Source organism: Mixophyes fleayi, chromosome 1, assembly GCF_038048845.1.
Source record: "Mixophyes fleayi isolate aMixFle1 chromosome 1, aMixFle1.hap1, whole genome shotgun sequence".
NCBI lineage: Eukaryota > Metazoa > Chordata > Amphibia > Anura > Limnodynastidae > Mixophyes > Mixophyes fleayi.
Window position 1 is genome coordinate 409,468,644 of NC_134402.1, and position 72,089 is coordinate 409,540,732.

Here is a 72,089-nt window from a genome sequence, read left to right on the forward strand (position 1 = left end):
TATATTTAAGTATAATTGTGTTGTAGGTGTAATTTATTTTATATAAGTTGTGGCAGGTTTTTTGTATGTATTGTAAGAAAAAGGTCCTTCAGTTCACACAGCCTTCCAAAGTCAAGATAGGTTTTCAATTAAATGAGTGTCAGACTAATGTATATAAGATTACGATCATGTTTTGGTGGCTTTTGCTTTGGGATTCCAATTCTTCTACTATTACATCTTTTGTAAAGGCTTTTCTTCAAAGAAATACATTCTGCAATAGTTGGTTCAAACTATTGGACTCTACTGTACTTTTCTTTCAGTATAAATACCGCAATAGGTCGTTCAAATGATTGTACTATATGGTACACCAACTGTGGCTGTTCAGTAAGTCTTAAAGTACCCTTTATCAATCTGATAAAGACTCCAAGTGGTTCATATTATTTCCACATAATATTTAGAAACAAACTATTAACTTGACAATAAAAAACAAAATAAAACAATAAAAGTTAAACAGTGCTACCAAACACCCTTGTTAGCTATTCACATTAGTCACATCAGAGGGGTTGGAGAACACAGCTAGAAGAAAACCTGTAAGATATTATGGGGCATATTCAATTCCGATCCCGATTCGCGGGATCGCGCCGGAACGGCCGCGAACCTAATCCGCGGTACCGCAATAACGTGGATTTTCGTTCACAGCCCTCAGGGCTGCATACGAAAATCCGCGTTATTGCGATACCGTATTACCGGGAGTAGTGCGCATTTTCCGCAGTAACGCGCTTTACCGCGGATCGGATCGGAATTGAATATGCCCCTATTAATTTAAATTTCAATTCTAAATTTTAGAAATTATTAATTCTGAAATTATGGATGAATTACAGATCAACTGTTGAGTGATATGCTCATCACTAATAGCCATCTTCTCCTAAAAGTGTGGACAAGGCATTACCTAGTAAATAATAGCGCTTATGTTCCCTCTAAGATACAGGCAAAGCTCTGGTAACTACTTTTCATCATCATCATCATCATCATCATTTATTTATATAGCGCCACTAATTCCGCAGCGCTGTACAGAGAACTCATTCACATCAGTCCCTGCCCCATTGGAGCTTACAGTCTAAATTCCCTATTATAGACACACACTCACACACAGAGACAGACAGACAGAGAGGGAGAGACTAGGGTCAATTTTTTTTTTTTGATTGCAGCCAATTACCCTACCAGTATGTTTTTGGAGTGTGGGAGGAAACCGGAGCACCCGGAGGAAACCCACGCAAACACAGGGAGAACATACAAACTCCACACAGATAAGGCCATGGTCGGGAATCGAACTCATGACCCCAGTGCTGTGAGGCAGACGTGCTAACCACTAGGCCACTGTGCTGCCCCCACACACAAACTTCTTTATTTACTTATATAACATTGACTTAATACCACAAGAATTTAAATTAAAACTTGAACTTATAGGGGGGTATTCAATTGTTAGCGAGATTACTTTTTTCCTGGCTGTGTTAAAAAAAAAATCTCCCGCGGGTTTTTGTCAGCAATAGCGACTGTTTGTAGTTAGCACAGCGGGAAAACTCGTGCAATTCAATTGTAAAAGAGGGAACGCTGCCCCCGTGCGTTAAAAATTGTGTTTGCTCCATTCAAAGTGTACACAAGATGGTACCTTGTGCCTTCGAGACTACATATAATCTACCCAGGCACCTCTGATCTCTGTTGGAGGGGATGTAGGGAAGTTGGTTCATTCTATCATATTTGGTGGACGTGCCCCAGCATCTCTAATCTTTGGTCCCAGGTTGCTGACCTTATCACAAAAATACTAGAGATTGAGGTGTTGCCAGACCCTCTGGTTATGCTGCTGTGTTCTCGGGTCCGGTCCCTTAACAAACATGGAGACAAGCTTGTGCAGCATATTTATGCAGCAACCGTCTGCAAATAGCTAAGGAGTGGAAATCCCTTTCCCCTCCAAGTCTCCACAGCATAGTCTCCCAGGTCTGGTATATGGCCTCAATGGAATACATTACTAGTCTTCTTCACGACAAAATACCAAATCTTCATAAGGTGTGGGACTTCTGGTATTCTTTCCATCAGACTTCAATGCCCGCCATCCAGTGAATTGCATTTTCTATTCATTTTATAGTGTGGGCCCTGTTTCCTCTCGGGGGGTTGTCGGATTAGCTTCATCCCCATCAGAGGGTATATGTTGAGTTATCCCTCTGTCCCTTTCCCCTCTTAACTTTTTTCTCTCTTTATCTTTCTTGCCCCTATCTCCCCCCTCTCTCCTTTTTCTTTTCAATAAAATTTAGGAAAAACACAACAACATAGGGTTTCCTATTAACGGGCCTTTCCAAGGCTTACAGTTGGATCATACCAACTATGATTACTGTTTTGTTTTGTATACAGTATCTCTGTATTCTCACTTCGGATTGTTTGTAACTCACGTTGTTGTTGAAAATAAAGAGTTAAAAAAAAAAATTGTGTTTGCGAGATTTTAGGGGAGTGAAGGGGAGTTTTAACACTGTCTTGTATAACACAAAAAAAAGGTTTTGCATATATTGCCATACATTAGATTGCATTACACATTAATAATATCTACATTACAGTACTTTCTTTTAGCGTATTTTTTTATTGAATTATTTTTTACCATACAATCATCTATACCATGTCAGAACACATTACTACATTCATATCTGTACCAAAAACATACATAAATTTAATTAATTGGTGATTTTATTTTTTTAATGTTTTTTTAATTTCAATATTTTTTCACAAGAAATTCAACTTACACAAGTTAGGCATTAATGATAAACATAAATTTAACTTTTTTCAACATTTTTTCATGATTTCAAATACTTTTCAGAGGTTTTTTATTTTTAACACACCTCAAGGAAGTGCGAGATAAAACAGCATATTTGGCTGTTTTATCCGTCGCATTAAAATACAATTGAATAGCTTTTAACGCGGCTGCCTCTCGCACACCCTATACTTTCAATAGACCTTCTACTGGAGCGCGAGAGGTCCGTTTGATGGGAAAAAAAACCGTAGCGCTACAAATGGAATTGAATTGCGGTTAAAGTTAACCCGCTCGAAAATGATAAAAAAAACAGCGTTAAAATGACTTAACACGCTCAAAAAAAACATCTCGCTGACAATTGAATACCCCCCATAGTGCATTCAACCAGGGATGATGCTATGTCACAGATGTTGCTAAGAATGACAGAAGAAACAACCTAGAAATTGGGACTTGAAACACGTACCATTGTCTACAATTATGCTAATAAATAGAGGAACAGAATTGTACCCAAACTCTTAGGAATCACATGTGCTTTGTCTGTTTCCTAGACAGTAGTCATTCTTTTCAGGAAAAGAAAATCTCCGCTTTGTAAGGACAATATTTTGACTCTGCTTAGATTTAGTGTATTTACATTACACAAAATGCCATAAATAAGTCTAAAAATTTTTATGACAAGTATATCTAAATATTTTCAAACCAGTAAGGAAGTCAGATATTTAAAATGATAGGTGTGTTTGTTAATCAATCTGGATGGAGGTTTATTTTCCTGGTGTAGTCATGTTCCTCCTATTAGCCCTCTCGTAATAAATAAGATGGGAAAAGGGAACTTTTCCTTCAATTTGTATTATTCTGTGTGTCCTAAGTGTGCAGTTATTGTACACCAATCACACATTCCTGCTGCATTGATCCTGTACTTAGAGCACCAGTCAGTACAGGCCGTCAGGCTTGTTGTGAATGAAAGGAGACATCTAAACGTCAATGAATTGCTGAGGGAGACAAATGTCAGACGCATTACCTCAATCAGCTTACAGAACTGCTTAGTTTACATGCCTAATAAGAGCATAAATAGACAGCATGTGTTACATAGACCCACATCATTGGCAGCTGAAGTTTTGCAAATAAATAGAACAAAATATTTATCTGTCTTAATACTTCATGTACCTGTCTACAAAGCGGCAGATAATTAAGCCTCAGCGTGTTCACGTACAACCTTGTAACCTGGACTCCGAGGTAGAGTACTGATTCCGTACTAGCATACCTAATGAGCCCTTCAATAAGTTCACAGGCTCCTGGGCTTGATTACTTGTGTACTTAGCAATTTCAGCCACTGATAGGTGTTAAAGAAATAACTCCACCCAAAACTTAAACTGTATTATATAAGAGGGAGTTTATTATGTTACATTTATTATGTGCAATCTAGTGTCTTAATGGCACATCAGATACTAGCTGAAGTTCACGCCCCTCCTAATACATCCAATGATTGTGGCATTACTGTCCTGGGGGTATATTTACTAAACTGCGGGTCTGAAAAAGTAGAGATGTTGCCTATAGCAACCAATCAGATTCCAGTTATCATTTATTTAGTACATTCTACAAAGTGACAGCTAGAATCTGATTGGTTGCAATAAGCAACATCTACACTTTTTCAAACCCGCAGTTTAGTAAATATACCCCCTGGTACACAAACCTCAAAATGGGTGACCTAACAAATGAGTGTGGCTTCTTTGGTGTTTGATAATTTGGGCCAAATCAGAATCATGGGTTGGCCAGATCAGTGGCATGGTTTATTTTGCCCCTTGTGTTGTGCTTTTGGTTATGCCCTCCCTACCATGAGCATTATTTGCATGCAATAAAATGTTCATAAAGGTGGCGATGATAAAGCTCTACATGTATGAATAAGCCGAGCGATGGTACTATACATAAGTGGACAGCTGGAGGCTGATTGGGTAACGATCACAGGTAATAAACTAGATGATTGCCTGTGATACAATATTAACCTTAACACAATAAACTGCACCTAAAATAATATTTTAAGTTTTGAGTTGAGTTCATTTAAAGGGATTATCTGCTTTGGTAACCAGACTTGTATGTCCGGTGCCACCAATTTAACAAATATTTGGAACTCTCTTTCCCGGAACCCTGATATCTGCCTTCAGTATATCTAAAGGCAACCACTATGCAGGAGGGCTCAATCCATCCCACTGAATAAAATGTATAAAATATATATATATATAATTATTATTATTAACTTTTATTGGCAGATAAACACTAAACACACTGGTGTTAGTGATGTAATTACATTGTATTAATTGTGAGGAATAGGATCCTAGGAAAATATGTTTATAATGATTATAGCCATTATGCCTCACATGTATTTGATATATAGACACTAGGAGAAAAAAGCTTAATGTATGTTGCTGAGCAGTAACATAAGTGTAACGTTCTAATAAGGGCCCTGTGCAAAATGATTAATGTCTTGGGGCGTAACAATGTTCATATAGGAGAGATTATACCTTGTACTTTGGCCTTTGAATATCATTTCCAAGTAAACAGGATTGTCTACGCGGCCGGAGTAACAAGGGGCCCGACTGAGCCTATACTCTAACAAGGTGAGGGCCCCCATGTGTCCCAGTTTTTCCAGGACAATCCCCTTTTTTGTCCACTTTAACTCCCAATACTTATTTTCCAATGATTTAAATCCCGGATGAGCGCAGACTATCTCCTCCTATTAATTACTGTAAATCCCAAATAATAATAATATATCACTTGCACAGTCCTAAAATGCAGCGTGCCTCCCGCTTAACATCACCGCGCCTAAGGTTCCTCTAAAGAAGTCCTCAACATCACGTTCCTTGTTGGAAATAAACTTGTGCTGACCATAAAAAGAGCCACTAATGATGCTCCCATTTCATGGGATATTACACCATAATGATAATAACCCTCCCATTTGCATCTGATCTTCCAAAAGACTTACGGAAATTAGCTTCCGCACCACTTAGAAGAGGTAATTTATGGCAGAATAGAGGGACTACCGAGTGGCAATGTAATGAGCATTTGCCATACCACTCGTTGAAGACAGGGAGCATCTGTGACCATAAACCTCTGATGCAAACGAAAAAAAAATAATATATATATATAGATACATACAAAGAGTGAAAAAACAAGTTGTGTGTTTGCATTGAGTGTAACGTGAGCAGCCCTTTGTGTGCCTGTGCTATGATTTTCCTTCTGCCAACCTGTGCTGAAAGGAGCTAGAAAACTCTGCGTATTTTACTTTCAGAGTTAATGGGAATAAAATACCTCAGTGGATGAGTGCAGATGTGTTTGATACAAATAGTCATTTTCCTATTTGCTGCCTCATTGAGCATGATGAATGATTGGAGTCAGAGAAGCGGTGTGATAAATGGCAGCACCTTGGCTCCATTGCATGGCCTATTGATTCTCCTTCTTTATTACTCCTACAACCCAGCTGCTTGCTTTGCCCTCCCCACAGCCATGGGGGGAGCGATTGCTTCCTAGAAACTCAATTTATGAATAAGGGTGGTTGTTGAATTTTAGCAAAACCCCATTTTTTTCTATTTATTTAATAGGGTTTTGCTGTCATTTTTAACAACAAATGTTATAATTAAAGCATATTGTGTTCATTTTTGTGTCATTATTTGTTTTGGATGAAGCCCCTCTCCCTACCTTTTAATTTTACCCTTATTTTCTTGCCTAAACGAACAAAGCCTTATTTATTAAAATAAAACTCCTATAATAAAAGCAGGAGATGGGGTAGCGCACAATTGGAATAATACAAATGCATTAGTGTCGCTTTAAATATAGGCTCAAACATTTTGTGCTATTACAACCTGTGTTATTCGGGAGACGACTCTCATGCAAGGTCTAATGCTTGTTTGATTGGGTACGGAGATAGTCCAGAGGATTTTGTGTCATATTAACTTTCATCTGTGCATAAAATACAGGCAAGACATCAGTGGAGTTATGTGGTATACCGTCTTGTAATAGTTTTTCTGATATTGAGAATAAGTATATTTTAGCAGCATCTCAATTCCAGCCCTTTCTTCATATTTCCTAATAACTGTGTAGTCAGTGTTTCACAGCCTCCCATATATCACCAGAGCACGTCCTAAGTGGCTGTGATATGGAGAGAGGCCATGCTGCAGTACTCCTAAAAAGAGCGTTATTGAATAAAATCCAAGTTAAATAAATTCCAGTACAGCCGCTACCGTGGTATTTGCTTAAAGCGTCCCCCAGCCGCTTCAAAATTGACATGCATGTTGCAATATAAAAACAAACTGACTATGACCATGCACATCCGACCATTTAAAGCTTCATTTCCATAGACAACAGCTGCACATAAGAAAATAACTCAGGAACTCCCAGGAAAAACACTGGAGATTATTGGCTAAGGGCAGCAGGCAGATCCTGACATTGCAGATGTAGCTTTGACTCTAAATTAACAAATGCTGATAGGCTTTTTTTCACATGATCTATAGCTGATATTTGATTGAGATGAAAACAGTTGACACACAGGCGTATCAGGAATTATGCAGCACAGGAAAATATTGTTTAGTTCATGACTGTTTGGTCTGACATTCTTAAAAATACCTATACATTCTACTTGCCACGGAACTGCCCACCTCTAAGGCTAGAGTGCAGGAAAGAGCCCTCGGGCCTGAGTCATTAAGGAAAGGTAAGGAAAAATACCTTTGCACCTGGACAAAACCATGTTGCATTGGAGGGGGGGGGGGATTTAAAATTTGATGATGAATCGCATAATTTGGCCCTGCCCCCTGCTGTAATTGGCCAAAATTGATAATGCAATATTTGCATCATTAACCCCCACCTCCCGCCACTTATCTATTGCGGGGGCGAGAACCGGGAAGTTTCCCTGCACCCCTGGGAGCCCGGGAGGTCTCCCAGATATGCGGGAGTCTCCCGGACAATCCGGGAGAGTAGGCAACTGTACGTTAAAGAAAAGCAGCTAATGAATCTCTAGAGACTTAAGTGTCTTTTACATTTCTGTCTCCATTACTGAAGTCATGTTGTCTTACCTGTCAGTCTTTGATTAAATGTTGGTCTCCATGAAAATGGCTACCTCCATAGCCATCAATACATGGACATAGGACACAATTTCTGAACTGTGCCATCATGCCCAAATGGCAAAGTCAACCACGTCTTGTACTGGCTCAGCATCAGGGAGAAAGCCAGACTCTTCAGGGAGTGAGGGATATCACCCCTATTTCAGGGAGTTTACCAGGGAGAGTTGGCAAGTATGTCGATAACATGGGACAAAATAAAGTAATATACTCAAAATTCTGCCCTGTCCAGAGCACAGTTGATGTTTCTGATTATTCACAGTTCTCTCTGGAATTATAAACAGTAAGTATTATCAGGGTGAGCGTGGGGAAGAAATCACCAGAAAACCTACTTAAAGGAGTTTTTCCTACTTCAGAGTAATTTATTGGTTTATACATGTCCCCCTGCATATTTTACTAAATACATAACTTTATCTCTCTGGTTTCCTGCCGTGTTTTTCACCAAAGCCATTATATCATCTAGGTAGAGTTTTTCATATTAATTGCCCTTGGACACATCACAGAACTGCTCTGTGAGTACAAATGTATGCATTTAACATAGATGACCGGAGCTATATGCAAAATCAGCACAAATAAATGGCTCTACCTAGATCATGGAAAAACACAATCATAAGCCAGAAATATATGTTATGTGGCACATTCAGCGTTCAATATAGAGATGTTTAGGAAACAGTTTGAAAGGTGATCAGTTGTCCCCACATTAAACCATATTAGCATTTGGGCTCAGTATCAAAGACAGGAATTAACTGTTGTAATGATGTTTTCCTTCCTCTAGCCAGAGCACAGTTGTAGGGATCATCTTTCTTTTTAAACTAAAGTAATGTCTGTTGAACCTTTCTCCTCCCTCTCATTTGTAAATATAAATGCCATGAGCATTTGGAAGGACCATGAAATGTGAGGAAAGACACAGTTGAACTTTATATGCATCCTAGGAACAGATAGTTTGATGTTTGTTATCTACCATGATATAAAACTTCAGTCCGTTGATCTGATTATAATATAGTAACTTTAGCATGTTTTTTCATATTCACTTTTCAGTCCATCCTGCTCAGCAACGAGTAGGCACCTGTAAAGGATGACAAACTATGTCTTTCAGTACTTCAAATGCCACCACTCCTATAACAGATGTGAACTAATAGCTAGCTGCTAGCAGGATGGAGGGGTGGGGGGTGAAAGCCTAAACGAAATTTGTCAATTAAATTCTGCTGCCAACAACTTATTGTTTCCATTGTTGTAGAAAATGTGATGACCAGTCCCTCAGTGTTCGCCAGCTCTGTGCCATCCAGGTCAGTGAATGGCATTGGGCGGCCTTTGGCGCAGTCTCTGTGCCTGGATCAGTTGGAGTTTTTGTAGAACACATTTCTATGGGGAAACGCATGGATTTATGGGCCAAGATTGCAGCAAATGTTTACAAGGGTCAATGGAAGAAGATGCAGATTGGGGGTTTCCCTCGCTGAATATGGTTTAGGCATATAAGAGCACCCACGTGCAAAGACGAGGAGGTTTCATTTCACAGAACAAGTTTATTTAAACAGATTTTGTAAGGGTGGATATGGTGCATTTACAGGAAGATTTGCAGGGGGCGTTACCTCCCACTGCCCTTTTCTCCTTGATTAAGGTCTATGCGATCTGTTCCATAGGTCAGTAGTAGGTGAACGGCTATAGAAGTAATACAAGTTATTTCTACCTTTGGAACACCAAGGTAGGGCAGAATTTATTACTTATATTTAGAGCAGATTCAACAGCCAAACATCAGTTTGGTAAAAGACTCCAGGATCCTTATCGGCCTAACGTTGTACTGCAGAGGAGAGATTACTGTTCAATGAACGCTCTGCCATCTGCTGTTATTACTTTAGCTATCTAGACTTCTTTTATTCACTTGTTTTTGTATGCTTTCTTGAATTATATATGGGCAGCACAGTGGCTCAGTGGTTAGCACTTCAGCCTCACAGCACTGGGTTCATGAGTTTGATTCCATCTGTGTGAAGTTTGTATGTTCTCCCCGTGTTTGCGCGGGTTTCCTCCGGGTGCTCCGGTTTTCTCCCACACTCCAAAAACATACTAATTGGCTGCCATCAAATTGACCCTAGTCTCTCTCAGTCTGTGTATGTGTGTGTGTGTGTGTGTGTGTGTGTGTGTATGTCAGGGAATTTAGACTGTAAGCTCCAATAGGGCAGGGACTGATGTGAGTGAGTTCTCTGTACAGCGCTGCGGAATTAGTGGCGCTATATAAATAGCCCCCCCGAACAGCGCGGTTCCGAGTCAGATCCGAGCACTGTCCGGGTATTCCCGCCGATTCCGAAACTTAAAACGAGGCTCTGAGTCATAATCCCGCTGTCGGATCTCGCGATACTTGGATTCTTTAAATTCCCCGCTTGCCGCCGCCATCTTCACTCGGGCATTGATCAGGGAAGAGGGAGGGTGTGTTAGGTGGTCCTCTGTCCTGCTATTTCTCGTGCTGTGCTGTGCTGTGCTCTGTCCTGCTGAGTCCAGTGGTGCTTTTGCCAGTGCTCTGTCCTGCTGAGTCCAGTGGTGCATCAGTCCAGTGCTCTGTCCTTGCTGTGTCCAGTGGTGCATCAGTCCAGTGCTCTGTCCTTGCTGAGTCCAGTGGTGCATCAGTCCAGTGCTCTGTTATTGCTTAGTCCAGTGGTGCATCAGTCCAGTGCTCTGTCCTTGCTGAGTCCAGTGGTGCATCAGTCCAGTGCTCTGTCCTTGCTGAGTCCAGTGGTGCGTTTTGTCCTGTGCTTTGTTCTGCTAAGTGCATATTTATTTCAAAAGTATTAAAAATTCTTCCATTAAAAGAAAAAAAAAGAAAAATTCTACAAAAATCCTTTTAAAATAATATAAAAAAAATATGAAAAAAAGTCCTTGCTGAGTCCAGTGGTGCATCAGTCCAGTGCTCTGTCCTTGCTGAGTCCAGTGGTGCATCAGTCCAGTGCTCTGTCCTTGCTGAGTCCAGTGGTGCATCAGTCCAGTGCTCTGTCCTTGCTGAGTCCAGTGGTGCATCAGTCCAGTGCTCTGCCCTGCTGAGTCCAGTGGTGCATCAGTCCAGTGCTCTGTCCTTGCTAAGTCCAGTGGTGCATCAGTCCAGTGCTCTGTCCTTGCTGAGTCCAGTGGTGCATCAGTCCAGTGCTCTGTCCTTGCTGAGTCCAGTGGTGCATCAGTCCAGTGCTCTGCCCTGCTGAGTCCAGTGGTGCTTTTGCCAGTGCTCTGTCCTGCTGAGTCCAGTGGTGCTTTTGTCCTGTGCTCTGTCCTGCTGAGTCCAGTGGTGCTTTGGCCAGTGCTCTGTCCTGCTGAGTCCAGTGGTGCATCAGTCCAGTGCTCTGTCCTTGCTGAGTCCAGCGGTGCTTTTGTCCTGTGCTTTGTTCTGCTAAGTGCATATTTATTTTAAAAGTATTGAATAATTCTTCCATAAAAATAAAAAAAAATAAAAAATTCTACAAAAATCCTTTTAAAAAAATATAAAAAACAAAAACAAAAAAGTCCTTGCTGAGTCCAGTGGTGCATCAGTCCAGTGCTCTGTCCTTGCTGAGTCCAGTGGTGCTTTTGTCCTGTGCTTTGTTCTGCTAAGTGCATATTTATTTTAAAAGTATTGAATAATTCTTCCATAAAAATAAAAAAAAATAAAAAATTCTACAAAAATCCTTTTAAAAAAATATAAAAAACAAAAACAAAAAAGTCATTGCTGAGTCCAGTGGTGCATCAGTCCAGTGCTCTGTCCTTGCTGAGTCCAGTGGAGCATCAGTCCAGAAACTGAGGGAAATAATCTCTCAGTGGCTTAACCCACTTAGACTCTCCTGGGGATTTGTGGTGTCAGACAACGCCAGTAACATTGTGCGGGCATTACATATGTGCAATTTCCTTTATGGCTCCATTATCCCAATTAAAAGGATTTTTACCTGTTGGTGTAATGATGTTATAAACACTACACTTGAAAGCTTGAGCCTTTAAATGAAAAAGTCACTCTTCATTGCACGAAGACTTGCAACAGGGACAGTTTTTTTGTTCACAGAGTCAACAAATAACACTTCGACGCTGTCTGTCTTTGACATACTTGATGGGATCTCAATGATGAATGCTCTGTACCATGGTCGTCAAAAACAAGAGGTAGTGACGCGCTCGAACTACACCCTCTATATGCTGCAGAGGATGTAGGAGCAGCCATATGTGCAGTGGAATGCAGACCAGTTGAGGGTGATATATTGTGGCCCCCGGTACCAAATTAGGTACCGGGGCCACTCCCCTACGCAGTCCACATAGATGCGTATCAGATATTAAACTACATTCACTGTTGCTGCTGTACTCAAAAATAGGTACTGCAATTCCAAACTACGTTCACTGTTGCTGCTGTACCAAAAAATAGGTACTGCAATTCCAAACTACGTTCACTGTTGCTGCTGTACCAAAAAATAGGTACTGCTATTTCAAAATACGTTCACTGTTGCTGCTGTACCAAAAAATAGGTACTGCTATTTCAAAACACGTTCACTGTTGCTGCTGTACCAAAAAATCAAATATTGTACCTAAAATCAATATTGTGAGGTGTGAGGTGTTCCAAATAGACTGGAAATTAGTGGAAATGATTGTTATTGAGGTTAATAATAGCGTAGGAGTGAAAAATAAACAAAAAACTTGATTTGAACCCTTTTTATGCTTTTTTAAAAATAAATCAGAACCCAAAACCCTAAATCAGAACCAAAACCTTTCGTCAGGTGTTTTGGCAAAACAAATCAGAACCCAAAACCCAAAACACTAAAAGTGGCCAGTGCACACCCTTAATAAATATATATATATATATATATATATATATATATATATATATATATATATATATACCGTATATACTCGAGTATAAGTCGACCCGAATATAAGCCGAGGCACCTAATTTTACCACAAAAAACTGGGAAAACTTATTGACTCGAGTATAAGCCTAAGGTGGGAAATGCAGCAGCTACTGGTAAATTTGGATGTCAGAAGGAAGTATGATTATGGATGTTACTCTTGTTGTCCTCTGTATGTGTACAGCGATATTGTGCAATTACCTTGGTATGGTAGTTAATGCGCTTTAACTGCCATAATCGAGGATGCTGCAGCTCCCAGATCTGGTTTCAGTGTCCTTATGCGTATCTCTGTCCGCTGTTGGCAGTGGCGTGGTGGAGTGTGTCATCGGTCAACGCAATGTTTAGGTAGAATAAAGGTGTAGTGCAGTACAACTGTAATATGAAAAGCAGCCAGAGGAAAATAGGTAACCCCTATACCTAGGTACATATTTGTATCAATAAGTGGAAAATACCTCGGCGCTGTGAAATATATTATGAATATTTATTGAAATCAGTAAAAGTAGGTAGTTCTGGCCAGAACAGTATACCAATTTCACAGTAAATACAGTGGGGACATAAAATCACAATTTTAACAATGCAGTTAATACAATAACAGGTGATTTCACAATAGTCCACTATATCAATGACTGATGCAAACATCTGGGTCATAGAAAAAGGGTAAGAAAGTCTTCCACCCATTGTAGACCCTAGATTGTAAATCCTGAGAGAGATCCAAATGGTGGATATAATAAATTCTTCACAATGAAGGAGTGCAATGTTAATTACTGTCCGTTTCAGCAGACAGTGCAGAGTAGGTAAATTCACAGTGGTGGAAGAAAATCTGTACACTTACAATTACGGAGAGGCGATCAGCTCCCGATATCTGCTGTAAGTTCAAAGTCCACGCCGATATATATATATGCACTGAGAGAGTGGTCACGAGCTGAGTTCCTTACATGTGCGCATGTGCAGACCGTGGCTGGCGTCCCAGCAGGAATAAAGTTTACAGTAGTAACAATATATTGCAGCGCTGTCTGGGCACAGAGATTGGATGTAGTGAATGCACGGACCAGCTCCGATGTCAGCTCTGGTGTAGAGGCAGATAGGTAGGAATACTGAGGCGGGTCAGAAGGTATTAGTGTGCAGGTAATCCAACGTGTTTCCCCCGCACTCGGCGGGCTTCATCAGTGAAAAGCGATGTTTAGGGCAGCTATGGATGTACTCGGGACTACTGTGTGGCTGCCGTAAATCACGATGATGTGGTGGTATTCCCCTGAGTAAGCGCTGTGTGCTCCGTTGCCGGATGTGCTGGTGCTGCAACACACGCATGCCGGGTAACCGATGCTCAGAGGAAGAAATAAATCTATTGTGGCCCTGGAGCATCACTCGAGTATAAGCCGAGGGGGGACTTTTTCAGCACAAAAAATGTGCTGAAAAACTCGGCTTATACTCGAGTATATACGGTATATATTACTATTTGATTTTATATACTCTCGGGAATAATACAATGTCATCATCATTGTTTATTTGTTTATTTGTAAGCAAGAAAACCCTGTCAAGGTAACAAATACAAAGAACAAATCATACATGAACACAGCACAAGTTCGTACATGATGGATGGAGAAGGTGTAGATGTGAGACACAGAGGCCTCTGCTTATGATCCTTACAGACTACAGGGTGAGGGCAATGCTGAGACAATAGGAGCTAGAGTGGTCTCAGTCAGGTGGCGATTGGGACTTTTTAACTGGTGGTAGCATCAGGTGCGGATATGACTCTGGTTATATGAAACAAGGTGTTTGCACATTTGCTGAGTTCCTTTGGGACAATTGTTCTGTATATAGAAGTCACAGGAATGTATGTCCATTTGGGACTTTAGGCTCCTTTTGGCCTGAATAGCAGGCGCGGGCTGGGAGAGGGAAGCCCGGGGACACACAGGCGGCCGCATCACATGACACGGGAATGCGGCCACGTCATTGATGACGTGGCCGCATCGCCTGTCATGTGATGCGGCCGCCTGTGCGCTGACGCGGCCACATCTCATGTCATCAGATGCGGCCGCGGGTAAAAATGTGGTATGTTGCATCCGGGGGGCGGCCGGCCGGCCTACCCCCCGGCCCTAATAGCAGTCTGACTGAGTGCCCCCGGGCCAGCTCGCCCCTGCTGAATAGGTACTGGTGTAGTTTGGCATAAAACTTTATATTGTGCCTAATTTCTCAAGTCCTGTGCCAAGGATCTATTGTGTAGAGACTCAATCCAAATGTGTACTTTGGTCCTGCATCACTTGTGGAAGTTATTGGCAGTTCAGAACGCTGCATATACAAAGAGCATGGTCCGGGAATATTGCTATATATCTATCATTTTTAATATATCACACACTTTTGTGAATTTTCTTGCTTTCGATTAACTATGTGTTCTCGCTAGCAGTGTTCCCAGGCGGTCCATTACTGGGTTTAGTAGAGTTCTGATATGATATAAGCGCTGATATTTGTTTTGATATTTGTTGTTTTGAAATGTTTTTATTTTACATTTTTATGTCATTTGAACTTATTAAATCATTGTTAAATGCCTTTTTGATCCACAGTTAGAGGTTGTTTAGATTAATTACTACCCTCATTTGTATTTATAGTTTTCTAGACACTTTAGCTCTGTAGTTTGTGTTTTTATAGTTAGCTATTTAGTACCAGAAGCAGGGGCGGGCTGGGCAGGGGGGCATCGGAGGAGGAGAGGTGCAGGTTAGCAGTAGACCTAAGAGGGCATAAAGGAGACTGTCAGAGTTGTATGAAGGGAATGTGTTGTAAAGATGAACTGGATGCTGGAGGTTATGAAGAGCCAGTGTATGGATTTGCAGACTGGTGTTCCAGATGTGGAGCAACCAATGTAAAATACGGCATGGATTTTAGCAGGGACATACGGGTGAGCGGAAGACCAGATAGGAGGAGCATTAATGAGAGAATAAGGGTTTTTGATAATAACCAAAGTGAGAAAGGGGCATATTCTGACAATATTTCTAAGGTGAAGGTGGCTTGTGCAATGGACTGGATGTGTGGAGTTAGGTTGATGACAGAGACACAAGGCATGTGGGACTGGAGAATGTGTTTATTTGTCATATGTGAACTAGGTCTATTTTTGTCCTACATGTCATTCATTGGGAAGTGGTCTCCAATGAAGTGCAACCCAAAATAACAGCAAATCATATTACATAGGTCAAATTCAGGGAAAAATTACTGAAACTGCTGTGCAATTCAGATTATATTTTGGGACAAAGTCAGCCCCATTTAAGAAATATTAGCAATAAAAGACAAGAGGACGGGCTCCGTAGCTGGCACGCTTTGAGATTATAAGATTAAAGCAAAAAACCATGTACCCTTGCAGCAATCCAAATATTCTAGTAGGTATTCTAAAATACTTGGTAAACTTCTTGGAAGATATTGTACTATCATGCTCCATACCAAATTAAATAATTCCACCTGGTAACCCTGAGATCTGTGCAAGCTGCAGATCCTCACCATCCAAAGCACTTAGATTTACTACAGCTTCTAAAAAGGAAAAGTGCAGGTGTTGCCCTTAGCAACCAATCAGATTCTACCTATCATTTATTTAGTATATTCTGGAAAATGATAGCTAAAATCTGATTAGAAGCTTTAGTAAATCTACCCCCTGGTCCGTAAGATCTCCTGTTGCTGAGTACTAATTAGGCGTTCTGAGTACAACATATTTTGGTGCATTTTCCTTTAACTTTCAGACATAGTAGAGAATTGAGCTTAACAAATAGCAAACTGCAAAGATTGTCATCCATAACACATCAGTTTTTGCTGTATTTTATTTTAAATGCACACCTTATAATTGTAATTCTACAACTTCAAAGTTTCATCTTCTCAGGCCTACCTAATCCTCTTATTGCTCCCATCAGTAACCTGCTCAGTGTCTTATCAAAGCCTGTGCTTTGAGACTTCTAGTATGCATGGATAAATCACCTTTCTTCGACCTACTTCAATATCAACATATCAATATGAGAAAATGAGAATTAATTTTTTTCCTTTCTCTGGTGTAAGTTTGCCATTACATTCTTTAATTAAATAATGCTAATTATATAATTATTATAGACCCACTGGATTGCATGCATACGTGGTCCTAATTTGTATGAGTATTTAGTATGCACTTGGTGATATTTGTATGCTCTGCATTTTTGTGGTTGCAAGGCTTGAATAATAAACTGTGAAAATAGTCTAAGAGCTGCATTTATAAAGAGTTGGCACGCATATGTTAGCTTCAGAATGCCCTAGCATTGCAAGTCAGATGTCATGTGTTACAGAAGCTGGCATAGATAGTCAGCTGATTACATATACAGTACTCATAAAGAGAATAAAAAGTAGGATTTAGTTCCGGAGTATCCTGGTAACATAAGTTAATTTGTGGCTGGGGGGATGCAGTTGCAGAAATGTTTCCCCAATCAAGGGGTAAATGTATCAATGTCCGGATTCTTCAACTCCGGCGTGTTCAGCGTCTTCGGCGATTAAATTTAAAGCGGCGCTGCCTTGTAAAGGGAAACTTCCCTTCGCTTTAAATTTAATCGCCGAAGACGCTGAACACGCCGGAGTTGAAGAATCCGGACATTGATACATTTATCCCCAAGTGTTGGAGTAATAAAGGCAAGGAATGATGAACCACAGTATGTCTGGTGGCGGATGAACCCAGCCCATGGTAAGGATAGGCCAAATGGTACATTTCAAGCAGAATGTAACCCTGAAACAAGATGCCATGGTTTCCTACAGAAAGACAAGCATAACAACTAATTGTATTTAAGGAAGTCTGACCACCAACAGGATGTCAACAAGGGACAGGGTTGACTCTGATGAAAGCAGTTTGATAAGGTCACAATGGAACAACACATATGGCAGGTTACATATTGGTGTAGGTCAGGTGTAGGAAAACCCATAGGGTAATGATGATTAAAAGGGCTGTGAACATTTTGTAAAAGCATAATAAAGCACAGGGAACAGACACTCAACATCACTCTTTGGCACAGGTAAAATCAATGGTTGGAACCAGGGTGGGCGCACAGAAAGATACTTAGCTAACATCATCTTTACCTCATGGGAGTCAGGACAAATGTCATTTCCCATATGGACCGGTGTCAAGATGTTACACATGGAGACCACCAGCCTGCAAAGTATTGGTTTGGCTCTCCGGGCATCTGGACGATCTGATTGTGCATTCAGCTACCTTTTTAATCTATAGTGCTTTTCCTTACACACCTCTGGCTTGGGAACGGGCATCCATCGTCGCCCTTTGTTGCTAACCCTGTTCAGCATTGTGAAATAAATGTTTCTTTGTGATCTATTTTTCCCCTGCATTGTTGATAAATTGATGACCTCCTTGATCTGTTATAAGGGTACATGTCCTTCCTGGCAGCACGTTTTGAGTATCTCGGTAATCTCAACTCTCTCATTAGATTCAGCTAGCTCCTCCGTGTGGTTGTATATTGTGAGGGAATGCAGTAACTAAAATGGAACATGACCTCTGACCTGGAAGGGAGGGAATCCAACACTGGATGTCCTTCTGAAGTATTACTTACACTGCTCCCGGATGTAGGGAGAAGGGGAGCTGAAGTCTTCTGTCTTCCAACTGAGCATTCTCAGATCCTTTGATTGCCTCTGTCCTATGTCACTAGGCAGAATCCCTGTAAATGTATATATTGGAGTTCTGTAGATGTTTGATATCTCCACACAGAAATATATGCCTACAGCTTAACCACCCCTCTCCTGAAGAACACACACCCTTACACTGGCAGCCTAAAGATTTACCTTTTGGCCAGTTACAAACATGTATGTAGGTAGCATGATGAAAGGGAAATGGGGTGGAAATAAACAAGGGAAGGCTTGTTGAAGTGAGTCAATGAAGTAATATTCAGATTCCAGATATGAACTATCCTTTTTAAGTTAAGGTGTGTAAAGAACACAGGCAGTTATCTACTTAGCAACGGGAAAGGGTCACATCAGTCATCCTTCACCCTGTTTTCATCCAGACAAGAACTTAGCAGGAGAAAATAAGTATATACTCTTGAGCATTTGTTTGCCTCTGTGAAGCGTTCTGGTGGCTCTATTATGATGTAGAATGCTACAACTTGGTGAGCCATGATGTTTATTTTATAACGAGAACGTATGTGAACATGTTGTAACATGACCTTGGATGGCGGAGGTGTCTGCAATACTAGTGGACTTTTGGTGAGATCTTATTAGAAAAGAGATAAGAAGAGTCATTCCTACATGAGTGCTTATGTGATGATTTCTCTATGTTCTCACATGGTGCATTCTTATAGAATGCTCACAGAGCATTCTCTTCAGAGTACCGTCAATGTGTGATCTAACCCCTGGGACTCAGAGTCTGCCATGGAAGCCTGCAGACAGAGGGTCATGTGCATTCAGATTGGTGAGTAAGGGTGAATATACAATTCATTTTGCGTGAAAAGGTAGCGTACCAAGATGTGTTTTGTCTATGGTTGTGATGGTCCAGGTATATGATATACTGCAAAATAAAACATATCAAATGACTGCTTAATTATATCATATTAATGACTCCAAGTCTATTATCCATCTTATATTATTTTATATTATAATGCACTTACATAGCTTAAGTATCAACATTGCGCAACTTATTGTGACAAAACAATTTTACAGTACTAAGCACACATGGACTGCACTAAAAGGGATCAGACTCTTTGAATAAACCAGTCTCTGGGGTCCCCAACTTCAAAGATTGAGTAGTTGTAACTTGAAACACAAGTGCAGCAAACAGATTAGGGACCAAACGGTGAAAGATCTTTAACATGCTGGCTCATACATAATAAGCAGGATGAAGGGTTTAGAAGTAGATGAATAAAAAACGACTGCGCTCTCCCACACTCCGGATAATATTTCTTGTGCCCTTTCTCCGGGTGATTACAACATTTTTCCTTTATGTGCCACCCTTACAACCATGCAGATGGGAATGTTATGTGTATTTCCAGAGGTACTGGTATGCAGTTGTAACCAGGTTTGGATTTGCTGACCCACACAGTAAGCTGTTTACAGGGAAAGACCAGAGCACACATGAAACTTAAGCTGTTGTAATGCTGGAGCTGAAATATACAAATTGGAACAGCTTATCATAGTATATATTAAACAAGTATGTAAAGGGTCTGATTTAGAGTATAATGCAATTTTTGTTTCCCCAGACATACATGTACAAATCTGCTTGCAAAATTGTGGCCTTACATGTGTACTTTGAATTGCATGTATGTAAGATACATTGAACTGAAAACACAGCAGTTATTTTTACTTTGCGTGTGTCACAAATATACAAATGTGTATACTTAATCCCAACTAATTTGAATTCCACGGTAGCAGAGAGACAAAGTTCATCACTGGCATTTAAAGTTTGTTTCAAGGGTGTTGGCATCAGAAGTGGGCAGATGTAATGCTAAGGCTTCAGATTTATATTTGTTAATTTTATAGCCTGAGAGCTTACCATTGAGTGTAAGATCTTTAAGGATGTTGGGAAGGGAAACAAGCGGATCAGTGAGAGTCAGTATTTCATTGTCCGGCCCATAAGGGCAGTTTATATTGGAAAGAGACAATTTTTACCCCCTGTAAGTCCCGGTTTTGTCGGATTGTTAGTGCAAGAGGTTTGATACATAATGCGTCTAAAAGAAGCAATAGAGAATACCACTGCCATGTGCCATTGCCTAAGGTAAAGACAGATGAGGACACTCCATTGGTCAGTAATGCTGATGAAGGCTAATAATAAAGTGCATGGATAACATGCATAAAGATGCCCTGAAGGCCACAGTGGCATAAGGTGTTAAACATGAAAGGCCATGAGAGTCTGTTGAATGCCTTTTCGTCATTAAGTGCTAATATAACAGATGGAGTTTTGGTTGCATTAATGTGAGAGATGATGTCAATCATCCTCCTAGTATTATCCATTGACTGCCTAGTGGGGACAAACCCCACTTGGTCAGGGTCTATCAAAAGAGTCATATAATGGCTAAGGCGAGTGACCAGAACCTTAGCGAAGAGCTTCACAGCAGCAGTCAAGAGAGATATCAGCCTGTAGGAGGAACAGATAGAAATATATTTATTAGGTTTTGGAATGACAATGATGTTCGTATGGGTAGACTCCAGGTGGAGTGTCCCCATGTAACAAAACATTAAAGACTATGGATAGGGACCAAGTCACGGGCAAATGTCTTGTAATAAGACATCGCGTAGCCATCAGGGCCCGGTGCCTTAATGGATTTTTGACTTTAGAGAGCCACCTTATTTTCCTCTTCAGTAATATAGTAATTCAGAGACACGACCTGGGGAAGAGATAATTTAGGGAGAGAGCAATTATCCAGGAAGACCTGGATAGCTTGAGTGCCAGCCTCCAATGAGGGGAACGTTTGGGGTAAATTATACAGTGATTTATAGTATGAGTAAAACGTATCATTAATAACCATAATATCATGGCTCTTGATGCCCTCTTAACCTTTAACCTGTTTGCCATAATAGAGTCTGCCTTATTACATTATTCATAAAAAGACTGGTTCAGCCAGTGCAAGCTGCGCTCAATTTCTTCTGCTTGCAGTGCGGGAATTTCCCCCATCAGCTATAGGGTGCTGGTGAGGCAGAAATGAGTTTCTCTTGTCTAGAAAAATGGTGGGCAATATCACCAGTAGCGGCCCTTCACCCTTTTCCAATATTTTCCTGCATAATGCTCCGGAAATATTACAAGTAATTGCACGGGAACGTCTATAAAAAGTTGGTAAAATGATGGACAAGAGAGGACTCTTAGTTAATCGACATTGCGGTTCAGTAGGAAAGATGCGTAGAAAGCTCCAACCATAGGCAATAGGAGCCAGTAGTTCACTGGGCCACCTTGGGGGAGAATTTTCACTATGTGAAAATTAAAAGTTTTATACAAGCCCAGACTCAATCATCTAAGTTGCGGTTACCGAACCCCTCCGAGAGGGACTGTATTTATAGTCCGGGTCACCGAGGCTATGTATCGATCCTGTATAGTTCTCTCGTGTCCTCCTCATCTCCTTCTAAGGAACCGTTTGAGCAGGCTTGGAAATAGGATCTTGGGGTGACCCTAGACGAGGAGAGATAGTCGCTCATTCGCCAAAGAATTTCGAGGTCATCTATTAATACAGCCATCCGTGAAAACACATACAAGGTTTATACCAGATGGTATATGGTCCCTGAGAGACTTCATTCTATCTTCTCCCATACTTACTCCCATAGTTCTCAGGCGAGAATACATTCCTAACTTGGACTGTCCTTTTCCCTTCCCTCCTTCCCCCTGTTCCCCCAATAAAAAAAAAAAATTCTGGCAGTTCGTTATATTCGATGGATACGTACAATGGTACAAAATGCACCTTTGGAATTGGAAAAACTTTCTATTTCAATACTTGTAGATCTTTAACTCCCTCCTGAAATGTACTTGGTTGTGAAAAATATATTTATATGTTTTCTGATGTTCTTCTATGCTTTTTTAAATTTTTCTTACCTGAGCTTTTACATTTTGTAATCCGGGTACTTGGATAATTTGTATGTCATGTACTGTTGTACTTTGTATACATCTGCTATTATAAATAAAAAGTTTTTAAAAAAAACAAAACCCATGTCCCAGTCCACTGGTTGGTTCACACTAAACAGACTCGGCCTGCCACCTTTAAATCTCTTACCAAAGTCAGCATTCATAAAAAATAGTTCTATTTTCGATACAGCTACCCACTAATCCCTAATTTGAATACCTGCATACTAAATGTACACCTCTAACCTTACTCAAAGTAACCATCGTCCTGCAAGTTTACAAATCACTTATATAAACCTGTACACATCAATAAACTTTAACAAGTCTGCTTGTGGGTGGGCTACAAGTGTTACACTAAACATGGTTGTATTTAGGATTGAAGAACATGTCCAAAGTTGCAAGCAATTTTTAAATCACAATCTCCCAGACCAGCTAAGTTGTGGGGTCCCCAGCTGTAATTTCTGCCATTCCTGATATATGTAGGATTTTTAATAGTGTTGTGTAGATGTTGGTAAAAAATCCTCCAAACAGCAGTGCCTTGGAGAACCCCCAATCTTGATATTAGTGGGTATCCTGTAGAAGGAATTGTCACTATTTAACTTAGTACTGAGCAGCACCCTAGTTGCAAAAAATAAAGGGAAACAAATGAAGAAAATTATCATTTGTCCACACTTAGAGATACTTCACATAGTAAATACTGTATAGTACTGTATTCCACTTATATCACCCATCACAAAGAAGAGCAGGGTTTATTTAGTTTTGCAACCAGGTAAGGGGGACAGATGTAAAAAATAACTGCAATATTCTAAAATGACCCTAAAAAACATGTCTTCTCAATATTCTATCAAATAAACCGGCTAGAAAAAAAAAACCAGGTCTGCTTGTGACAGTCTGAACTGTAAATGCATTTATTGATTTGAAAATCCAGCTTATTATCCACAAGTAAATTGAGATGATAGCCCTGCTAGGATTAGTATATATCAGTTTTTAAGAGCATCCACATTCTTATACTGCCTGGAATAAATTGAAATCTACCTGGCTGCATTGGAAATGTTGCACTATTAGGCTATTGCAGAGAATAATGAGCTGATGCACCCCAGTGAAATGTAATTACACAGCACTCCTGTTCTTAGATCCATAAGGTGAAAGAAAGATGAACAGTGAAAGTGAAATGCGCTGACCCTTCAAAGTTTAATTTACGTTATGCATTCTCTCTGACTCCTCATGCACTCTACAAAGGTCATAATTTAGGGTATTTTGCTGATGATAAATGATCTGTGTGGTTGTGTTATCGCACGCACCAATTGATTTGTTGTGGCCAAAATATTTTTTTTTTTATGGAAGACTTTAAGTGAATGGCCACACTAACACAGAAAGCCTGTTTACTTATGCTCTGAAACATGCTGCAAGCTCCCAGGGAAGAGTGGAAACCACGTTAACCACCAAGTGAACGAAAAAAACCCAGGAGGCAAATCCTGCTATAGTGATTACCCTTGAAAATAAAGAACATCTTTTAAAGATTCCAGTATTTAGGGGATGTAATCAATTTAAACAGGTCTCAATAGATCATCTGTTTTTGCTGCCGCACGGTATTGCTTTTGCAACCTTTTCAGAGCTGGATGACTCTTGTGACAAGTAAGCGTCGCTTCGACAGATGACAAGTCCTGAAACTTTATCTCCCTTGATAAAAGAAGCCGGCGGGGTTGTTAGGGCAATTTTCCCGCCTTTCCAGTGTTGAATCAGGCAGCGGTTTCCGGGCACAGTTTATGCATAATGCATCAGGCCTGCCTTCAACTGACAGCCCCTCAGCCAACATCGACTTGAAAAGCAATGGTACTAATCAAAGTAGACACATTTGAATGTCCAGACACACACACAGAGAAATTTACTAATCAAAAAGTGTATTTCCTAGGCCTGTCTCCAGAGAAATCCACTGGAAGAAATTGGAATAATTTATTAGCTTACAAGTTTTCGTTGACAGTTGGCCCGAGGCTATTTATCTCTGTAATAGAGAACGTCTCCAATGTGGCAAAATTGACCAAATCAAACAGCTTTGATCAGAAAATGAATCTGGCAAGCCTGTCTGTCTCCGGGTCCCAGGAGGATGGCGGGAAACAAACAAAAAGATTTAACAAGTGGTCAATATGTGATGGAGAGAGAAAGAAAATTTGTGACTTGTGAGAAAAACCACAAGGAAGGAAATATCACAGACAAATAAAATTCCAGAGCGACTAATGACATCACTAGAATGATAACACTCATTGCGTTCCTTAATTCTCTGCTAAAATGTGCAAACTAGATTACAATGATTGTCCTTTAGTCTTTGGATATCATCCAGCTGCAGAACAGAGTAAAAATAAAACATGAACCTATATTTTTTCCTCCGTAAATGTGTTCTTATTTTCTCCGTTTTATTTTGTTTTAGTTAAATATATATATAATATATATATATATATATATATATATATATATATATAGCAATATAGAATGCCATATAATGAAATAATTAGCACCTAGCTGTTTGGCAGGGGTCCACTCAGCTGGGTTTGCTTTTGTTTTATGTTATGGGCTGAGTGACTTGGAATTTAAAGTTAAGGATTAAGGCCTGATTAAGGATTAAACACAAAAGGGACGTCCAGAATGTTGACGCAAAAATACGTTTTGTTTCTAAGTCTGTATTTTGAGTACTCATTTAAGTAAACTGTAAGTGCAACTTAAAATGTGCATACACATGATCAGTGCGTGAAGATGTTGCCAGTCATCATAATGATGTCTGACGTTTCTTTGGAATCAGGGACGTAACGAGGGCGGTGCGGTCGGTGCGACCGCCCAGGACGCAAGGCCGAGGGAGCGCCACGGCTGCCCACCATTTGCCCCAATCACACCCCTCCTAGAATTTATGTGATGCTGCCAGAGAGCAGTACCTTCCCGCCCCCCAGACACAGACACAGAGGGGGAGCGGATGACAGGAGGAGAGGGGGGAGCGGAGGAGAGGGTGAGCAGATGACAGGGGGAGCAGATGACGGGGGAGAGGGGGAGTGGATGTCGACAGGAGGAGAGGGGTAGTGGATGATGGGGAGTGGAGGAGAGGATTTCGATGACAGGAGGAGAGGGGGAGCGGATGACGGGGGAGTGGATGTCGATGACAGGAGGAGAGGGGTAGCGGATGATGGGAAGCAGAGGAGAGGGGGAGCGGATGACGGGGGAGATGGGGAGTGGATGTCGATGACAGGAGGAGAGGGGTAGCGGATGATAAGGAGAGGGGGAGCAGATGTCGCTGACAGGAGGTGAGGGGGAGCGGAGGAGAGGGGAAACGGATGAGAGGGGGAGCAGAGGACAGGGGGAGCGGATGACAGGGGGGAGAGGTGGAGAAGGGGAACGGATGACAGGGGGGAGAGGGGGGGCGGAGGAGAGGGGGAGCGGATGTTGCTGACAGGAGGTGAGGGGGAGCGGATGACAGGGGGAGAGGGGGAGTGGATGTCGATGACAGGAGGAGAGGGGTAGCGGATGATGGGGAGCGGAGGAGAGGGGGAGCAGATGTCGCTGACAGGAGGTGAGGGGGAGTGGAGGAGAGGGGAAACGGATGAGAGGGGGAGCAGAGGACAGGGGGAGCGGATGTCGCTGACAGGAGGTGAGGGGGAGCGGATGACAGGGGGAGAGGGGGAGCAGATGTCGCTGACAGGAGGTGAGGGGGAGCGGATGACAGGGTAGAGGGAGCGGAGGAGAGGGGGAGTGGAGAAGAGGGGGAGCAGAGGAGTGGGGTAACGGAAGACGGGGAGAGGGGGAGCGGAAGAGAGTGGGAGCGGATGACAGAAGGAGAGGGGGAGCAGATGACGGGGAGAGGGGGAGCAGAGGAGAGGGGGAACAGATGACAGGGGGAGAGGGGGAGCGGATGTCGATGACAGGAGGAGAGGGGGAGCAGATGTCGCTGACAGGAAGTGAGCGGAGGAGAGGGGAAACGGATGAGAGGGGGAGCATGGAAGAGGGGGAGCGGATGACAGGGGGGAGATGGGGAGAAGAGGAGACGGGGAACGGATGACAGGGGGGAGAGGGGGAGTGGGGGAACGAAGAGAGGGGGAGCGGAGGAGAGGGGGAGCGGATGTCGCTGACACGAGGTGAGGGGGAACGGATGACAGGGGGAGAGGAGGAGCGGAGAAGAGGGGGAGCGGAGGAGAGGGGAAGCGGATGTCGATGACAGGAGGAGAGGGGGAGCAGTTGTTGCTGACAGGAGGTGAGGAGGGATGACAAAAAGAGGGAGAAGAGGAGAAGGGGGAGCGGAGGAGAAGGGAAACGGATTAGAGGGGGAGTGGATGACAGGGGGGAGAGAAGGAGAGGGGGAGCGGATGAGAGGGGGGAGTGGAGGAGAGGGGGGCCGGATGACAGGGGGGAGAGTGGGAGCGGAGGAGAGGGGGAGCAGATGACAGGGGGAGAGGGGGAGCAGAGGAGAGAGGAAACGGCTGTCGATGACAGAGAAGAAGGGTAGCAGATGACAGGAGGAGAGGGGGAGCGAAATTAGGTTGGTAATTGGGATTTTTATCTTAGCCATAAAGTTTACATCTGTCAGCTTAGACAATGATGCTGTATGGACTGAGCAAGTGTCTTGCAGATAAAAATTGGTATCTGCAAGTGATTTTGTCCTTTGAAAATTTTTAGCACACATGATATATGGTATACTATTATAGCTGTTATGAGTTAAATCGCTAGGACAGATTGCAGGTTAGTATCAGAGATTCATTTTTTGGGGGGAGGGGGGTGCAGTGGTGTCTCTCGCCCAGGGCACTAAAATGTTACAGCTCTGTTTGCAATGTTAAAAAATATTTGTTTGTTTAATATACTTGGGAACTGGGGTGGTATTAATGTTATGTGAAGACTGGGTCTGGTGTGTGCAGTGGTTAATATTATGTGGGGACTGGTGTGTGGGGGGGAAGGGGGTTAATATTATGTGTGGACAGCTGTGGAGGGGAGTTATATTTTGTGGGAGACAAGTGGGAGGGTTAATATTATGTGGGACTCTGTGGGTGGGTTAATGTTATATGGGGACAGTTGTTGAGGGGTTAATGCTGTGTGGGGATTGCTGTTTATGGGGTTTAATGCGGGTACCAGTGTGTGTGTGGGGGTAATGTTTTGTTGGGACTATTAATACATTTTAGGGTGTTTTAATGCAATGTGGGGTCTCTGTATTAAATGTGAATACTATTAATTTGATGTCGGGGTTGGTTGAGAGGAAAGAGGCTTATTTATTAAATATAAATGCTATTAATTTTATGTTGGGGTTGGTTGGAATGAAATAGGTCTATTTAATAAATGTGAATGTTAATGTTATAATGTTGGGGCTGACTGGGGAGAAATACGCCTACTTATTAAATAGGATTGTTATTTAACGTTGGGCTGGGGGGAAGGAGGTCTAATTATTAAACGTGGATACTATTGATTTTATATCAGGGCTGGTTTGGAGGAGGGAGGCTTAGAATGTTCACAATAAAAATCTTCATTCTAGACGTTGTCCATGTGGGAATGATACCATTTTTGTAGGGGGAGGCCACACTGGTTGTCCCGCTGTTTAGCCCTGTTGTTGTTCAAATATTTTTTGTGGAAAAACGGGCACTTTAGAAAAAAAAATACTCCTAAACTTGCGGCAATGTGTAATAAAAATATGCTTAATAAATTCCAAGGCTCCCGATCTCCAGGAGCAAGGGGCCACAAGTGCAAGTTATGTTTGTTCAGGTGCTAGTTTTGTGCATGGGCAGTACATGAAAGCATGTATTTACATGACACAGATAAGCTTCCATCCAACTCTAAATTAGTCTCGTAATCTAAAGCGAACTAAACCCTTAAAGGCCACATTGAAAATCTTCTGCTTAGTGCAGTTCTAACAATTGTTAGCAATTATCTTGCCTCAGGCTGCGCTTAGTCATGTTTGTAGAAAAGGCAAAATAGTGCCTTTGTGAGACTGTAATGCCATATCTCACTGCCAATCTTGTCTCCCGGTGCCGTGAATTGGGTTGTCTACCAACTGAGGGAGGATACCAAGTACACCAATCGGTGGAGAAAGTCCCATGGAATTAACCAGCAGCACTAAGTCAGTGCCCATCAGCAAAGCTGTCTTAACACATGAGGCAGGGCAGTTGCCCAGGGGCCCCAAGAGCATAAGGGACCCCATAGGCTTTCCAATTTTTCAGTATAATATTCCAGGAGATTTATTCAGAACCTTAAATTTAGAGATGTTCACTGACCCCCATGTTTTGGTTTTGGATCTGGATTAACTTCGTGTTTTGCTTCTGGTTTTGGCAAAACTGCCCTTGCGTGATTTGGTTTTGGATCACTATTTTTTTTTTTAAAAAAAAAATCACATACTTTGGCTTTTTTTTGTTCCTACACTATTATTAACCTCAATAACATTAATTTCCAGTCATTTCCAGTACTTTTTTGTAAAGTGACAAGAACACTGTTACCCCTCCTGTTTCTGTATGAGCAATGTCACGGGAGACTAGAGGGTGACAAGAACACTGCTACCCATGTTTCTGTGTGAGCAATGGCACTGAGCAATGTCACTGGAGAATGGAGAGTGACAAGAACACTGCTACCCTTCCTGTTTCTGCGTGAGCAATGGCACTGGAGAATGGAGAGTGACAAGAACACTGCTACCCTCCCTGTTTCTGTGTGAGCAACGGCACTGAGCAATGTCACCGGAGACTGGAGAGTGACAAGAACACTGCTACCCATGTTTCTGTGTGAGCAATGGCGCTGGATCTCCTGGGGAGGGAGGTACTTATGGAATCCAAAACCCGCGAGATCCAACGACGCAACAATGACGTTTTATCCCGATTCAGATCCAAGGACGCACTAAAGTACTGAGCCGCCTCGCGAGCCTATTCCAATTAATTAATAATAAATAATTCATAGTAATTTCGTACTGTGATATCTCGTCTGTAGGACTTACCAACTGAGTACTATTTTTATGTTGAATTTCTTGTTTTTCAACTTCAAGGCTCATGTTTTATTTTAAACATTTGTGTGGTTTATTCTCTGCTGTACAGCATGTTTTTTAATGTTTAAATGCTGATTTTGTTGGAGGTACCAATAAATATAAGCTTAATTCTATAGAAAATGTACATTTTTATTCCTGTGAGTGGATGTGTAGGTGGGGCCCCACTGCACTGCTTTGCCGGGGGGGCCTATAATGCTGTTAAGACGGCCCTGCTCACCAGGTTACCTTTCTGCCTATCACCCGCCTCCAGTGCCTTTGTCAGTAGTAAAGTATTTTAACACCCATGCAAATATCTGAATAAAAGAGCTATAACCCCCGTGATTATCAACGCTGAATCTCTCTCTCTCTCTCCAGCTTTTTTTTCTTTTTTTTTTTGAATAAACATTTTTTATTGAGTTTTACAGACGACAATAAAAAAACATGGGCTCCAGCTTTTTATTCGGTCTCTGCATCCCGGCCGTGAACGTGTCATTTAAACGGGTTGAAGGATGTGTAAACTGGTCAGTAGTCACAGCAACCAAAATGGGAGATGATAACTACATAGATTAGTGTTTTGAAAGTACATTGGAGGAGTCCTTAAAACATTTTGAGCACGTCCTTGAAGCCGACGCACTACTTTGAATGTGTATCAAAGTTAGTCAAATGTAATCCCAAACACACCTAACAAAGTCTTTCTTGAAGATCAACACTACAATAGATCAAAGTCCATATTAGCACCATTAAAGTCATAGCATAAATAGATATAGGGAATCATTTACTGACACTGAACCAATCAGCAATTAGTTTTCCTCCGTCTCCTGCAAGTTAAACAATGAAAGTAAGTGTTTGATTGTTCGCTAGGGTTTAGTGCAAATTTTGCACCTACAGGTCAGTAAAATGAGCCTTATAGGTTGGTAATCACCATCTGGATATTGAAACATATATATGGAGGAACAGCGTTTAGAAAAGAATGGATACTGCTTTACCTACGCTGTGTCCTGCCTGTGTCTACAGACAGTCCAGTTATCATAAGTATCAATGATCCCCAATTCCAAATCACTTTACTCTCACAGTGCAACAAGAATAACACATCCTATGTACAGGAGTATTTGGAAATTCTATACATTATGATTTATATTCATATACTCCAATGTTTAATATGAGCTTCTTGTGAGTTTTATGAAACCGTGAGTGCAGAACAGAGTCATTTGGACATTCATAAGCCATTTGGTTTTGCAATTCTCCATTTTATTCTACTATATCAGGTAATATGTTCTCATCTACTCTTGTTCGTGCTGATTAGTGATTACTACATTTTACGTTTCACCTAATATTTTTCAATCAATATTTTTTCATATTTACCCTGACACATTTCATTTTTGTTAACATAAATTTCTAGCAGAGAAAGGTTCACCTTTCAGAACACATAACTTTATACATTGCCACTATCTTCAGGATTTGATCATATTTTTACAGCGCCATCAAAGTATGATATTTGCATTGCTTGATGCATCATAGAAAAATAAATAAATATATATCAAAAGTTATAGCATGAAGAAAGCAATCAAATTCCAACTTAGTAACAGAAGAATTAACTCACTTTTCATAGATGACAAATAGGAGACACAAGAATTCAAATCAGGTTTAATGTGACACCATTCGGAATTTTTTTCAAGCGTTTAGTGGTATTTTTAAAAATATTAAATTGCAAGTTATGCAGCTATGTTTTATGAAGGCACATGGCAGAATAATTCACATTGCACACAAGATGATTAATAGAAATCTTAAATGTTTTAGCATACCCTCCTGGTTTTGAGTAGAGATGCTCAGGCTCGGTTTTCTGAAATCCGAACCCACTTGAACTTAGGGGATCAGAGTAGGCTCGCGAGCCGGCTTGGTACTTTTGCACATCCTCAGATCTGAATCCAGGCAAAACATCATCATTGCGTTGTTGGATCTCGTTGGTTTTGGATTCTACAAATACCTCCCTCCCCAGGAGATCCAGCGCCATTGCTCACACAGAAACAAGGGTAGCAGTGTTCTTGTCACTCTCCATTCTCCAGTGACATTGCTCTGTGCCATTGCTCACACAGAAACGGGGGTAGCAGTGTTCTTGTCACTCTCCAGTGCCATTGCTCAGTGCCATTGCTCATACAGAAACAGGAGGGGTAGCAGTGTTCTTGTCACTCTCCATTCTCCAGTGCCATTGCTCATACAGAAACAGGAGGGGTAGCAGTGTTCTTGTCACTTGACAAAAATTGACTGGAAATTAATGTTATTGAGGTTAATAATAATGTAGGAACAAAAAAGAGCCAAATTAGATGATTTTAGCAAAAAAAATTGTAATTTTAGAAAAATATAGGGATCAAAACCAAAATCAAAACACAAATTTAATCCAGATCCAAAACCAAAACACAGGGGTCAGTGAACATCTCTAATTTTGAGCTGTTATACACAAAACAAACAAAGGTAATTAGTTGGAACTGACAGTCCTTTGACTTTTTTCATGGAAAACTATATTTCCCTATGATTTGAAATGTTTTTGGGCCCAGATAAAGTTAGAGATAGCATAGAGAAAGTGTAGGGGTAGTGTAAATAAAGTGTAGGGAGAGCATAGAGAAAGGGTAGGGACAGCATAGAGAAAGGGTAGAAATAGTGTAGAGAAAGCGTAGAGAAAGCATAGAAAAAGGGTAGGGATAGCATAGAGAAAGTGTAGGGGTAGTGTAGAGAAAGTGTAGGTGTAGCAAAGAGACAGCATAGGGACAGCATAGAGAAAGGGTAAAAATAGTGTAGAGAAAGCATAGAAAAAGGGTAGGGGTAGTGTAGAGAAAGGGTAGGGATAGCATAGAGAAAGGGTAGGGATAGTGTAGAGAAAGGGTAGGGGTAGTATAAAGAAATTGTAGGGATAGCATAGAGAAAGGGTAGGGGTAGTATAAAGAAAGTGTAGAAATAGCATAGAGAAAGTGTAGAGATAGCATAGAGAAAGTGTAGGGGGTAGTGTAAATAAAGTGTAGGGAGAGCATAGAGAAAGGGTAGGGATAGCATAGAGAACGTGTAGGGGTAGTGCAGAGAAAGTGTAGGGATAGCATAGAGAAAGTGTTGGGATAGGATAGAAAAAGTGTAGGGGTAGTGTAGAAAAAGGGTAGGGATAACATAGAAAAAGGGTAGGGATAGCATAGAGAGGGTAGGGATAGCATAGAGAAAGTGTAGGGATAGCATAAAGAAAGTGTAGGGATAGCATAGAGAAAGTGTAGGGATAGCATAGAGAAAGGGTAGGGATAGCATAGAGAAAGGGTAGGGATAGCATAGAGAAAGGGTAGGGAAAGCATAGAGAAAGGGTAGGGATAGCATAGAGAAAGTGTAGGGATAGCATAGAGAAAGGGTAGGGATAGCATAAAGAAAGTGTAGGGATAGCATAGAGAAAGTGTAGGGATAGCATAGAGAAAGGGTAGGGATAGCATAGAGAAAGGATAGGGATAGCATAGAGAAAGGGTAGGGAAAGCATAGAGAAAGGATAAGGATAGCATAGAGCTAGTGTTTGACAGTGTGAGAAGTAAATGCTAAAGTAGAATTACAATATTTCTACACTATATAATAATGTAATAAATTGTCATAAACGCAAGACAGAATATTGCCTTAACAGTTATTAATAGATGCAAAGTTGCATGTTTCATATAAAATGTATTAAGCAAAATGTTATATCACATGTTATACAAGCACAAATCAAAAATCTAAATACATATTAAATTAAATACAAATATCTGTTGTATTCCACTTTAAAAATCAAGAGGGAATCTTATTAGTTATGGTGGTCCAAATAGAAATGTCAATTAAGTAATGCGACTTAATATAATATAACCTCAAATCTAATGAATTAAGTACTCTCTGATGGAGAGGTCAATATTTAATCAGCCAATCAGAAGCAGCTAGATAGTGCTGCTGATCTTCATCATGGCTCGTTGCACCACCCCTCCAGCACCACCTCAAAGGCGTATGTGCGGATACATTACATGTTTGTGTTGCAATTATGTGAACACACCCTTACTATACTTGACTTACACTTGGCCGACCCTGCGTGCGCTCATCCGCCTCTCCAGCCGTAAGGAGACACAAGTCATCTATATGCAAAAACCTATATACTGACTATGTGTTTGCATTTTCGGTGTACATGCACGGCATAGAAATATGTATTTTATGCAAAAGAAACAGATGTACGTCCGACTCTAATTCAGCCCCTTAGTAGTTTGCTATACAATTAAACATGTTTGGAATTAGAACGATTTATACATTTTGATTAAAGTAGATACTGTCACTAAATTTCCAGAATAAAAAACCCAATTTCCAAAAATGTTCCATTATAAAGAATACACAGCATCAGCCAATAACAGATTTATCATGCAACTAAAAAAAGCCAATTATTTTCTTAAATATCCTTCTTTGACTGAACTTCATTGGAAAATTTTGAACTGGTTTCCATCCAAGTGTTTTCTCCGCAGCAAAACTGTACATACAGCTTCTAAATACACAATCAACAGTGCCCTACCTTGTTTGCCCCCAGTTCATTATATTGACTTTGTAGCTGTAGTTGTATATATCTATAGCAACATTATGTATATAGCTGAAACATTAGTAAAAGTCATCTGTTAACAATGATTAAGTTACTCTTTGAAGCAGGTATGTTATCTCTGAGGACAATCAAGAGATCTTAGTACCACTCATTTATCTCAATGTGCTTTTGTATGTTTAACTTGTGTTTATACTTTTACATGGCAGTTTTAGTTCCATAACAAGCAATTGGTGCTGGTTCTGCTGTAACAAAGCGTAATAGTCACGTCAGATTTTACCAGAGGGCTTGAACTTTGCTGCAGAATGTGTCAGGCGCTGTCCCCGCATATTTACCCGGTGCCAGGGATGGATGCCTTTCTCTGTGGCAGCGCTATCGCATCTTGTTGCCTAGCAATGGGACGCATCTCTTCTTCCTGGTCACGGCCGGCGGGCGCCTGCGCAGTAGGTGCAGATCTTCGTTGCTGGGCAACGGGATGCTGGTTGTTCGGCAATCAGCTGTTCTGCCGTCCTATTCACTGCCACCAATGAGAGAGCAGCACTGTCTATTTAAAGGAGGCTCTGGCGAACACACTCAGCCACGTCTGAATCAAGCTTTGGGCATCTCAAAGTTACTTGTTTGTCTGTTGTATCTCTTGCTCCAGCTACAGAGCTAGTCTGCATCCTGAGCACTAGTGATCACAGTCTTTTATGCATGCTATAACATTTGTTTGGAACCAGGAGCAGCTGTAAAAATGTATTTTATGTTAAGTAGACATCAAGAACATCCTAATAAATGTATTTCTTGGAACAAATGTATATAAACAGTCATAACAAGCAGCAATATAAGCAGTCAAGACAAGAAATTTATTTCTTATCATGACTGCTTATATTATTAACAGGAACATTAATTCAATAGTTTTATTTTTTTTCTGTGTGTTCTTTTGTGAATGTATATTCCATATAGATATTGAACGTATCCTGCAGTGTCTTGTGTAGTGGAGCAGAGCTGGCCTACACCTGAATTCATCAGTGCACATATCTTCATATCCGTTCCCTGTTGAGTTCGGGAGTACGCAGAGCCGATTTACGTGCGTTCTTAAACCAACGCACGTTGCTCTCAAATGCACGTGCCGTGATGAATCAGGCCCTTCAAATGAAGCATGAATCATGGACAGAAATGCAAAACTTCCCATTTTAAGTCCAAATACTGTGCCCATAACAACCATACTCTGTCTGAAAGCTTGAAAATAAGATTATGTGGGAATATATAGAGATTGGATAGAACTTTCCATGAGTGCAAGTCCTTTAAGGTTATTTTCAGTATGGAAACATGATACAAGGCACTGCCGCTGAAGTCCTGTCTTACATTTAGCTGGTGTTTGCACCAGAGGACAATCTTCCATTTAAGTTCACATTGTGCAACATTTAAAGACAGTTGTGTCTGAGAAATGCACCCTGTGTGTTTTATCAAATACCGTACTGCTCAAGGACATGTGTTGTCTGACTTTAGTAAGGTTGTCCAGAAAGGCATGAGCTATTTCCCAAATCTCTTTCCTGTTACCTTGATTGCAGGTTACTAGGTTGCTGCTACCATTAACTCTATGATGTGATTCAAATATATTCTGCTCTGACAGAACCGAAAAGGCTGGATAATTATCTTGGCAAGTAAAACTGACCTTCATTGAATTTTAACTCATTGAGGCTTGAGATTACAAAGCCCATTTCTTTACTATACCCAGGGCTGTGCAGGCAGTACGAACGCCCAGAGCACAAGCTTGATGAGGTGCAGTTGCTGCTCGCTAAATGTGTAAGTTACAGCCACCAGGTATATATGAAAGCTGTGCTACCACAGGGCATTTCAGCACTAGCTAAACGGCTTCTGGCTCCCTGCAGTGTTGTGATGTCATGAGAGGAGCGGAGAGGAGGCAGGAATAAGGTAAAGAAGAAACAAGAAACACAGAAGCAGACAAGCAGAGGACAGAAGAAGACAATTTAATTGAAGAAGATAAGAGGGTGAGAAGTGGCTATAGACAACAGATGGGGGGGGGTGAGAAGTGGCTATAGAGAACAGGGGGGATGAGAGGTGGCTATAGAGATTGGAGGGGGTGATAGGTAACAAAGAACAGCAGGGGAAAGGTGGCTGTAAAGAACATGGCGGTTAGAAGTGGATATAGAGAACAGGGCGGGGAGAAGTGGCTATAGAGAACAGGGGGGAGGTGGCTATAGAGAACAGGGGGGTGAGAAGTGACTATAGAGAACAGGGTGGAGGTTGCTATAGAGAACAGGCGGGATGAGAGGTGGCTATAGAGATTGGAGGGGGGTATAGGTAACAAAGAACAGCGGGGGAAAGGTGGCTGTAAAGAACATGGCGGTTAGAAGTGGATATAGAGAACAGGGCGGGGAGAAGTGGCTATAGAGAACAGGGAGGGGGTAGCTATAGAGAACAGGGGGGTGAGAAGTAGCTATAGAGAACAGGGGGGTGAGAAGTGGCTGTAGAGAACATGGCGGTGAGAAGTGGCTATAGAGAACAGGGTGGTGAGAAGTGGATATAGAGAACAGGGGGGTGAGAAGTGGCTATAGAGAACAGGGTGGTGAGAAGTGGCTATAGAGAACAGGGTGGTGAGAAGTGGATTTAGAGAACAGGGGGGGGAGAAGTAGCTATAGAGAACAGGGGGGTGAGAAGTGGCTATAGAGAACAGGGTGGAGGTTGCTATAGAGAACAGGCGGGATGAGAGGTGGCTATAGAGATTGGAGGGGGGTATAGGTAACAAAGAACAGCGGGGGAAAGGTGGCTGTAAAGAACATGGCGGTTAGAAGTGGATATAGAGAACAGGGCGGGGAGAAGTGGCTATAGAGAACAGGGAGGGGGTAGCTATAGAGAACAGGGGGGTGAGAAGTAGCTATAGAGAACAGGGGGGTGAGAAGTGGCTATAGAGAACAGGGTGGTGAGAAGTAGATATAGAGAACAGGGCGGGGAGAAGTGGCTATAGAGAACAGGGGGTGAGAAGTGGCTATAGAGAACAGGGGGTGAGAAGTGGCTATAGAGAACAGGGGAGTGAGAAGTGGCTATAGAGAACAGGGCGGGGAGAAGTGGCTATAGAGAACAGGGCAGGGAGAAGTGGCTATAGAGAACAGGGGGGTGAGAAGTGGCTATAGAGAACAGGGGGGTGAGAAGTGGCTATAGAGAACAGGGGGGTGAGAAGTGGCTATAGAGAACAGGGGGGAGGTGGCTATAGAGAACAGGGGGGTGAGAAGTGGCTATAGAGAACAGGGGGGAGGTGGCTATAGAGAACAGGGGGGTGAGAAGTGACTATAGAGAACAGGGTGGAGGTTGCTATAGAGAACAGGCGGGATGAGAGGTGGCTATAGAGATTGGAGGGGGGTATAGGTAACAAAGAACAGCGGGGGAAAGGTGGCTGTAAAGAACATGGCGGTTAGAAGTGGATATAGAGAACAGGGCGGGGAGAAGTGGCTATAGAGAACAGGGAGGGGGTAGCTATAGAGAACAGGGGGGTGAGAAGTAGCTATAGAGAACAGGGGGGTGAGAAGTGGCTGTAGAGAACATGGCGGTGAGAAGTGGCTATAGAGAACAGGGTGGTGAGAAGTGGATATAGAGAACAGGGGGGTGAGAAGTGGCTATAGAGAACAGGGTGGTGAGAACAGGGTGGTGAGAAGTGGCTATAGAGAACAGGGTGGTGAGAAGTGGATTTAGAGAACAGGGGGGGGAGAAGTAGCTATAGAGAACAGGGGGGTGAGAAGTGGCTATAGAGAACAGGGGGGTGAGAAGTGGCTATAGAGAACAGGGTGGTGAGAAGTGGATATAGAGAACAGGGGGGTGAGAAGTGGCTATAGAGAACAGGGGGGTGAGAAGTGGCTATAGAGAACAGGGGGGTGAGAAGTGGCTATAGAGAACAGGGGGGTGAGAAGTGGCTATAGAGAACAGGGGGGTGAGAAGTGGCTATAGAGAACAGGGGGGGGGAGAAGTGGCTATAGAGAACAGGGGGGTGAGAAGTGGCTATAGAGAACAGGGGGGTGAGAAGTGGCTATAGAGAACAGGGTGGTGAGAAGTGGATATAGAGAACAGGGCGGGGAGAAGTGGCTATAGAGAACAGGGGGTGAGAAGTGGCTATAGAGAACAGGGGAGTGAGAAGTGGCTATAGAGAACAGGGCGGGGAGAAGTGGCTATAGAGAACAGGGCGGGGAGAAGTGGCTATAGAGAACAGGGGGGTGAGAAGTGGCTATAGAGAACAGGGGGGTGAGAAGTGGCTATAGAGAACGGGGGGTGAGAAGTGGCTATAGAGAACAGGGGGGAGGTGGCTATAGAGAACAGGGGGGTGGCTATAGAGAACATGGAGGTGAGATGTGGCTATAGAGAACAGGGAGGGGAGGCAGATAGCTGGCCATAGAGAACAGGAGGGTAGCTATAGAGAGCAAGGAGGGAGAACTGGCCATAAAGAACGGGGATGGCTGGAGAGAACAGGGGGCTGGGGATTGGAGAGAAGGAGGGATTTTCTTTGTGGTACATAAATATATGGTACATAAATACTGTGATAAAGCATAATCAGTAATTAAATATAATTATAAAAAATAATTCAGTATTATAATCAAAAGATGCTGATGTCTTCATTAACCATAATAGTCTCTATTAAATCTAAAGGAAATTTATAAGCTATTAATTTAGTTTTGGGGTTGGTGATGAAAATAGGTATTTTTATTAAATGGGAATGCTGTTAATATAATGTGGGGGGTATATGTAGGAAAGAAGAAGACAAAGTAGTTAAATTACTTCACAGAGAACAGGGGGAGAACAATTTGAACATCTCCTATGGCTAAACTTCAATTTATATGATCAAGGCATTCAAACTGACTGTGAGACAGGGGGACAAATATACAGAGAGGTGGCAATAGAGAATGGAAGGGGGGAGAGGTGATTATAGAGAACTGGGGGAGATAGGTGGATATAAAGAACGGGGGGGGAGGTGACTATAGAGAACAGTGGTGAGAGTTGACTATAGAGAACAAGGTGGAGAGGTGGCTATAGAGAATGGAGGGATGAGAGGTGACTATAGAAAATGGGGAGAGAGGAGGCTATAGCAAACAGGTGGGGAAATGTGGTTAAAGAGTGTTTAAGAAAAAAGTATAATTATTTATTTACAAAATAAAAACTTGCGCTGTGATAAAATTATCATCAAGCTTCACATTTGAAGCTCTGGTTTCTATATAAAAAAACAAACCTTTTTAACAGTGAAAGAAAAAATAGGTTCTATTACAGTTCAAATGTCATATTACAATTGGCTGAAATAGATTATGGGCATTCCTTGGTGCTTTAGGGTCCTAAGGCTGGAATTGGGATGGTTTTAGGAAACTTGGAATGTCTTTGTCCATTATTGATTAGGAACATCTGTTCTTAAAATTAACTCTTCCACTGCTGCTCACATCCCTGTCCTGAGCTCACAGCTCACACAAATAAATAAAATAGTCATAAAAAATACTAAAATAATATAAAACAATGTAATATATATTTCATGCTAATATATTGGCTTCATCCAAAAATAACTTTGACAAGAGAATGGAAAGGCTATAGAGAACGTAGGGAAGGGATAGGTAGCTATAGAAAATGGAGGGGGGAGATGTGGCTATAGAGAACAGGGGGAAAGAGGTGGCTATAGAGAATGGAGGGAGGAGATGGCTATAGAGAATGGGGGGATAGCTGGCTATTGAGAACAGGAGAGAGGTGGAGTGGTGGCTGTAGAGAATGGAGCAGGGAAGGTTGCTATAGAGAACAAAGTGGGGGAGAGGTGGCTATAGAGAACAAAAGGGGAGGAGAGGTGGCTATATATAATTATTGGGGAAAGTGGTTAAAGAGAATGGAAGGGGAGGGAGATGGCGATAGAGAACAGAGGGGGAGAGGTAGCTATAGAGAATTCGGGTCCCTGAAGAATTCCTACCTTATATTAGATTCTGATCCTCCATTAAAGGTAGACTCTGATTGGACTGAATGTTCAAATTCAGAATTCCTGTGTGCCCCTGTGAGTTCATGTAACTATTAAGCACTTACTACCCTTGCAATCTGGCGACATCTATATGCATTATGTAGCACTTAATCTCATGTATCAATCCCTTATTGTTCTATTAGTGTCTTTTTTTGTCCCTAGATTGTAAGCTTGCAAGCAGGACCCTCTTACCTCTCTGCCTGTCTGTCTTACCCAGTATTATTTTATTACTGTGTTTGTTCCCAATTGTAAAGCACTACATAGTAATGCTGGTGCTATATAAATAAATGTTATTATTATTATTATTATTATTAATAATGATAATAATAATAATAATAATAATAATAATAATAATAATTTTTTTTTTTTGTAAAAAATAACAAACAGTTGATGACAATCCTGAGATCTCAAAGAGGGTGTTGATGATAGGGTTAGAATAGTCTGGCACATCATTGTGCAAAGTAACAGATAAGCTATATTCTGTCATCTAATTGATGAGCACAACAATGGTGCCAAAACAGACATATAATAATGTACAGCAAATCTTATTCAATGCCCTAAAATTGCTACAGAAAACATATAGTTATGTCAGTGAACAATAACAACGTGTGTTTGCAGTGGTGTAAGGTAATAAAAACTCTGGACACTGACTAAGATAATGAAACCATCTTGCTGGGTACAGATTGGTGCCTGTGTAATAGTGGGAAGTGGGAGATGTGTTTTATGTTCCGCACCGGACCAGAAATAATCTTATATAGAAACGTGGCCTAATTCGAATACGCTCGTAGTGCCCCCTTGCTTTCCATAGCAGGCTAATACGCGATAGGTAAAAATTAACTCATCCTTAATATAAAATCCAGCTTAATTCACACTCCCCCACCAAGTTTTATCTTCCCGTGTATTGAATCTCAGCTCCACTTGGCTTTTTAAAGGGGTCATAGTAATCTTTGTCACTCATTTTAGTTTTCATTAAAATCAGAGCTGTAAAACAGAATGGAGGCATGAACAAGTGCTACTGAGGGTGAAGACATGAACCTGAAGAGGGGGGCTATTTTGACTGAGCCTGTCGCCATCCGTGTCTCTCCTACTCGCTTATCTTCAAGCGCCCATATATCTCAAATCTCATATCAAAATACTCTCCCTCTGGCCCTCTTAGATCTACCTCTAACCTACTGTATGTTTGGGCTCGTCTCTGGTAACCACCTCTCACTTCCGCCTACAAGATTTCTCTTGTGCTGCTTCCCACCTTTGGAATTCCCTACAATCAGGCTTTCCCACAGCCTTCAAATCTTTAGATGTTCTCTAAAAACTCATCTCTTTTTTAAAACTTACCTTATCCCTGATGATCCTATTCACACTAATACACTCTCACAGCTGTCCCAATCTAAACTCTACGCCACACTGTGTTTCTAGATTCCAACTCAAATTACTCACCCTCACAAAACCCTCAAAAAAACAGCCATTCATACATGTCAAGATATTCTTCCTCACATATGCTTAGATCTGCCTCTAACAAGTGCCTCCTCTCCTCTCTGATAACCACCTCTCTCTCCTGCCTACAAGACTTCTACTGTACCACTACCACCTAGTGGAATGTCCTACATTTGATCAGATTCTCACCCAGCCTTCAAATCTCTAAATGCTGTCTGAAAACCCATCTCCTTACTAGAGACTTCACTACTCTCACACTCTGAGCCACACTCGCTCCTCCTGTTGCAACTCTGCCGTTTTCAAACTATATTGTAAGCTCTCTCATGGCCAGGGCCTTCCTTACCCTTTGTTCTCATGTATAAATTTTATGTATGCTCTGTTTTCCACACTGTCTGGGGCTGCAGAGGACCGGGGCATAAGTCAATGACAATACTAATAAAATAATAATAATAAATATTGGGCCAGGATAGTCTGTTATAATCGAAGTCAGATACAAATGGAAGTGCAGAATATTTTAAAATATCATATACAATACATGAATCACCAATAAAAAAGGTTGAGTGCTCAGGTGGGAGTGTAATCGCAGGTCTGGAAATAACTATAGGAATACAACTGGGAACAGTCTTTTTTAATGGTGGTCTGTGGGCCAGGACAAGAGCATGACCACATATGAGGACCGCATCATAATCTGAAGGATGTGCATGTCTGCTGAGGGACTGGGGAGGTCGGTGAAGGTGTAGCATGCCAGAGGTGATTTGTTCACTTGTGGCAAAGACTGGAGACCCTGGAAACTACTGGGGAAGTCCAGGGATGATATATTTAGCTGTTGCCAAGACTGGAGACCCTGGAAACAAGGGAGATCTGTAAACTACAGTGCTGCTACAGGCTGCAGCACAAGTCCTGAAATCTAGGAATAGATCAGGAACCCATTGTAAATGTTGTACACTACATGTGCTTCTGGATATTATACTGCAAGCCAGGAAATCCAAGAGCAGGTCCAGAGATTACTGCGCACTACAGTTGCATACCTCCCACCATTTGGATATGCATCATCGGGGAAAGGGGCGTGGCCACATCTCGATGTGGATCTGGCCATGTCGCAATGGGGGCTTGGCCACACCATGGAGCATGCCCAGCGCTTTTGAAGCACTATTCTGCCCCATTCTCTCCTCCTCTTCCCTCCAAACACATGGGAACACCAGTGCAGAGCAGCAGTGAACAGAATAATTCCCAACTTTCCCACCTGCAGGACAAAGCTGTCCCAATCAGGATGGCAGGACAGAGGTCAACAATCGGGACTGCCCAGCCTACATCGGGACGGTTGGGAGGTATGCCGTTGAATCTTGAGGCAAGATCAAAAGAAGAGTATACACAAAATACTAGCAAGCAGGGTCTGATAACAATGATCAGAGATACAGGATAACAGGGCCAGGCTGGACTGGATCATAGGAGCAAATAATAAATATTAATTTGGTATTGACTGCAGGGAGAGTCAGACTCTTAAAGGCCAGGCAACAGGTACAGCTAGTTAATTGGCAGAGAAAGAAGCAGGACTTATTAACTATAGAGCTGCTGAAAGAGCAAAGGTTCAGGTAGTATCGACACCTCTGGCTGGAATGAGGTATTACAATAACAAATCATAAGCTCTGCAGAGATCAGAATTCCAAGCACTGACAGAGTTAAAGGAACCTATCCCCATATATACTTAACACCAGTGGTTGAAGTGCAAATTTAAAAGTGGTGGTATATGGAAACTGTAATGGGAATGTAAGTGAATGGAATTTGATAGGTTTACAATGAAGGCAGTAGGAGAAGTGGCGGTATGGCATACCACTATATACGCCCCCAATTCCACTACTGCTTAACGCCATTCAAATAATATGTTAATGTACCAAGTGGAATTATTTATGAATCAGAACAACTGCAGAACACTCTATTCTGCAAAAATACGTCTGTTCACTGGTGAGCGCCAGAATTAGGTGAATGCTTCATAGGCAAAGAAAAAAATGTATCTCCCTTTTTCGTGTTCTCAAATGACCCTTAAAGTTCATCCGTACAGACATATATTTTTTCTCTTTAAGAACACAATTTCCTGCCTTACGCCACGCCCAGGAGTGTAAGAAATGAGGCCGTCCTTCAAAATATGTCAATAGTTGGACGCTAAGTTGAAGTCACAGCCATCGCTGACCTTTAGCTGGAGCATGAAAAGTAAAAACAATATTTACCCTGATCACCAGCTAGTTCTGCATCTCATGTACTTTCCAGTTGTAGTACTTTTTGGACGTCCCTGAAATTTCATTGTTGAGCAGTGTTTAAATGGAAACAATGGGTAATAGTCCCATACACTAAATACTTATGAGTATGTTGTGCCTTCTGTTATAATATAAAATCCATCTATTCTGGTTGATGGATTTTAACCTCACACAGAATATTTTAAACTCCATTTGGACTTGTGCCTACAATCACCTTAGCAAAGTCTCTTAAGTAACTGCGCTCAGCCTAATTAGTATGCATTATCAATTAACAAACTTAATAGCCGGCAGATTGATTAGATCCTCTGTTGCAGAGGCAGAGCTGAAGCGAAACTGAATGAAAAATCTCTCCATGCATACCCTGCAGCATTGTTATTTTCTGTGCTCCCCTCCTCTCGCACACTCATTTAATTAATGTATACATATGGTTTTAAATGTCTTGTAAACTAGTGCCTACTCTATATTCTTAATAACACAGATCAAGTTCCTAAGTTAAAGAGGACGTTGTTTCATCCACACAGTGCACACACATTCTAATGAAATTCGTAGTAAAGCTGAATTTGCTCTAGGGTAGGCATATCAAAATAATAATCCATTAAATACCTGCTTCTACATTTGGACAATGGGTAATATAAAATAATGCACAGGGATGGAAGAGTGCATTGACTTACCCTAAAGCAAAATTCTTAGTAGGGGCATGGCAATGCTTGACTCGTCTCCTAGGCCACCCTCTTCTGACCATGTGAGGTCCAGTGCGTATGCCCCAGTTCAGATGAGGCCTCAGGAGGAGCTGAAGCCATGGAGGGAGGGTGGGGCTACCCTTTCACCTCCGGGCCTAGTGTTGGCCGCACCCCCTTTAGTCCCGCCCTTGGTAATGCTTATTGTGGAAACAATGAAAGATAAAGTTTTTTTTTATAAAGCACATATTTAAATAATTTACTCAGGTTATAAAAAGGTAAACTTGATATCTATATTGCCCGCCCACAATTCTGTATTGATTCTCTGTTATCTTTGGATTCAATCCTGTAGCAGAAAAAATGACATCATATAAATATTTAGATGCATAAATTGTAAACTTTTTAGGATTGCTATACGGCTGTGTCAGAAGTCCCACTATATTATTATATTAAATGTGGAAATAAGACCAAAAAAACATTTTAAGATCCTAGTTGAGGGTGATCGGTATTATTTTGCATTTCCTAAAATGTCAGTGTAGTTTTGTTTACTCGATAAATCATTTAGAAGAAGTCACTTATATAGTTACTATATACTGCCATGCAAAACAGCCACTCATTTCCTGGAACACAGACTTCTGGGTGTAACTTTTACAGGGTAGATAAAAGTCGATAAAGGTAATTATGAATGTGCAAAAAAGCAGCCTACTGCGTGGTCAGATGTTCCTTTGACACCGAGCTCATGTGATCATTCACAGCCAATGTACTGAGAACAGGCAGTTTGATGATGTCACAGGAAGTTACTCAGGAGCCCAGTGACCGTGCCCCTGCCAGTATATTAACTCGCATTATTAGCTCATGAATATTCATAGCTAAATGTAACATATGTTTAATTATATGTTGTCTGTTTAGATATTTGTTTAGTATGAAATAATGGAATTCTGTTTTGCAATTACATACAACAGCACATTAAATTAGGGGTCTATGTATGAAGGATATTATGGAGCGGTGAGCGGCATGTTCTAACTCTTCCGTCCATTTTTGCCTTTGGACAGATGCTTTGCAAGGACGTGCACCAGAGGGGCATGGGTGGAACAGGAGTCAGGGCACAGCGATTGTGGCACTCGAAGTAATGATATTAATCATTACCATGCTGCCTGTTGCACCCCTCCCTATCCTCTTCCCTCTGAGGTGGTGGAGGTTATCTCTGCTCTGTTTTTGAGTGCAACTGTATGGTACATAATACCTAAATATTATATATGGTGCTGCTCTGCTCCAAAATGTGGCACTGGATTCTAGGTATGTTAGTACATAAATCCCTTATCATACATGGTACTGTAATAAGCATATAATTAGTGTCCTGAAACACTTTACATGCATGGAATGACACAAAATAAATAGTGCAACCTTGTAACCAATACCAGCTCTACCAATCCTTCCTAATTAGTCTGGCAGCACCTGTCCCTATAACGTTTTTCCTGGTGAGCAGAGTTTGCCATATAATGATCTCCAATCACCCAGTGATCACCTGACATGTTCCTAAACCGAGCCTTATATGAAGGAATTGTGGGTTGGCCTCTCAGGTTAACCTTATGCCTCAGTGCTGATTGGACAGTCTCTCACGCCGAAAAACAAAACTTATTGATCTCACTATTAGACTGGTTGCTGACTTGTCATGGAGTACTCCTGTACCCCCACACCCCCAGCTTTGATGACCAAATCTCCCAGTGTATGGCTAGCTTAAGCCAAGTGATGGGCAACCAGCTGTCTGCCCAGGTAATTTATATGACCAAGGTCATAAGTAAATGATAACAGCAATCCACAAACTCACTGCTAATCTACCCTTTATATACTGAAATCCTATATTATGATGTTATACCGTCCTTTTACAGGTTGTACAGGACACTAAGGGGTAAATGTATCAAGCTGAGAGTTTTCCGGCGGGTTTGAAAAGTGGAGATGTTGCCTATAGCAACCAATCAGATTATAGATATCATTTTGAAGAATGTACTAAATAAATGATAGGTAGAATCTGATTAGCTTTTCCAACCCGCCGGAAAACTCTCGGCTTGATACATTTACCCTTAAGTGTAATTTTACTCATACAGAATGAAAACACAATAAATAGGTAAAGACAAGTCCATTGTTGTATTACAAATCAGAATGGTGCCCACTTAGCCTGTTTGTTTTTATCATAAGAGACACTTAATTGGATTCTTTCAGGTTGTTTCTCCAGACACCTTGAGCCACTCTACTCATTTTCCCGCCTCATAATTAAATATTCACAATATTAATGAAATCATGTTGCCGAAATGAAAATCTGTCTGAAGATAACTGATCTAGTTTAGCTTATCAATGGTCGCCAGTGTATGAAACCTAATAAGTCATTAAGCTCAGTCAGATATTAGCTTCATTAATGAGCTGATTTTCAATGATTACTTCTATAAAAAAAAAAACAGTTTTGATTTGTGTATTTATGAAATGGTACAGGCACACGTTTATTTCATGCTACTGCTTTTTAAGCAGCAATTTTTCTTTGTCCTTGTTAGCTTAATGAGGGCTTTTTACCATGGCGACATTTTATAAAACAGATCAACACTTCATTCATTTAATGGGTTATTAGTAGCTGTGGTAATCTTTATTGTGGAAAATACAGATGGATGTTGTTATATTTCCTAACCACTCCCCCTAGTGATCCTGCCTAAATATGTAGTAAATCAGAGTACAGGAAAATGACAGACTGTTTCTTACCATGTAATGCCAATGTGGTAGAGAGAGAATGTTGTGGGTAAAGAATTAAGGTTCATTTAAGGAGACCAGGTAGAAAAAATACCATACTGCCCAGTAAAGGGCCAATAAAATTAAAATACAAATAGATTCCACATGAAAAATAAGTTGAATATATACAATATATATATATATATATATATATGTAAACGCTTTCATACATTGACAAAACTAGCATTGTTTGACATCACATTTCCATTTGTCTTTCAATAATGTTACATTCAGGAAGTCTGGTGTGCATAGGACAAAATGATCTCCCCATCCTTCAAATATCTTCAGTTCAACGTGTTGAAAATGTTAAAAGTAGCTCTGGTTATAAGGTAAATTATATTTAATGTTTTGTATTTAACTAAATATGCTTAAGAATTCAGCTTTAAAATCTGAGTGTACTATAATTCTAAATTATACCTTTGCTTTGGTATGTGCATCCTGCAAATCATCTGGGCTCTTGTTATATTGAGGTTAGCCTAGTTTTCTTAATTATTAATATATATATGCATATATGTGAGCATGCAGAGGTGAAAAGAAATACCAGCCATAGGCCTGGGAAGAACTAGCTCCTCCTGGGGTGCAGTTGCTACAGGGCTGATGCTGAGCCAGACTCACGAGGGCTCGCTCTGCTCCCAGAATATCAAAGCTGTAGGACGCCTCTGAGAATGCACCGATTCAGCTCATGCGTAGTAAAGCTCTGACAGGGGTTCACTGCACATACTCCGATAGCCTGGTCTGGCCTGGCCTGGGGTGCTGAGAAAGGAGACATTTCAAATGTGTGAACAGATTTAGAGTTAGGACAGGGTACATGCTCGCTGAACTCTAAGTCTCAGTGTAAATATAAAGTTGCCCGGTGTTTGTGCGCTGCAGGCAAAGGCAGGAAATACCCCCCTCGCTTGCATTGCAACTTGGTTTGTCCAGATACCAATTTGTGCCCTTCATCATCATCATCACCATTTATTTATATAGCGCCACTAATTCCGCAGCGCTGTACAGAGAACTTACTCACATCAGTCCCTGCCCTATTGAGGCTTACAGTCTAAATTTCCTAACAGACACACAGACAGGCTAGGGTCAATTTGATAGCAGCCAATTAACCTACCAGTATGTTTTTGGAGTGTGGGAGGAAACCGGAGCACCTGGAGGAAACTCAAGCAAACACAGGGAGAACATACAAACTCCTCACAGATAAGGCCATGGTCGGGAATTGAACTCATGACCCCAGTGCTGTGAGGCAGAAGTGCTAACCACTGCACCCTCTAGCTAGATTTGCTTGTAAGTCTGAATGAGAACCTAAGTGTTTTCTTTCTAAAGATGTCTAAAGGCACAGCTGCCAGCGCAAAATATTTCAGCAATCATCAGTTTACGAAAGAACAAGAACAAAATACATACCCTTCCCACCCCCTTTATTTTAAATAAATGTATTAAAAATGTACTTTCATCCAACACAGTCCAAGGAGTAAATTCAAAAATGAAAAACAAAAAACTTGTTGGTAAAATTATGGTTCCCCCCCCCCCCACCACCACCAATCACTAGCACTGGCCAGCACTTTGATTGAAACCAGCAGTAGCCCGCCTGCCAGCCAATCAACATGGGACATTCATTGAAACATGGGTAACCGTCCATACAGGGGGCCAATGAGACTCTCAGGTGCAGTAATTTAGCGCCAACTGGCACTATAGAGCTGGGTGCTATATTCAAATAAAATGTTGGCTTTACAGATATAATGAACAATGGTCTTGGGGGCATCCTCCTTGCTCACAACCACTAACACTAACACTTACTGGTGCTCCCCAAAGCCAGAGACTTCCTTCTGGAATCCCACAGCTGCGTTGGTGCTTAGCTGCTGTTCTTCGTTGTTCCAATTCTGTGTGTATGGACAACGGCACAATTATTATCTATATTTATTATCTCCCAGTTATAAAGTACCGATATATTACCCAACGTTGTATATTGGGATCATATAACAAACAAATTATGTGAAATTACGTGAAACAGAAGGTAACAATGCCCCTGACCAAATGACTGTATAATCTGAGATGTGTAAGGAACAACTGACATATAAGGCGATATCTGTAGTTGCTGCTGCTGGGTAAAGTGTATGTGGCTACTGTAAGTTAGATCCATCATCAACCAAAAATGTTAAAGCAGCCACTGGTGTTCAATACATAATACCCCTCCCACGTAATGTGTGGGTGTCCATTATAAGGATATGGCCAGTGGATGGAGTGAAACTTCTCCATTGGAAATTTGGGATTGAGCATAGAATCTCAGTGAATGCAGACTGTCCAAGTTAGGGTTGTAAACTGTACATCAGATATCAGATTTTATCTTCAATAAATATATATATATATAGGCATAAATGGCCTGATCTTAGGGTATGTAAAGAGATTTTCATGACAGTAGTAGGAAAAATGTGAGATTACTGCACCACCAGAAATTGGCTCAATAGTTACATTAAAAATTATTTTTTTTAACAAAATAAAATAAGGCTATTGAAATGTGCTTCTGCTGGGGTGTTGATTCAGGGTGGAATTGCATCTGACATCGCCATTTGAGGCAATTGGATACAGGTTAAATGGAGTATTCACCTTCTTCTGGTTTATATTAAACAGAATAGTGGCTTGCAAATAGCATACGGTTAAACTTGATGGACTTATTAAATGGAAATCCTGAAACTGACGTTATGATATTTCCCCATATTTAACAATGATTTTAGAGAATGTTATAGTAGCCAGGTAGAAATAACACCACTTTTAATGCTATAACCATCTGTTTTGAGAAATACTGTTAAATAAACCATGAACATTTTACAAAATGACATCAAACTTAAAGGCGGAAAATGTAAACATTAAACAATAATGAAATTATATATATATATATATATATATATATATATATATATGTACACATATACACATATACATACATATATATATATATATATATATATACACAGACATAAATATATACATATATATACAAATGAACATTTCTTCTTTTGTAATTATAACTTTATTAGGAAGATTTTTAACACTTTTTAAACATTAGACATCAGTGTCTTTTTAACCTAATGACTATAGAAGTAGCTATGACTTAGCAACTATAAATACCATGTTACTTTGGTGCACTAAATAAATTACTTGTATTGTTTTCACTACTGATACCACTTTATTATGAAGTCTGTTCACTGTGTACACTACCGAAACCACTTCATAATGACATCCAGTCACTATACACTACTGAAATTAGTTAATGATTGAGATCAATAGCTGTACACTACTTAAACAATATCATAATACAGTCCAATCACTGTCCATTGATGAAATATCCTTAGGTGAACTTCCAATCCATGTACACTACAAAAAACACTTTGCAATGGAAACCAATCAATGTATATATATAAAACCATTTTGTGAAGAAGACCATTCACTGGACAACGCTAAATGAAAGTTCACTTTGCGTTCTATCACTGTACATTAATTAAATCACTTCACAAAAGAGTTCCATTGCTGAATCCATTTGAGATCATTTCATGTCATTTAAAACAATGGTGGAAGTGGGGGTGTATACGGTGGTATGCCATACCGCTTCCTCTCCTACTGCCTTCATTATAACACTTTCACATTCCATTCACTTATATATATTCATGCCGCCACTTCTACATTTCCATACCGCCACTTCTACATTTCCATACCGCCACTTCTACATTTCCATTCCACCACTTCTAATTTCCACTTCGACCACTGATTTCAAGTCCAACACGGTAGACTACTAAAACCATTTCATGATAGAAACCAACCACTGAACACTACTGAACCCACTTTAGGATATAAATCAGCCACTGTACACTACTGAACAAAATTTACTATATAGACCAACCACTGTACACTATTGAACCCACTTTAGGATATAGACCAACCACCGTACATTACTGAACCCACTTTAGGATAGAAAGCAACCACTGTACAATACTGAACCCATTTTAGGATATAGACCAACCACTGTACACTACTGAACCCACTTTAGGATAGAAACCAACCACTGTACACTACTGAACCCACTTTAGTATATAGACCAACCACTGTACACTTCTGAAACCAAATTAGGATGTAGACCAACCACTGTACACTACTGAAAAAATTTAGAATAGAAGCCAACCTCTGTTCAATACTGAACCCACTTTAGGATGTAGACCAACTACTGTACCTACTTTAGGATAGAAACCAACCACTGTACACTACTGAACAAACTTTAGGATAGAAGCCACCCTCTGTTCACTACTGAACTAACTTTAGGATGTAGACCAACCACTGTACACTATTGAACCCACTTTAGGATATAGACCAACCACCGTACATTACTGAACCCACTTTAGCATAGAAAGCAACCACTGTACAATACTGAACCCATTTTAGGATATAGACCAACCACTGTACACTACTGAACCCACTTTAGGATAGAAACCAAACACTGTACACTATTGAACCCACTTTAGGATATAGACCAACCACTGTACACTTCTGAAACCAAATTAGGATGTAGACCAACCACTGTACACTACTGAAAACATTTAGAATAGAAGCCAACCTCTGTTCAGTACTGAACCCACTTTAGGATGTAGACCAACCACTGTACACTACTGTACCTACTTTAGGATAGAAACCAACCACTGTACACTACTGAACCCACTTTAGGATAGAAACCAACCACTGTACACTACTGAACCCACTTTAGGATAGAAACCAACCACTGTACACTACTGAACAAACTTTAGTATAGAAGCCAACCTCTGTTCACTACTGAACTCACTTTAGGATGTAGACCAACCACCAGGGCCGGACTGGCCATCTGGCACTTCTGGCAAATGCCAGAAGGGCCGATGGCCAGATGGGCCGGTCCATATGCCCGCCGAGCAGCAACACTCTGCGCGCTGCTCGGCAGACGGAGAATCAGTGACTGCCACCTATGCGAGCAATCACATGGGACGCCACCTGTCACGTGGTGCCATCCCATGTGATTGCTCGAATAGGCAGCAGTCACTGATTCTCCCTCTGCCAGGCAGCACGCAGAGTGTTGCTGCTGGATGTCCAAAGGTAAGTGTAAGTGTAAGTGTCAGTGTCAGTGTCAGTGTCTGTGTCTGTGCCTGTGTGTGTGGTGTGAAAGTCATTGCTTTTTTTCCTGTGTTTGTGTTATTTGTTGGTGATTGCGACAGGATGGAGAAGCAAACAGGCAAGGGCCAATGAGGAGAGGGAGAGAGAATTAGGTTCTGAAGTAGGAGTAAAAAGCCAGGAGGTTAATGAAAAATCAGAGTCCCCTCTGCTACTGGAAAGACAGTAAGGGAGAAATGTGTGGTTTCATTTTTAACTGTGTACTAGTTTCCCATATTCCAGTATATGAGAGACTTTTGGGAAACAAATATGCTTTAATCAGGATAAAATAGCTTACTTTTGGCTAGAAGGACCATAGAAAACTGCCACAAAAGAGTGTCAGACATGAAAAATGTGAAAGAGAAAATGTCTTAAGCAGGGGAGGGTTGGATGGGGGAGGAGCGGGCACCCGGGCCGCTCAGTCTAGCAGCTGTTTGGGCCGACCGCCTCCCCCTGTCCCAAACAGGCTTCCGCATCGCAAGTCACGCGATGCTGCCGCGTCAGCGCACAGGCGGCCGCATCACATGACACACGATGCGGCCGCGTCATTAATGACGCGGCCGCATTGTGTGTCATGTGATGCGGCCGCCTGTGCGCCCCCCGGGCTGATACCTCCCAGCCCACTCCTGGTCTTCAGAGAGTAGAGCTGCAGCTTGAACATATGGTGGGCCTGGCCTTGTTATAGAGTATTCCTCCTATGAGGAGGAATTCAAGGAACTCATTCCAAGGTAAATAGTTGAAAGAATCAATGTCCATGACACAAACAGGCCTCTGTCCCAACATAAGGCTGGCAAGTAAAAATACACTGGAATCTCTGGCACTAATATAAACCGTGTGTACCCGTTTCTAATAAAAAAAAACTCAGGATCGAATGCAGCAAACTCAAAAAGAGGCAGTGTTAAGCCTCTAAAAATATATAGCAAACATAGATTGAGAGTTGCGCAAAGTCACCAAATCATGATTTATTAAATGGTATAAATATATGAACAATATATTTATAACAATATATTTATATTTATATATGTGGGTATGTATGTGTAGCAAATAGTGTGTGTGGGGCTATTAGTGTGACTGTGTGGAAAATAGTGTGTGTGGGGCTAATAGTGTGGCTGTGTGACTGTATGGCAAATAGTGTGTGTGTGTGGCTAATTGTGTAGAAAATAGTGTGTCTGTGTGGTAAATAGTGTGTCTGTGTAGAAAATAGCGTGTCTGTATGGCAAATAGCATGTATGTGTGGCAAATAGTGTGTCTATGTGGCTAATAGTGTGTCTGTGTGGCAAATAGTGTGTGTGGCTAATAACGTGGCTGTGTGGCTAATAGTGTGTCTGTGTGGCAAACAGTGTGTGTGGCTAAGAGCGTGTCTGTGTGGCTAATAGTGTTTCTGTGTGGCCCCATGTTGCTATAGTGTGCTTTTAGCGATGTTCATATAGTGTGTGAGTGTGTGTGCGCATGTGCATTATTTTAATATAATATGTGAAGGAAGGGAGGATCTTAACATAGTGTGGGAGGTAGGCTATTTAATGGTGGAGTGTAGGTGGGGGCTAATTATTTAAGGTGAGTTGAAGGAACCTTTAATTTAATGCTGGAGTGGTTTAGGGCTATCCGTTGAATATGGGGCTGATTTTGGGGAGGAGGGCTATTTATTAAATGTGAATATGAATTATTTATTGTCGGGGATGGTATTGGAAAATGGCTATATTTATTAAATTTTAATGCTATTTAATTTATTGCTGGGACTGTTTGGAGGGAGGGAAATATGTCTTGAGTAAATGGGTATACTGTTAATTTAATGTTGGGGTTGGTTGGAGGGAAATAGGTCTACTTATTAAATGTGAATATTATTATTGTGGGGACTAGAGGGAGGCCTAATTATAAAACGTGAGTGCTATTGTTTTAACTTTGGGGCTGGTTGGAGTTTTCTAAATCTCATGTACCCATTTTTTTTTTCAAAATAGGGCATCCAATATTCCAGGATCAAGACAAGAATGAACTGAGCTAAAGAAACCATCTGCTACAAGTGGTGAAAGGGACCAAGACAGGTAGGAGAGAGCAGGACAGTCTGCCAACTGTCCTGAATCTGGTAGGGCAGTCCTGAATTTGGGTGACTGTCTCCCTTAGTCAGGATTTGGTCTGACTGCAAGGACAGTTTGGAGATATGTCCCGCTTCACAACGTACTGCTTGTGAAGGCAAAGCCGTGTGCTTCTAACAGTATTGCCTGTGTATTTGTCTAAAATTATAAATGTAATGTATTATTATAATGTATGTATCAATGCCCCATGTTGGCCACACCCACAACACAATGAGGTCCCGCCGTGTTCGGCACCGCCGCTACGCGGCGGCACATATTTTCATTCCTGCTGGAACTGAGGTGGGCCTGTGTACCTTACATGCCAGGGCTGATTTTTAGTCCCAGTCCGGCCCTGTCAACCACTACACACTACTAAACCTGCTTTAAGATGTAGATCAAGCACTGTACACTACTGAACCCACTTTAAGACATAAACCAACCACTGTACACTACTGAACCCATTTTAGGATAGAAACCAACCACTGTACACTACTGAATCCACTTTAGGATAGAAATCAACCTCTGTAGAATACTGATGTCACTTTAGGATTTCTAAACCAACCACTGTACGCTACTGAACAAACTTTAGGATAGAAGCCAACCTCTGTTCACTACTGAGCCCAATTTAGGATGTAGACTAACCACTATACACTACTGAACCTGCTTTAAGATGTAGACCAAGCACTGTACACTACTGAACCCATTTTAGGATATAGACCAACCACTGTACACTACTGAACCCACTTTAGGATATAGACCAACCACTGTACACTACTGAACCCATTTAAGGATATAGACCAACCACTGTACACTACTGAACCCATTTTAGGATATAGACCAACCCCTGTACACTACTGAACCCACTTTAGGATATAGACCAACCACTGTACACTACTGAACCCATTTAAGGATATAGACCAACCACTGTACACTACTGAACCCATTTTAGGATATAGACCAACCCCTGTACACTACTGAACCCACTTTAGGATATAGACCAACCACTATACCCTACTGAACCCACTTTAGGATATAGACCAACCACTATACCCTACTGAAACAACTTCATGATGGAGGCCAACTATTGTACACTGGTGAAACTATTTCATTTTGGGGTTCAATTACAGAAACAGCAAATACTACCCATGTCACTGTATCTTCTAACATCTTGTATAAGATGTTAGAACATGTGTAATGAGAGTACTGATTGTGCAATTTTTTCTTCTGCATAAGGAGAAAAGAGTAGCAAAGGCTTAATCTTATACAACAGAGTTTTTAATGAATTGTTGAAGGAAAACACAGCATCTGCGGAGAGGAAATGAATATGAGCTGAATGAGTGAGTAGGTGGTCACTTTCTAGATCAAACTATTCCTGTACATATAAGGTAAGGAGATTGTAAGCGCTCTACCCTTTTTTTCACATCTTAACATTGTGGCCTTACAAATCAACAACAACAACAACAACAACAACAACAAGGATAATAATAATAGGAGAAAAGATAGACTGACAATGTTTGGGGACATTGAGATACTAGACTTGTGTCTCTCAGGACTGCATCAATTCATTGCAGTGCATGAATTCATTTTTCTTACGTAATACATTGTCTGAAGCCTATTAAACAATTAGCATCATATGTGGTATATTGCAGGAGCCGGTCTTTATTACATAATTGCAGAATTGACTTTGGCTTTTAATTCAATGATAAGTCAGGTTCTTCTCATTTTCAGTTTCAATACCCCAATTAACTGGAAGGACCGCTAAGAGATATAGTAACCAGAATAGTGGGTTTTATTGATGATCAACAAGCACTAGAAGGCAACGCACAAAAAAAGAAATACCACTAAGATAAGACAAACTTAATGTAAAAAATAGGTGTTCATTTACTGTTTCCATGTAAGAGGCAAGAACTCATTTACTTAAGCAACCATAAGAAAGCTTCTGCTCCTAACATGGAAAGAACAGATTAAAAAAATCCAATTAGAAATTACCCTGTACTACTGCCAATGTCACTCAGTCTAGAGGTAATGTGGACGAGGTGAACTGCAGGTTATGCATATTAATGCTGCCTTCCAAACGTTGTAATTCACAGAAACATCTGTAAGACAAAAGAATTGCGTGATCTGTTAAAATTCAAAACTAATCTGTAACACAACATAACTGTCCTAAATGTTGCTGTGAAATAAATCAGAATAATACATCAAAATTACATTTACTTTTAAATGTCCTCAATTATTGCGGAAATCACCCTAACATTTTGTGGCAAATTTCCTGATTCAAATAGTATCCATCATTTCAGCACTTGGACAGCTCCATTCTGTATAAACCAGAAGAATGGTCAATTCATAGCATACACATTAATAATCAATTAAAATAAAGTATTATTTCACATTTCAGAAATACATGTTATTACTTTACATAGTGCTAAATAACCTTTGCAGATGTATAGAATGATTACAATATATATATTTTTTTGATTTGTTTGTTTTCCCCTCTTACACTGCGATAAGTTTGTAGTGGTGTTGTGTTTATGCTGCATTAATGTATCCTAGCTGCATCCTTCTGCTGTGTTGTGTCCTCGTTTGCAGTCAGTTCATTCTGCACTGATGTATATTTCGTTGCCCAAGCCTTAATTTTGATTTATTGTCCATCCATAAATTAGAAAAATATGCTCTGGAATTCCATCCCGCTGAAAAGCTGTGCCTGATGTCAGGGGACTGGGTGATATTTAAGGTGTCAGAAATACATATTGGATTAGCGTGCTTTGTTTCCCCACAACAGCAGGTGTTTAATCATAGCTGATGGCTCAAGTTAAATGCATTAGGACAGCATCAGCCAGGAAGATGGAGTTTTTCTAAACCATACAAACTCCAGATAAATAACTCAAAACTAATTGTTTGTCCACATCTTAGATGGGTTTTTATACACTCAGTGTATTGAATAATCAAAGAGTATGGTGCCCGTCTTTATTAACACCTAAACTGCCATGTTATACAGCACAACGCCTTAGGTGCCACATGCAAACAGTTAAAATATAGATTTATTTTATTTTATTTTTATACTTAATTATTTGCCGTTTTCCATTATATCATCTCTCAAAACTATTTGTTTTTCTCCCATTTGTGACGTGTTTTTATATACTCAATATGTTGTATATTTAAAGAATATTATTTATTTAAAATATGCGGCACCGAAACTATACACAACACATTGCATTGACTGTTTACTTCAAAGGGTATAAGAAAAATTGTACACAATTAATTAAAGTATCCAATCTCATATTGCACGTTTACATGGCATTTAGGACAATTGTGTGTTTTTCTGATATTTATCTTTACGTTAGATTAAATACAAAAACCATTAGGATACTCATGGTGTTAAATACAATTAAGTACCGTGATGCATATAAGATTACTTACAGATAAGGATTGGAGGATATATAGAATTAATTTATATACATATGTCGGGTGCTCTCAACAGTGCTTGAGTTTTGTACAGTAACCTATATCTGTTTAACGATGACTGTAATTGTATAAATCTAAATAGAATGTTGCCACATTATAAATATTGTGTAATGATGATAACAATATGATTAGTGAAACAAATGAGAAAATCAGTGCGAATATAAATATAAATAAGTATGTTTTAATATAAAAATGGATGCATGTGTGATTAAGTTTATTTTCATGCTGATTTATCCTGCAGAGTGTGTTTGTTGCCTCTGAGATTGTTCTGTTTATGTTAATCTGACTTCTGTATATAGAAAAATGATGAGGCCCGGTCTAGAGCAATTTAGCTGGAGGCCGAGAAGAAGGAGCTCCGAAGAGCAAACATTTTCAAGGTCAACTGGTGAACTGTAACAGGCAAGTGAGATTCATGGCAAGAATTGTATATTTTGACACAGCAGCGATTTGATTAAAAGGGAAAGTAATGGGTTTAAGCAGTCGCTATGAGGATGTAGCTGGAGTTTGTTAGCTTTTCGCAAATTACTTAGCAAACCAGTGATGGGGCTGGAAATAGGAATACTTAGCACTAGGTTAAGAAAAGCAGACTGTACAGAAAATAACCGCGGCTACTGCCGGGGGCTTAGTCAGACAGGAGGGGTCACAAAGTATTCATAATTCTGCAAATAAAAAGACATATTGGACACATAACAAAAGGTGGAAGGGTGAACAGGACCAGTCGGATATATCTAATGGTGCATACAGGTTTCCAAATGACCTGACTATTCGTCTGCCATTGCCATATTTATGATGCTAACAAATAAGAAGAAATTGGCATTGGCAACACATACAGGTGGTTGTAATTACATTAAATAATAGTTATACTGGCTGTAACGCTGAAGAATAATCATATCATGAAGTCTACTGCATAAGTCAGTAGACCTGGATTACTCACCAGGCAACCAAGGCAAAGGTCTAAGGAGTGGCCTGTGAGGAACAGAGGACAAGATTGTTGTCTCTGAGATCGACTTATTCATGTTGTTTGCACAGAATTTATATATTTTGTGGCCATAACTGAGAAATACACTCAGGGTAATATGTGGTTTATTATGTTCATTGTGTTCATCCATCACTGTAGATAGGTTTGTTATAGATTTAAGTTATCCAGTTTACTGTACCATTTTTCTAACTCAAACGTGGGGTGCATGCCTTGTGTAAAATGAAACTAAGGGGCATATTCATTTGTGCACTATATCTGGTACTGCAGTACCACAATATTGTAGATTTCTACACATTTCTCTTCGATGTTACATCGTAGAGGCTCCAGAACGGTTGCAAAGGCAACTCTGCGGCTACTTCAATATGCCCCTAAAAGTGTTTATATCTGAAATGAATTATCATTGTTGTGTTGGTGAAAGATTACCACACACATTTTGAAAAAGTGGTGACTGAAAGTGTTTTTGGAGACAAAGGTACATGAAATGCCCTATGTGATATAGCTGACCCTTTTACCTTATGCCACCAAGCAACAGATAACAAGGATGGTTTCATAGACAGAGCTATTACCCACTGAGAAAGCTACATTGTCCATTATTTTTAGGGGACCAGGAAATGTACATAAAAAAGAATTATGGTGCTTGTGTAAAGTCTAACAATAAATGGCCCCAAAATAATGATGCATTGTAGAATTATTTCCTCTACAATGTAAACCTAGAAATGTTGAAAAGCTACATAGGAGCTTGCCTATAGCAGTATAATTGGAGGGGTGGCAGGCTAACCATTAATTTTTTACACATAGTTTACAATTCAATGTCATTTTTATTTTCTCTCTTATTTTATTATGCACGCGCAATTAAAACTGTGTTGTCATCTAAAGTGGTGAACATTTTCGCTTACCACTTCAAAATAGCTGCTGAAATGGGGTGTGATTAGGAAGACCAATTAGAAGCTGTAATGTCCATGATTGCAGCTTCTGATTGGTCCTTCTGCTCACCCCCTCTCCACAACATCTCACAGCCCAGGTTTTCATGCAGGACTGCCAGCTTAACCACAAGCACTGCTAAAAATGGCTGCATTAGTCCTCTATGGCTCCAGGGAGGAGGAGGAGCTAATTAGCTCCAGGGTGTAATGTAGCTGTAAACATCCATGATAATTTTATTACAGGTAGATTATATTTATTTATTTTAAAAAATGGAATGTAGTGACTCATAGGGCAGTGGGGTTTATTGGCAGAAGCTAAAGTGACCTGAGAGGACGAAAAATTCAGTGTACAAACTTCAGTGTACAAATAAGCTATCAAGTATTTGTGTGCTACATGAAAAAGCAGTCAGTATTTAACTTATGTGCAAAACAGAAACCTAATTTGCACCCCTTGCATTGTAACATGGTTTTGTCCATGAGACTTAAATAAGAAACTTCTTAATTTAAGATCCTTAATGAATCAGGCCCATAGTGTAATATATATATATATATATATATATATATATATATATATATATATATATATAGCCCTCCTCTGAATGAACATGAGATGGCATGTAAATGAAATTATACTTTATGTTTTTCTAACATCCTCTAATTAAATCATATATTATCCTTAAGTTGTATATACTATTTTAGACTATTTTTTTTATTAACCACATACATATTGATATTATTATCATCATCTGTTTTTCTGGTATATTTTCTATTCTTATAAATATACTGTACATCTATATTTGCATAGATACAGGTACTTGTGTTTCATACCCATGGTAGATAATATGTCTGTCCAGGCATGATTTTGCAAGCTACACATATAAATAGACTAAATGTTAAGAAAGGGTGGGTAACGTCTCCTTTTCTACACTGTTATCAATAGAACCATTTTTATGAACGTCACCTAATATATTCCATAGGTGCTTAATTTTACAGGATTTGGATGTCCACATTTAAGGAATATTGTTTGATTTTCTAATAATCTCCTATCACCATAGGAGATGGGTAACAATGTGAAATTTATATGTTTTTGAATTCCTCCCAGGATCTGCAATAGAATGCAAAACAAGCAGCGCTTTGACAAAATGCCAGAGCCGCGTGCACTGCGATATGTAACTGTGAAATAAACTGTCTATATCCCAGTAATTGTCCCCACTTGTGTTGCTGTATTCTATGTGCACTATATATTCTCCATACATTTGCTGGTACGCACATTAGAGGGAATAGGTGAGAGGACGCTGACCCTGAGAGATGGTATTAGACGAGGCTGCCTTTTCAGCTTGTTACTAACTTAATCAAGTTATTTGTATTGACTGAGGCATTGGGAGATGAACCATAGTACAGAAACTCTGGGAACTGTCTTGGGGAGAAATGATCATAAGGCATTTACTACAATCAGTGCAATACACAGTTATGGCTGTTTGTTTGCCCAATCAATGATGCCAATGTAGTAGAGCGCTGTATTGGGCAGATGCCTCCCATTACACCCATTTAAAAAATACTAGCGTGCCTTACATATTTAGCACATGTTTACCACGTGCCCTTAGAGCAGGGGTCAGGGAACTTTTTTACCTTTTACCCCAAAATATATTTAGATACGCCGACGTTACTCCCTTGATTTGAAAGGAAGGAAATCATATATTATTAATTATTGGAATTCAAAATTTTATTGAATCTATTCAAAATTTCTTTGAATGCTTCAACCTCAAAACTTCAGGTTTTGGGGAAATGATGTTGCTTCATTTTTGATACGAGAGCATCAATATTGGGGCATTTTGATGTCAGAGCAATTTGTATACAGTCTTCAGCGTCCAATCGATTTCTCTGCTTTGTTTTTATGTACGTTAGAGTGGAAAATCCTTGTTCGCAAAGGTAGATTGTTGCCAAAGGCAGCAACTTTTTGACTGCTTCCTCATGTGCAATTTTGAATGTCTTTGCAGCTGTTGACATCCAAAAATATGACAGATCTGCTTTGTTTTCAAATGCAATACATGCTTCATTATTACATCTAAGCTCAAGAAGTGCCTCTGCCAACCCTTGAGGCTCTTCTGGTACAACTGTAACTTCACATTTAAAGGGGTCTACAATCCAACTGATAGCATGTGAATCGGCAGCATTACCCCCAGGAATTTCATTTTTATCCCATTTGTAGTAATTTACCCCTGTTCCCTAACCACTGCCTTAGAACATGACTTACAACTTCCATCATACAGTATAGCCTATTCCTATGGGGGGCCACAGCAATCTCCAAGAAGAGCCATCCTAGTATGCCATGTGCAATGACATCATCCTTGTGTAAAGGCGTATATTGTCCGGCTACCCTTATCTTCTACTAGAGGTTGCGAGCTATTGTCCCGCTTGCTCAAGGAAACCAACAAAATGCTACAATTCCCTGTAGAAAAAAATATCTGTAAATTGAGAATGAAATATATTTCAGACTAGCTGTATTATACAACAGAAATGCTGATTGGATCTGTCAAGAATGGTGTATTATAGTACATGATATGTTAATTTTGGCCAAGCAATTATTAGACACAGTTATCAAGCGTTGCATAGAATTTTCCCAAACAACTATTCTTTAGATGCAAGATAGGTACATTTCTGCAAATATGCAGGAGGAGAAAATGACTTTGTCATTGTGAAAAGTGAATAACAAACAAGGTTTGTCAGTTAACGTGATCAAAATGTTACTATCCTGTAGCAATTCATTTGAGAAACACAAGTCACTTTATTTGCTTCGCCTAAAGTCTAACTTGGATGCTATTTTGCAGAAATGTATATTAAGCGTATTGAAATTAGTTTGCAGACCAATTTGTAGTGACCCACTTATAAAAATAGTGTACATGTTAAGCATGCTTGCTGAGTTAATGATTGTTTGGCTGTTCTTCTTAGTAATAAAAATGGATTGGTGTTGAAATGATTTTGTTTTGCATTCCAGCTTGTACAAATATGTACGATGATGTGTTTTGCCAAAGACTGAATTAATAGGTAAGAAAAAAAATTACATGCTATATTAATACATTTTTGTAATGTCTGCTAACCTTTATTATTTATATAATACACGTCAATATAATGTTTTTTAAATAATATTTGTAGAAGCGACCAATTATATGTTACTCACCTCTTGTACTTGCTCTAGACTGGTATTTGATACTACCCGTGAACCCCATGTGCAGGGGCTGGCTGGGCAGAGGGGCTTCTGCCCCAGGACTGGTCCCATACTGGGCTACCTTGGGCTGGATGACTGGATTACCTGCATTTTTTTCCTGTCAATTGTTCCTAATAGGCTGCCGAGCCAAGTCCAACCCCCCAAGCTAAAACTGACCAGCCAGCCCCTGCCTATGTGCTACTATTTTTGGCGCACACCTCAAAGAGCTGATTAGTGTTTGATATTTTCTTAGTCAGAGCTGCTGGTACTCTGCTAAGTGTCAAGCGTGTAGAGAAAATAGCGCCGTACCAGCATGTTAGCCAGCAACAATGGTTACAACATCGACCCCTCTTTGGCAGGGCCACCTTAACAACATTATGGGCCCCCGGGCAAAGCAGTGCAGTGGGGCCCCTACATCTATATATGTGTATCATCTATATATATGTATATATATATATATAGATATATAGATATATATATTATTTTTTTTGCAGGATTATTTATTTTACTTAAGAGCCCTGTCTATGGGGCCCCCTTGCCTGTGGGGCCCCCGGGCACATGCCCATCGTGCCCAATGGAAAAAATGGCCCTGCTCTATGGCAGCTGTAGCTGGGAGTTTTATATTTACACTATTATTATTATTGTTTATTTATAAAGAGCCACAATATTCAGCAGTGCTGGAATTAAATATAATACAAAGGATGTACAAGTATAACAAGCCAAAATGCACAACAAACATAAGCATAATACAGAAGATACAAGACGCTTAATGCAATAATATGGAAACTAAGTTAAGTACATAAAACGTAATAGTATAACAATCGAAACGCAGAACAAACAAACAGAATAATAGAGAGCACTCAAGATACAGGGATGAATAGATGGATGAGGGGACGGAAGTACAGAGGGACCTGCTCATAAGAGCTTACAATCTAATGCTTACAATATAATGCTTGTAAGAGGTTACAAACTTAAACTCTAAACCAACTCTATTAATGGTTTTTTTTTCTAAACGTATAATAATTAAAACGTGTTAATAATTACAATTATGTATTATAATAGAAAATTTATATGGAGTGATCTATGGCCTCATGCTTTTACATGCTTGGGGAACTATTTTATGAAATGGGATTATTTTAATGAGTTGGTAGAGATATGGAAGGTACATTTGGGGAAGTATAACTATATCATGGGTAGACACACAGGCTCTTCCTACCTGCAAAAGGACTTGAATTTTTAGGCTGGCTAGAGGGGCTTCAAACCTAACCTCATCGTTGTACAATTAATAGGAGGCATTTTGCACCCTCCATTTGAACTTTTGCAGGAAATCTTATTTCTAGGCGCACTTTTAGCAATGTAATAAAAACGTTCAAACCAAACAGTTAAAAGTGATACATGTAATAAAGACATGGCCAATGTCCCCTCACTCTCAGGAATAATAAAGACATAAATGTTATAGTTTTATCGCTTTCACTATGCACATTTTCCAGAGTGTCCGCATACCCACAAGTGTAGGCGCCTACCCTTTTTACACTTGTGTTTTAGGAAGTGGGTGCGCACTTCTATATGCATTGTACATAAAAGTAGATACAGATGTGCAAAGAAAAAAAAATTTTTTTGTTTTTTTTTAAATGGCTCATACTTTTTAAGATATGGTAAGGGCTGAAAGCCATGAGAGGTGAAATTGTTTTATACAACTGTTAACATTGGAAGTTCAATCAAAATGATTGAGCCTGTAATTGACTTGCGTTTCTTTCTGTTATTTCCAAATGTCATGAATGGCACCAGGGGCAGGCTGGGCCGGGGGACAGGGGGACACCAGCCCCCCGGGCCGCTCAGGGACACCAGCCCCCCGGGCCGCTCAGGGACACCAGCCCCCCGGGCCGCTCAGTCTGACCGCTGTTTGCGACCCCCCCGTGGATGCAATAATACCTCAATATTGCATACACGGACACACGATGCGGCCGCTTCAGCGCACAGACGGCCGCGTGTCATGTGATGAGGCCGCCTATGCGCCGCCCTGGGCTGAAATTTGCCAGCCCGTGCCTGTATGGCACCCAACAGGAACGACTTACATTCTCTGCTTTTATCTTTATATAGGCCAGTGAGCAATAGTCAAGTAACATTACCCTTACTGTTATGATCATAGATTTATTCTATCAGCTCCAGATAAGTCAGAATAATGTTAGAAAAAGGTTTTTAGACCAGAAACCAGAAATGATTTTGCAAGCACAAGCATTCAGCACAGACTATAAATAAGAGATGACTTTTAGTACATAGACATGGCTGTCCAGAGAGGTAACCCATTGAAACTTTACAGCCAATCCAATTGTCAAGCCGCCAGTCACTAGCCTAATATGCTGGACACTAAGCAGTATGTACAGATCTTGTATAATATTGTCTGTTTTATGCTGTATCAGAGCTGGTTCTGATTATCATAATTGTTGTCTCCTTACAAGACATTAACCAGCATGTTCCTAGCAGACATGCGTTATCATGTATGCATACTTCACCAGACTTCACAGGCTCCTATTTAGTATTAATCCCTAGCATTGTGAATTGATATGCACATAGTAATTGTGTAACCCCAAAAAATAAATATTGAAAGATGAAGCCTATGTTGCCCCCTGCACTGTGCAACCCTTTGCATTTGCCTCGTTTGCCTATAAGGAAAATTCCAGCCCTGACTCCTGAGAGAATATTCTGATCATACTCAATGCAGGAACAGAACCCAAAATGTTGAGCGCTAAAACTAAGGAAGTATGTTCTTTTCGAAATATCCCGGCATACAACCATGTACATAGAATACCACACGTGCTTATTTATTACATGTACAGACTAGGACTGAGAATACACACACACAGAAATTAGAGAAGGTTCAACTGGATGCACAAGTGTATTAGTGTTAACTTCTCAAGCTATGTGATTATGTCTGTATGTTACAATATAAGGAACATGCGATAAGTGGCTATTTACACAAATGAATAGCATAAATATGACCTCTATTGTTACAAACATAATAATAATAACGACATAAATCTACATACTGTGGCTTGCCACATCATAGAGGCATATTCTAGCTAAAGCTGGGTACACACTACACGGTTTTCGTCCAATAATCGGCTCAATCAGCCGACATACAGTGTGTGTAGTGACACGATGGTTGAAAGTCTGCCCAAATGGACGATTGTTGCCTCATTTGGTTGGTCGTACCGTTTAATATTTTCGTTCCAATCTCGTTTCCTCTGTGTAGTGTGTATAAACTTCCGACCAATCCACGACAATCCTCCGATACTTCTTCGACCTGGGGGGCGTGTGTATGTAAATTTTTTGATGTCTGTCCCAGTCCCACGTGGTGCGGAATCCGCACATCACTGACTTGTGTTTTGTATAGATGTATATTGAACCTGTCTGGCTGCAGACCATTACACTTGTATAAAGCACGTGTGTTATTACCCTTTGCGTCTATGTTGGCAATGTATTCATATTTACTCTTTATAAACTTTAACCTTTATAAACTATTAAAGTTATATTAACCTTTATTAACTTATAATTGTGAAGTACCCAGAATAAACCACACAGTGTTCATGCAACATTTTTATTGCAGGAAAAAGGTACAAAAATTTTTACACACACAGCTGTCTGAAAGATCCGCATGAGAAGTGAGCGCGCCCATACCAATCAGAGCACAGAGTACTGCAGAGTATTATTTTTAGTATTTAGTATTTTTAAAGGTGCTACTGGTTTGTGGCAGAACAGGTCTTGATGTCGCTTGGGTTTCTATTCCCTTTGATTTCTTTATCTACGATACAAGGAAATAAAAAAATGTTTACCATTTAACTTCTATATCTGTAATTTACATTTTACGACATAAATACTCTCATTTTCTCACCTTGCACACTGTTCGAGATCAGTTTATATTTTGGTCCCTGTGGCGAAATCGCAATAATAGCGGGCTTAACCTCCGTACATTCTGGAAAACAGGCGCCATTTTGGTTATTATAACGGTACAAGTATGTGGCCAAAGCATTTAGCTGTCTATACATGTTCACTGAAATACCTTCGTGTAGAACTTCTTTAGTATATGTGTCTTTTTCAATTTTTCTTCTTTGCTAACAGGTGTAACATTAGTGGTATCAGTGGTATCTAAACAGGCCTTCTCACCGTTAATTCTTCGTTCTGACATAAAAAAAAACAGGTTACAAATTAGGCGTTTACATTGCATCGTGTGACACTAGAATGAAATAAGTCCTTCTAGCAGGTACACTACATGTGCTACTGACCTTTTTTAATGTCGTTGTCGTCCTGGTCCAGTACTTTGACCATCATCTCTACCTCTCTTGGGCTCATTGGATTTGCTCTTTGCTCTTCTTGAGTATCTCCATCCTCCATCTTAACTTTTCCAACATTTTGTGGCCCTTCCAGCACCATCTCTGACTCTGTCTCCATCTCCATAGCTGCACCCCCACTGACACCTTCTCCTCACCTGCAACCCCCACTGACACCTTCTCCTCAACCTTAACACCCACTGACACCTTCTCCTCACTCGCCATCTTCTCACGCTCCTCGGCGCCAAACAGGTTCATCTGTCATTTTATACACTCAGACATGGGCGTTCGTTTCTGCTGTGGACCAATCAGCGATGATGCACGCTGAGAATGGAATATTCATTGCATCGCACTTTAGCAGTTTAATGTTTTTCTAAATTTTATGTATGCTAAAAATCTTCTATTTTATATGAATGAATGAAGAGACAGTGTTGTCTTCTCTTTTTATGCAGCTTTGGTTGTTAACTATAGCGAAAACTCTGCCCCTTTATGCTAATGTATTTGGTATCTCGTTACATTTCCTGCAAATGTCGCTGCAGTGTGTACGAAATTAAAATCATTGCTCACGACAACATGGCTGTAAAAAGTCGCTAAAGGGACGTCCGATCTTCCCTTTATCGTCCTAAACAAGACTAGTGTGTATGTAGTCCATGGACCAAGCGATCGGAACATCGATCGCATTTAAAATCGCTCGGCATAAAAAGTTGGTTCAAATTTATGTAGCTAGCTTTAGTGAAACTAGCTACTAACAGAGCTACAACAGGTCTGTGATGTGTCCAGTCCCAGCCTGAGCAGTGGTCTAATTATCATGTAGGACCAGCAGCAGATTTCTACAATGGCAGCTTTAACATATAATGCTTCCTTCCACCTTACAGTAGCCAGACACAGTCCCCACCAGCAGCTGCAGTTGTTATCCCACCGCCTTATGTATCAATTGTTCCCCACACCTATTAGATTGTAAGCTCATTTGGACAGTTATGTTATTTATTTGTATCATCATCCTCTTAATGTACAGCGCTACATAATATGTAGGCGCTTTATAAATAAATGGTTATAAGAACATATAACTCATCTACCCACATAGATGCCACAGAACTACTGCCATTGCAGAGGGTACGTTGGCTATGTGTTCCCCAGTGAGGGGGCCCAGCCCACTAACACCCGTCCACCCATCTATGGCCCCCGCACTGATTTGTGAGTATACATATTGCCAGCGCATGAGCAGCAAAGTCTTGTTTGGCTCCCAGCCATATCCGGCCCTGACGCCATTATTTTGCTTAAAAAAAGCATATTGTAGTGAACTTTGCAGACATCAGCAATATTTATCACGGTTTACCTTTTCCTCCCAAATACATCAAATCTTTAGCTATGCTTCACCCATTTTATCAAACAAAAATGTATGGTTAACAACCATTTTTACCAGATTAATTCTGCACCTGATCGACATTATTCATTACTTTCTATGAGGAAATTATTATTATCTATTATCACTGAAGTAGGTTGAGGTATTTTACAGAAAGCAAAATGGCCGTTCTGCACCATAAGAGAAGCTTTAGCCGCCCCTTGTACCTCTATTTGTACCAGTATGCCCAGGTCTTGTCCTATACTGTTAATGGGAATAGCTCTGCGCCTCCATATTGCACTTGGGCGGAGCAATACCTTTCCAGGACCACATCAAAAACCTTTCACACACACAAAAATGCTACAGTCCCTTGTCACCGTACTCTCATAACTAATATAAGCCACGACGCCTTATGGACCAGTCGAACACATACAGATAATGAGCAAGTAAAATGATGTCTCCACACGGATATCCTAATCTCCTCCTGTGCCTGTGGCCTATTGCTTGTTTTCTTATGATAAAATCATTACTGTTCTTTCCCACCATTATGTACCATTACTCAGCTAAGGGGCCGGGAGCAAATGGTGAATACTAAATGGGATATAATGGAGTCCACTGCCAGTTTGTTAAACAGTGTTTCCTCCAGTTAAAGAAACATTTGGAGAGAGCTGTTTTAGGTCCCTGCAGGACTTCAAGGCTCCCAGCTAATAAGCAATACTTGGGAGGGATAGGAGATTAAAAAGGCCTTTTAGCAGAGAATACAGTCACAGCAGTGGGTGGCCCCACGCTGGGGACCCTCCGATCATTGTCCTATTCCATCTCGCTAGTATTTAGCAGCCTCAACACCCTGAGGCTATACTTGTATATCTAGGATCAATCTCTCCACTCTCACCCCACACAAAGTAACACAACGGCATTCAGTTCATCCAACAGGCCTTCTTTAACTGCTCCCTGGGAAATAATAATTCATTACAAGACAGTCAAGAAAAAAAAAAGAGCTGAAGAGCTTTGATGGGATTAGAGGAAACCCCCACAGAGATGATTTAGGAGCTGTGATAATTCACTTAACAGGGGCCTGGGGTAGATTGCCAGACAGGGAGATGTAAGTGTATCAGTCTGGAGAAGGGCTCATTTCTAACCATTGTGAGCTAGTGTAATGGAGCTCATTAGCAATATTTAAAAGATTTGACTCAAGACAGAGAGCCATAAAACCTAGGACTATTTTATCCGCCTCTGGCTTAGTGGCCTTTAGTTTTACCCTGGCTGAATATTAAAATTCAAATGGCCGCTGCCACACAGCTCTAAAAGCCGCTCCTCTGGCTGTTATTGGTATGGTTGGTTTAGTTTCTCGTTTGCTAACCTTTAGCAAATGCATATCATTTGCAATGGAGAAGCTTCGTACGTGAGGAGATAAGAAATATCATTTCAGTGAGCACTCTGCTGCTGGAAGGGGCACTGGAAGTTTATATTGATCAGGCAGGAGAGTAGTATCACTCAGAGCTATGAGAATGAACTGGGGAAGCAGAATGCTGCCCAGGAGAATACAATGTATGTGAGCAAAGTAGACTGCTTATAATTCTGCAAAAGGTTACTTTTACCTTCTGCGTCTGCAGTGTGGATGCAGGAGTTATGACTATTCCCATACAGAATGCTCATAAGTGTGTGTTGTATTCATCTATACACTATACAAAATTATATTGATGATGAAATAAACAAAATATGTCATTTGCACACAGTGGAGGCATTAATGTTTCTGGTGTGAACCGTGTCAACCGTTGGGTGGCACAGGGGTTAGCATTGTTGCCTCCGAGCGCTATTTGATCAGGGAGCTTTCTGCGTGGTGTTTGCATGTTTTTCCTGTGCTCACATGTACTTATTATGTTTGCACTATATATATATAAAGTATAGTAATAATCAGGGTATGAATTCACTAAGAACTAGTGATATCGCATGATACACTTTTTAGATATATGTTATAAAGGAGGAGGAAGGGAAATGTTGCTTTGGTGAGTCTTTAGGATTGTCATTGTTCGTCCTATGTACATATTCTTTTATATTACATCGCTATTTTCCTCAATTTTCACTGCTTTTGTGGTAACAAGTAAAATGTGGGAATGGTTGTGTTAAATGCACAATAAAACACTTACAGAATACATATAATGTAGTAATTTTACGTATTTTTCTGATTGAATCTGCACTACATTTTAAAAATGTAGGATATTATCCAGTATGAAGAGAATATACTATATAAATGGAAGGAAACTCCAAAACTGATTATTGATATTTTCTTCTATGAACCATGCAGGTAAAATACAGGGTGGTCCATTAGTGTGGAAACACCCTGTTAAAACGGAAAAGTGTAAGGAAACATTAATCCAATATCTACACATTTGATCTGGGTGTGGTGGAAAACTACTTTTTAGGGTATGTGGCCAGTATGGCGGCCATCTTGGATGCAAATGGAAAGGTAGTCATGTAACATATCAAACAGATGCAGAATTTCATAAGAAAAACAATGGTGTTATTTGTTTTAGCGTCACTTTATTAATTCTCAAGTTTTAATGACTTTTCTGTTGCAGTGACATTAATGACAATGGTACTAACACAGAACATGTTGAGATTGTCTTGATATCTGGAGAATGTGGCAGACATGCAATGGCAAATGATTTCAACCAATGTCACCCAAATAGGCCACCCATTAGTCAAAGCACAGTTGCCAAACTCCTTGCCAAATTTAAACAAACCAGATCAATTGTAGATAAGCCAATAAGTGTACAAGAAAAAACTGTTCAGTTGAAGTTGATGTGTTACATGGTGTGCAAACTCCACCCGACGGTCTGGGTGATCCTCAGTCAGGTGTTGCAACATCTGAGTCTTTTATGGGTGTCCTTATGTATATATACAATTTTTAAAATGGCCGTATGACTAACCCCACGAGACAGATAGCGAGTGCTACATTGTGGGTTCTTTGAAAAAGATGCCAGCACAGCAGCTTGTTGTTGCTTTAGCTGTAGCAGTTTTTGCACGTCCACTGTACATTACTCAGTGTTAAGCAGAATTCCTTCTTTAGTTCCATTAAAAAAATACCTCCCCATTCCATTACACACAGCTGAAACCCCTCCCACAAATTTAGGACAGTGTCGTAACAACTCAGAATGTAGCCCTCCCCTAGATATAATCCACCAATCCACACTATGCATTTCTGTACAACTCTGCAAAGCTGTTATTCTAACTCTGCCTGTTACAGAATCTCCTCCCTCTGATATGGCAATCTGCTGCAGAGGAGTGATAGCAATAGATGCACACATACAGTTAATTATAAAATGTAGTTAATTTGTGTATATTAAACAGCTCAGCAATACACTGCCTTTGGTATTTATTAATTTAATGGTTTTACTTGCTTTTGAAGAAAACACAACAAACCAAAAATGTATCACGCAATAAAAACGTGATATTTTTACACTATAAAAACTTTTAAATATACTATTGTATAATAATGTATATTTGTTACAACAATAAACTTTTTCCTCTGATTTTCAACTTTTATGACATAATCCCCTTTGTGCCTCATGATTCAGTGATGTCACTACTTCCTAATGCAACTGATAGACTACATTATTATGATTGGTTCAGTCCATGAGATGGCGGTCTCCACTGTAAGTAGGGGGCTGCTATACTTAACTGTAATGAGCCAGAATGGGACAATGTAGAACAGAAGTTCTCAACCAGCTAAGCC